The 72,089-nt window shown below is 42.8% G+C and overlaps 4 protein-coding genes and 1 long non-coding RNA gene across 6 annotated transcripts; 2 read left to right on the forward strand and 3 right to left on the reverse strand.

The window, feature by feature from the left end:
• Positions 1-5,630: 5,630 nt before the first annotated feature.
• LOC123873759 lies at positions 5,631-14,615 on the reverse strand. The gene is made up of 3 exons (XR_006797748.1): positions 14,569-14,615; positions 11,719-11,721; positions 5,631-6,457 (listed from the first exon to the last, which is right to left on the reverse strand). It is a non-coding gene; the product is annotated as an uncharacterized LOC123873759 (long non-coding RNA).
• A 10,381-nt stretch (positions 14,616-24,996) lies between these two features.
• On the reverse strand, positions 24,997-28,656 carry LOC123873504. Its single transcript, XM_045918358.1, has 3 exons — positions 28,147-28,656; positions 27,003-27,162; positions 24,997-25,986 (listed from the first exon to the last, which is right to left on the reverse strand). The coding sequence occupies exons 1-3, from the start codon at positions 28,370-28,372 to the stop codon at positions 25,533-25,535; spliced, it is 840 nt and encodes a 279-aa protein (XP_045774314.1). The 5' UTR covers positions 28,373-28,656; the 3' UTR covers positions 24,997-25,532.
• A 2,637-nt stretch (positions 28,657-31,293) lies between these two features.
• On the reverse strand, positions 31,294-38,757 carry LOC123873829. Of its 2 annotated transcripts, none has more exons than XM_045918896.1 (4): positions 38,609-38,757; positions 34,332-34,507; positions 33,642-33,800; positions 31,294-33,215 (listed from the first exon to the last, which is right to left on the reverse strand). In XM_045918896.1, exons 1-4 carry the CDS (start codon positions 38,742-38,744, stop codon positions 32,922-32,924), a joined length of 765 nt encoding a protein of 254 aa, XP_045774852.1. In that variant the 5' UTR covers positions 38,745-38,757; the 3' UTR covers positions 31,294-32,921. The 2 variants fall into 2 exon arrangements, with proteins under 2 accessions (XP_045774852.1, XP_045774853.1); XM_045918897.1 differs by lacking the exon at positions 38,609-38,757 and adding an exon at positions 38,042-38,185.
• Positions 38,758-44,482: 5,725 nt separating this feature from the next.
• Positions 44,483-58,026, forward strand: LOC123873669 (ring canal kelch homolog). The gene is made up of 10 exons (XM_045918639.1): positions 44,483-44,851; positions 45,577-45,630; positions 53,659-53,815; positions 54,710-54,841; positions 55,207-55,290; positions 55,532-55,711; positions 56,152-56,226; positions 56,591-56,650; positions 56,734-56,853; positions 56,936-58,026. The coding sequence occupies exons 1-10, from the start codon at positions 44,811-44,813 to the stop codon at positions 57,899-57,901; spliced, it is 1,869 nt and encodes a 622-aa protein (XP_045774595.1). The 5' UTR covers positions 44,483-44,810; the 3' UTR covers positions 57,902-58,026.
• Positions 58,027-61,292: 3,266 nt separating this feature from the next.
• On the forward strand, positions 61,293-63,684 carry LOC123874063. Its single transcript, XM_045919223.1, has 3 exons — positions 61,293-61,328; positions 61,460-61,888; positions 62,436-63,684. The coding sequence occupies exons 1-3, from the start codon at positions 61,293-61,295 to the stop codon at positions 62,547-62,549; spliced, it is 579 nt and encodes a 192-aa protein (XP_045775179.1). The 3' UTR covers positions 62,550-63,684.
• Positions 63,685-72,089: the final 8,405 nt, after the last annotated feature.

A 72,089-nucleotide genomic window follows, 5' to 3' on the forward strand; every position in this document is an offset into this window, starting at 1 on the left:
CCAGTGGTTACACCGGTGAGCCGTGAAAGCCGAGAGATCGGAAGTTCGATCCCCGGCACGCACCTCTAATTTTCGGAGTCATGAACGTTTTAAGCAATTAAATATTACTTACTTGTTTCTACGGTGAAGGAAAACATCGTAGAGAAACCTACAATCTACATACCTAAGAGTTCTTCATAATGTTCTAAAAGCTGTGTCAAGTCCACTGAGAGGTGAGCCGTGCCGTTGCGTCGTCGCGTGGCGTCGGGAGCGTGTTGGCGACGGGTTGATCACGATGGTGATATGATGATCGTACTCGTAGGAAACTGTTTTATGGCGTTTATGGTTTGTTGAATTCGGGTACCTAGATAGATTAAGAACAGAGTTTTTCATCTTACTAGTTTCACTTGTTCGTTTCCTATTCTGTCGAAATTGGTAACTGATTTCTTACATCCTAAATTAAGTATATAAACATCTAGAGGTAGGATTTTCAAAAAATCTTTCGTAGTGAGTGGGTTCACGTCATAAAAGAAACTTACTGGCAAAATTTTAAGTGTCTATTCCCAGCGATAGGCTGTGCATTGATGAATCCATCGGTCAGGACCTTTCTCTTAAATATATCGTTGATAGTAGGTACTTATAAACTTGTTTCTTCCGTTTGCTCTGTGTAAGTGCTAAACGTGCGGAGCAGTGTTATTATCCGCCATGGAGCAGGAAGCGACCGTCTCTGAAAACACGGTAATTGGATTGCTTCGCAGCGGGACGCGGCGACACGGCGCCGGCTGACGACACGACACGACACGACACGATACCCAGAGCCTTTCAGTTCGAATTACATTGAGAGTTTAGATCACGTATGTGGACGAGCGAGCCACAAGCTCACGGTAAACGATACGAAGGGTCACTCAGTCCTCGTCGGTTCACATAACCGCGGTCTTGCGATCATCCACCGATCATGACAGCTACATCTCTCTCCTCTTCACACACTCGATGACACAGAGTCTATGTCATCGAATGTGTGAAGAGGAGAGAGATGGATTTGTTGGACAAGTTTTAAAAACAAATCTCTGTCTCTAGTTTTCCAGATTTCTGGAGAAATGTGTAGTTTGACGTTGCACGGACTCAAATGTTTACGTTTTACTTACACACAAAACTTTGAGACCGTGGAACTGTAATATAATAACTAACTAACTGTAGTATACTGTACAAGTATAACTCGTATACATAAGCTCAAATACTTAGTAGCTATTCATATCGTGAAAATACTAAGTAGGTACCAACAATACTTTAAAAGTATAGGTACTTAATACTTATTTTGGAAGTATGTCATTAAAGGTAGTTCCAATGGCCGCGCGATGCAAGTATCGTGCGAGGCATAAAGTTTTACGACGTACACCGACGGCCGAGAGCTGCTGCGAACTGCGCCTGCGCCGCTGATACTGTGGACTAGCTCACGAGTCCATTGCGAAAATCCTAGGCAACTGTGCGACATCTGTACTGTGTGTTTTTTTTAACTGGGAGAGTATGGACCAATCCAACACCATAGGAGATAGACACAGGGAAATTGTCTTAGGAAACTTTAAGTCTTTTTTTTTGAAAAAGATTTTGGTGTAGTCAGTTTTTTTATCAAGCGTGAGTTGTCCATAAAAATCAATGAAAGATGTTTAAATTTTTCTAAATTATACCAATAGTCGTTACTGCCGATCGGGCTCATTATGTATCGAAGAAAACAATTCGGGTCAAATTCAAGTAAATATTTTTTCATACTATTGTATGAAAAAACTTTACTATTGTATGGAAACTGATATCTCCTATTGGAGATAGCAGTGTTTCATAAAATACTAGCTGATGCCCGCGACTTCGTTCGCGTGGATGTAGGTTTTTTTAAAAATCCCGTGAGAACTTTTTGATTTTACGGGATAAAAAGTAGCCTATGTGCTAATCCAGGGTATAATCTATCTCCATTCTAAATTTCAGCCCAATCCGTCCAGTAGTTTTTGCGTGAAGGAGTAACAAACACACACACACACACACACACACACATCAAACTTTCGCTTTTATAATATTAGTGTGATGCAGAATCCAAAACAGTACTTATTTATTAATACCTTTGTATCTGTCCTTAAAAATAGGTCGTCAAAACAATGTGTATTTAGTCCTCATTGCGAGTCCTCAGCAGCCTCCGCGCCGGGGGCAACTAACCTAACATAAAATTTTATCTCGATTTAAAAAGTTCTCGAAACCTCTCCTCGTAACAGACTCTATCAGCCTCGCGCTTCTCGGCACACTTACACTTAATGCCCGCCATCCGATAAGTTTAGGGTTCCGTAGGCAGAACTTCGAAGTCCAGTCTGTCTGTCTATCTAGTCCTCTGAAAATTATCCATCAGTTGTCAGTCAAATATTAAAACTAAAAACCAATTATTGAAGATTTTTTTACATTGAAAATACAACCGCGATATGAGTATATTTCAAAAAAAATTTTAGCCAGTGTCACTCGGCATGGTGTAAGAATTCTAACGATCGATGGTGGCGTTTACTGTAGGTATGTTAGCTATACCTAAGTTTGCACGTAGCCATGCTTGTCGCGACTAGCATGATTACGGACGGACTACAAGTCGGGGGTCCGGGCTTCGATCCCGAGCACGCACCGCTAACTTACCTGAGTATATGTGCGTTGTGTGAAGGAAAACATCGTAAGGAAACACGCATACCTGCGAGTTCTCCATAATATTCTCAAAGGTGTGTGAAGTCTGCCGATCCGCACTCGGCCAGCAGCGTGGCAGACTACGGCCGAACCTATCTCATTCCGAGAGTAAGCTCGTGTTCAGTAGAGAGTCGGCGATGGGTTGCATAACTAACTATACGGAAGGACTTCGTCTGTGGTGGTGTTTGCTGGCGCGCGTGTTGTGACTTTTTGGAGTGTTTTTTTGTTAGAAGTGGCCGGTTTTTTGTGTTCTGATGGTGTTTATTGGTGGTGGAACTGACTGGGAAGCACTCTAAAGGGGCGCCGCGTGTATGTCGGCGGGCGCCGTCACAGACGAAGTCCATACTTATACATATAGTTTCCATAACTTGTAAATATAACTACAAACTTGACATTGGCTAATCAGTGTAAAGCCAGACGAGAGAAGAAAAAAAAAAAAACTATACAGAACCCTTTGTTACGCGTGTTGCGACACGCACTTGACCGATTTTGATTTTTATTATTTCTTTTTCTCTCCCATCCGCTTCCGGGTGTATTTGAATATCGCGGAGAGCAGGCATTGTTCCTCCGCGCGGGGTGAGGCGGGACAGGCCGGGGTGAGGATAAGTGTGCTTTAAAAATGCTAATATTGTTCCCCAATTACATTGTTTCAGCCCTCGGCGAGGCCTCGCTAATGTGGCGAGAGTGTTTGTTATATGTATAGATATGGTTATATGTGTTGCGTTAAGAGGCCTCCGCCGTAATCCACTCTAATCTGGTTTTAATAAAGAAGTTAATGGATTTAGAATAAAAATTTACAAGTTGTAGAAAAACATCAAAACACCGTCAAATGCTAATTTGAAGTCTTCACATATCTTTGAGAACATTATGGAGAACTAATGCCTTCCTCGGGCTTGCAGGTTTCCTTACGATGTTTCTTGTCTTAACCCGAAAAGTTAGAGGTCGATGTCCGGGATCAAAGTCCGGACTCCCCGACTATTTCCTCAGGAGGCCGACGTCGTAACCACTGACTGAGCTGTCACCGCTCTAATTTCAGCAAATCTCGTTCATCAACAAATCACAAATTATAAGTAGTTCTTTTGTTTGTGTACTTTCTTTACACATAAGCTGCAACAGTTGAGAGTTGAGACCAAACTTTCAAAGAACATTCTCAAACTGGTCCACCTTTGATGCAAGTCAGTCCTAACAAGTCTAACAACAGCTTCATTTTCAAACAGGCGAGGCTAAAAACCAGTCATATTTTCAGTAGATACCTATTACCTACCTATTGAACTTCTAGTGTTACGTACGGAAGTGTGTCGGGGGCGGGCGGGTGTAGCGGGTGTGAGGTAGAGGGGGGGTGTTATTGATGTAATCGGATGAGGCGTTCGCGGAGCTGTGGAATTAGACAAACTGAATTACCTCGGCGTAGTTGCCACCACTCAGGGCGGCTCGGCACGAACACACGACATGCCCACACGCTAGCAGCTGGCCGCTACTCTGTGTCTGCATACTTGTAAAGCATCTACTTCTTCGTTTAGTAACACTTGTTGCTTACAGAACTTCCTGATGTGGATATATCTCTTACCAGTATTATTTCTAAGTCAGCGCTTGACTGACTTCTCACCTTTTATATTGAAACTAGGTACATCCTTGCATGGACTAGGTAGGCTATAGGTAGATATTTTCATCAAGTCACTAGTAGCTCTTCGCTTACAGACTCAGAGGATCTCGGGAGCGAGGGCAGGAGACATTGATGGATGCTGCGGGAAATTGTGCTGGCTGCTGTATCTCTCATCTTTGCTGACGCTTCCGCATCGGTGTACAGGCACAGGGGCATTCCCCCTGTAGCTGTAGGGGCGTCCCCTACAGCTGACAAGTGGCAGCTCCGATGCGACCTGACAGCTTTCTAATACCCTCCTGAGGTTCACGAAAGAAGAAACCTCATTACTTCGTAATCAAGAAGTCCCCGATTCGGTTTTCGGAATGGACTCTAGCTGTTTCATCACAATCGACTCATCGCCGGCGCGCTACTGAGATCTCTCTTCAAATGAACAGGGTTTTGGAAATAATTTATCACCAAGTGCGGATACTCAACTTGCTATAGTTATCTTACTTTTTTTTTTTATTTTTTTTTTATTCAGTCCACAAAACCACGGAACATAAAAAACAGTGGAAGTGCTAAGTAGGCGTGGCACGCGTGCCACAATTAAGCATCGTTATGCTTAACGGATCCCAGTCGCGTTCTAACATCGCGTAGAGTTGGTAGTCTCGCGACAAATTCATTGCCCTAGCAATGCCGTACTGTTCCGTTTTGGAGTGTAAAAATGATAGTAGGACAAAAAATCTTAAAAATGGAGGTATTTCGTATCATCGGTAAGTAGGATTTTCATTGTTTTCTAATAAATCTTAATTTATTTCAATTTACTAATATTTAATAGAACGGTTAGTCAAAATCAACCTTAAACCATTAAGATAAAGTTTATTTTGGATTGATTCTATTCAATAGCGCTCGTTCGCTACTCAAGTAGTGATGTGGCCAAGTCGAATATTGAATTTATCGATTATATCGGTACAAGGAAATAAATAGTAAAGTAATAATTATAATTTATTAATGAGTGAGACGTTGCATTGATCACTAAATAGACATCAGTAGTTCCTTTAACCTTCATTTTAAATATTTTTAGGTTTCCCAAAGATGCAAGCATCAAAGAGAAATGGATAGATGCAACGAGTAGAGTTAATTGGATACCAACCGAACTGTTCGTCAGCTGTTGAAAGGATAAACAGAAGTAGTATGTCTCAAGATATGTCACAATACGATCAAATTGAGGACGATTCAGAAATTGAAGAACTAGGAGGGCACTTTTCTGATTTCAGTAATAAAGCAATAGCCCATATTGCTGGTTACATTGCCCGAATGTTAATGAAAAAAATAAACTGTGATGTCTGTGTTGACGCATTAGTGACACACCATTTTCAACCAGAGATTTTCGAAAAGAAGTAGCGATAACTCAAATAATGCGAAAGTTCATAGGAACTCTTTTATTTAACGATATTGCCTCCCATCAAATTGGCGAATTTCTTGCGTCCAATCACGTTACCAATTTGATGAAGGCAATAGTCGAAAAATATATAAATGTTCGCATACATCATTTATTAAAATTAAAAATAAGACTTTCGAAACGCCAGTTTCTTAACAAATATGTTTCATTTCAAGGGCAATAAATAAAATTTTACTATTTTCATACGTTGCAGTATTTATAGTGCATACTTGTAAAAGGCATGCACACATACCAGCACTTTTTTACCTTTTTCTAATTTTATTTTAGCGAATGAACAAAATAACGCGTATCTATCGATATCGATAGATAATTCTATGAGCTACGTGGTGCGGCCTTGGCTGAGTAGCATTAGAAATCGACCGATCACGAAAATGTCAACCATATGTTCAACGCTATTAAGTTTATAATTGCTACCACTTAGAATACCGCCATCTATGGTCAAGTAGGGGAATTAACTGGACAATCGAATCTAGTGTGACTATAGCTCGTAAGTACGTTCTTCCGCTAAAGCAAAATAAATCTTATTTCTAGAACGTCAGGGTTTGTTTCCAAATCTGTGACGTAGGCTAGTTTTGACTAAACTTAAAACGACAAATCAAACGGTTTGTTTCTTTGTAGTGCAATATATGTTTATCGGTATATTTGTATGAGTTTGGCGACAGCGGTTCCTATAGTAATTTTGGTGCATTGCACTTCCACTGTTTTTTCTGTTCCGTGCACAAAACCGACTACAATTGGTAAGAAAAAATACAAGAAGATAAATGGACAAAGAAACATGCGCGCAATTGCGTCTTCTCGATGTGGACTCGGCATGCACTATTAAAGTATGTAGGTACAAAACTACAGCGCAACACAAAATAAACTTAACAAACAAGGAACAAAAACTTAAACCAGAACAGCTACTAACAAAATAGGAAAAACCTTATACAAACTACTTTCTAACAATTACTTATCTGTGTACTTAACTTACTTTTTATTCTTGGTATATTGTCACAGAAGATATCTATAACATCTCTGTAATTATTTGCAAGAGACTGCATTCTATATAGCGGACTATGATGCCCAAGCTTGGTTTTGGTTTGAGGCAAACAGAACGTCTTGCGATTGTGTAAGCGGCTACAGTCACGGGGCACAACGAACTTCAAGCGTTCAAGTAACTCAGGCGCATCAATGAGACCCTTTATTAATTTTGCCAGAAAAATGACATCCGTAATCTTTCTACGGTCTCTAAGGGATTTCATTTTATAGTAAGAGAGACGAGATTCGTATGAAAACAATTTGTCACATTTGAAGTCATTGTAAGTTAGATGGTATAGAAACCTTTTTTGAATTCGTTCTATTCTATCAGAATGAACTTGATACCCTGGACTCCATACAGTGCTACAATATTCAAGGATGCTACGGACAACACTGTTGAAGACCAGTATAGATAAACTGGGGTCCTTGAATATTTTCATTTGTCTGAATACTAGTCCGGATATTTTTGAAGCTTTAGATGTTATTTGCTCGATATGTGGACGAAAACTTAAAGCCGAGTCTACAATAACACCAAGGTCTCTCATACTATAAACTTCCTTAAGACTAACCTTGTTTATTTTATAGACACAGTCTACCGGATTTTTTTTTCTGGTAAATTTAATGTGGAAACACTTTTCAATATTTAAGGACATACCATTTGTAGTGCACCAAGAGTGAACAGCATCAATATCGTTTTGTAGGGTTGTCACATCAGCTTGGCTGTTAATGGTTTTGTAAATTTTTATATCGTCTGCAAACATTTTAAATTTAGACTTTAACTTGAGTGCCAAATCATTTATAAAAATTAAAAAGAACGTGGGACCTAGATGAGATCCTTGAGGGACTCCCGATGATATTTTTATCTCATAAGACTTAAAACCATTAACAGCAACAAGTTGTGACCGATTTCTTAAGTAAGATTCACACCAACGTAACAATGAGCCATGAATTCCCAAAGACTCAATTTTCAATAACAAAATGTTATGATTCACCATATCAAATGCTTTTCGAAAATCGGTGTAAATTGCATGTACCTCACCAGTAGCATCTACAGTCTCAGCGATGTCTGATATATAACTAACTAAGTTAGAAGTGGTTGATTTGCGAGGACGAAACCCATGTTGGTTAGGATCAAGATATGGGGCTATGTGATAATAAATTATTTTCTGAACTAAGCTTTCTAAGACTTTTCCACAGATTGATAAAATAGATATAGGTCGGTAGTTTTTTATATCTTTTGAGTTGCCAGACTTATGCACTGGTGTGATATATGCAATTTTCCATTTGGTAGGAAATGTACCCGTTTGCAAAGAATAGTTATATATGAGGGTAAGTGGCTTAGCTAGTTTGTGAGCGCATTTTTTAAGAAATATTGGGGCAAGAAGATCTGGACCGGGACCTTTAAGTGAATCCAAGTTTAAAAGATGTTTTAAAACTTCTTCTTCAGTTAGTATACAAGAACCCAATGGAACATTGGGAATGATATTGCTTGGGAGTGACGAATTTCCTACTCGACAGTTACTGGTCTCTATGTAGACCGATGAAAAATGTTTAGCAAAGGCGTCACATATATTCTTTCCACCTTTAGCTACAAAATTATCCAGAATCATTTCATTCGGAATACAATTGGTACCATTTTTACGCTGTTGTTTAAAATATTTCCAAAAGTAGGTAGGATCATCACGAATACATTCAACAACTCGTTTTTTAAAATTGTCATAACAACCTTTTATCAAGATGGCACAACGTTCGCGCAATAATTCGTATGCAAATTTGTCCATTGGGTTATTGTACTTTTTGCTTTTATGGTGGATTTTTGCCTTTTCCTTAAGTGCTCGTAATAATGGACCTGAGAACCATATAGGATAGTGACTATCTCGCGGTTTCCGCATGGGTGTATATCTATAAATAATGGGCATTAGTGTCTGGTAAAATATATCTAATTTTGCATCGACCGAATAAGAATTTTGAAATAGAGACAACCAATCTATTTGATCCAGTTCATTACAGACATTATCATAGTCACATAGGAAGAAATTGAGAAATGGTGTACGAGAAGGTTTCATGTAGCGGTTACAATTTAATGTTAAAATAATTTGTAGTGGTGGATGATGGTTGTCTATTGTGACCAAAGCATTATCTTCTTTTTTTACTTGTATCCAATCAGTATTATTTGTAAGAACTAAGTCTAAAATACGGGCGTTTATGTTTTCAATAAGATTGCATTGTTTCAAGTTATTGAAAGCAATGTGCTCCAAATAGAGACTATCTATATTACTACCTATTTGACCAGACATTAAGCCGTTACTATTCGAATCGGTTGCCCAAGAAATGTTAGGTAAATTGAAGTCACCAATGATAAGAGTTGGTGAATCTTGACCTATTTTGTTGTTACAAATATCAGTCACACTTTTAAAAAAGCATCCCAAGTAATCTTCCTTGACAGGCGGAGGAACATAGACACCACAAACATATATAAAAATATTATGACTGACTTTAATCACTATCCATAAATCTTCACATACAGATTCCCATTCGTACTTCCTGACGGACTCAAATTTTTTACTAACGGCAATTGCTACCCCACCACCTTCTTTTTTATGGCAAGATAGTGGACACGAAGAGCGATCTCGCCTGTGTAAGATATAACGACTATCTAGGATTTCATTATCAAAAATCGTGTTGTTCAACCAAGTCTCAGTCAAAATTATTAAATCGTAGTTCTGATATAGAGCCGCTGTATAGATATCTTCTGTTTTGGTCCTTAGACCTCGTACATTTTGGTAAAAAATATTTAGCGTGAATTTTATACAATAAAAATGTTAATGCATGCATACAGAATTGATTTACTAATGTAAGCCGTTTAGAGTTTCAGTATTTTTTATCCACAGTGCTGCAGCTCCATTGTTTTTACGAACAAATATACGACCATTTCTTATCCATACAAATTCGTATTTCTTCTCTCTCGCAGCTAGTCTAGTGGCAGCATGTAATTTTTTATTCTTCGGGGATAAATGTTCCATGATGTATATAGGTGTGGTCTGACCAGCGAAACCTAAATGAGACGTATTCAGCTTGTTCTGTGGATTTTTCTTATTAAAACGTTTAACGGCCGCAAGTAAATCGTCTCGTACTCTTGGGCTGGACAATTTCACTACAATGCTTCGCGGTCGTTGTGATTGTGTGTCCATCTTAGCAACTCTGTGAAAGTTCAGTATGCTGCCATCTGTTAGGTCGCAAGAGACAACTGATGCCATCTGCTGGACAATGGTGAGGATATTCTCATTTTTGGTTTCCGGGATGCACTGAAGCTCAACGTTACAATCTCTAGCTTGCTGCTCAAGGTGATCAATTTTGCTATTCAAGTCAATCATTTGCGATCGCAAATTTTGGTTTTCCGTATTTAAATTCGACAGGGACTTTTTGGATTCTTCATTTAACCCAATCTGGTCATCATAAGCATTAGACAAGAATTGCACAGACTTTGTGAGCTCATCCACTTCCTCCTTTAGTGTACAAAATTTGCCTCCAAGGTCCCTTACTTCTTTTTGGACTTCGGTAAGCTTGGCATCGAACTTATTAAGGCTTACTTGTTGGTTTTCGAAGTGTTCCTTCATTTCTCGACGCAAATTTCTTATCTCGTTTATAATAACATCTTGATTTGGACTACTTGTCGTGCCCAATAGTGGCGGCAAGACGGTTGCATTATCGGGCGATTGCTGCTTGCGATTTTTGCCTTGAATTGGTGTATTGCTGTTATCCTGTTTAGGCTTGCTAACGGTGCAAGAAGGACAGACCCATGTCGCTCGAATTGATGGGTTGACGTCGTCATAGTTTACGCATTCACTGTGGTACAGCAGAGCGCAACTCCCGACAGAGCACTTCAATCTTTTTTGCGTAACTAGGACATTGTTATTACAAGCTGCACATAAGCCGGGCATTTTCGGTTAAAATAATAAAACTATAAAAGCCAAAAGTTCAAAATATTTTTCTTATTTAAAATATATCAGATAAATCATAAAAAGTGATTAAAAAAAGAAAAAAAAAATTTTTTAGATGAGTGAGGTTTGAACCAGGAATGTACGGGCTTTATAGTTATTCAGTCTGCTACATTGTACACTGCGCCATTGTAGTTACAACAGTCACTGGTAAAAATATGTTTCGGAATCGTGAACTTTGTTTACGTCAGAGAATATGTATATCTAGAAGGTAGTTTGAGTGTTGACACTTCACTTAGATTATACACTGTGCACTGGTTAAGAATTGATTCACTGTTTATAGCACTTTACTGCATTCCACATTGCTAATATAATGATTGTCCAGTTTGCTTTCGTGTCCAATAACGTAATAAACACTAACTGGTAGCTGAATTGTGCTTAATTTATTTTAAAAACTTAAATTTGCAACGGAGATGTTACACTGAAGTTATGTACCCGCGGCGCGCGGCGGGGGATCCCTACTACTTACTTTGAAAATTGAAACATATTTTACCTATTTTTTTTCGTGATGTAACCACAAATCTACGGTTTTACGGTTTACTTGTGCTATAAAATGAACTTACCTGCCCATGATTCTAAGTCAACGGGAAGTGCCCTATTATAGGTTTTCCTGACAGACACGACAGACGGACAGTCAGACAACAAAGTGATCCTTCCGTTTCCGTTTCGTCTCGTTCCCGGTTCCGTTTTTCCTTTGGAGGCAGGGAACCGTAAAAATTACAAAGTAATTACTATACGATAGAGGAACTATACGATCCACAAAGATGCCGCGTTGGAACCCGCCCGCTGGGTGGACAGACGACTCACGACATCAAACGAGTCGTGGCGCCGCGAGACAGTGGCGTGCGAACGTCCCCACGAGAGACCGATGCCCGGCCGTGGACGCCTATCGGTTGACGATGATGACGATGAGACCAGCAGCTATACGAAACAAAACAGCTCAGAGGTAACATTTCGAGCCTCTAAATCTAAACTAACTTTAACCTCTTTACCTATTTAACCTCTCAACTCAGGCAATTTTAAGGAATGTTTGTCAAATACTGAGGTAATGCAAAACAAATAGCTTACATCACGACTCCAGTAGATAAGTACAGCCAGCAGGCAAACTGCATCGCTGCTAACATCAAGTGGTCGAGGACGGATGTAATCGCCGCTAAGTGTGACGGAGCGACGGACGCGCGGGCCCCCCGCCGGCGACGCGCGGGACCATGCCGCAGACAAGCTGTACACGCCGCCCGAGGCGCGTGAGCACCAGCTCATGTAGACAACTTCATCCAAATGTATCCATTTAATCAAAATTATTACTAAAACCTGCATCATTCTACATAAGTTGGTCCAAACTAGTATGGATTTCGCTAATAAGCACTAAAAATACAAAAAAAATACAAAATAGAAAAACATTCGCCTGATAGGCCCCTGATAGGTCCTTTTAAAATGAGACTTACCGATGTCCCCGATCATTTCTTTTAATCGATAGAGCAAGGTCGCGAGATGGTCCCATAAATGCAGGGTACTGCACTAAGCTGTGGGGATGCAGGAACTGTAGATGGTGAGTTAGTATGCAGGTTGCAGGTACCAAGCAACGACTTCATGGTTTAGCTGCAAGTGCATGGTGGCAGAGTGAAACAATACAGAGTACCCGCCACCTACGTGTAGGTAAGTATGATAAGGTTAGCAGCGGTGCGCGCGAGTGTACCGCGATCAAGAAGCGAATTATAGAGGCTCGTCTCGCGTCGCTTCCTGCAACACATTGCAGCAAATGGTGCGCGGATGCGTTCTGCTTGCCTTGCGACCTCCGCCCTCCGCCCTCCGCTAGGCTATTACCGACTAAACAGTACGTACTTATAGCAATACTAACAATGAGCATGATATTTTTATCCCCGAGGACTCGTCCACGTCACCTAATTGGTAATCAACCCCCGACCCAAAAGAGGGGTGTTATAAGTTTGACGTGTGTATCTGTGTATCTGTCTGTGGTATCGTAGCTTCTAAACGAATGAACCGATTTTAATTTAGTTTTTTTTTTGTTTGAAAGGTGGCTTGATCGAGAGTGTTCTTAGCTATAATCCAAGAAAATCGGTTCAGCCGTTTGAAAGTGTCAGCCCTTTTCTAGTTAGGTACTGTAACCTTCACTTGTCGAATGTAAAATCAGGAAAGTAAGATGGCAAGGTTAAAGGCAAAATAAATATTGATGTAGTCTGTATCACTATCAGTATGCGCGCCGCCTGTAGGTCGCACGTGCTTATCTGCAGCGGTGTTCGTAGCTTCGGCCGCCGCTCGCCGCTGCCGCGTCGCGCCGAGGCCAACAACTTGCACGAGATCTACACTTCGCTGCGAATTTACGTCTTACGATACGTGAGAGACGGGGAACGCCTTCGTCTCTTTTTTGTAGATAGTTAATTAACTATTTACATCATGAATGGAGGTATAGCGGGGGGTGATGGAGATGGAGTCTGTAATGGAATAGAAAAACAGTCCTCGAGTCGGGAGGCGCATCTAATGTTCGTGGTGCGCGTCAGACCGTAGTGGTCCTACTCCTACAGGCGCGGCCGGCTGAGTGGTGGCTGAGTGGCGCGAACAGGTATGATCCCTGGGCTCCCGTTGGGAGACGTCTCAACCACTGAGCTATCACCGCTTTTGATACCCTGGAGTAGGTGATTATAATTCGATAAATGACTGGAATGAGGACAGGAGTGTATTCAACGCTAATATTGCACAAATTGTAATTTTAATCGACCATACCGATTTGACATCCATTAAATCCAATAGACGGGCTTCCATACCTATTGAGCATTTATTCACTGAAGGAATATCGATAATTGCTTTTAATTGTTCAGTTGTGTTTCGAAAGTGATGTTGAATGTAATCTAAATTGTAAGCGAAGCAAAGTTTCAAGTTGCCTACCTCGAAGTTCGGCAACACGGGTTTCTTCGTGAACTGGCACGTGAGAATCAAGGCCGCTTGTTACTAGCCTCGCGACCACTCCTTCGCAGTTCAAACATCTCAAGCTCTCTAAAATCAATGATCTCAACTTAGACACGCCCTCCGATTCAAAATTCATAGATTCTGCGTGTACGGGAGCTGTGTGTCTGTATACTCGTCGTCGACGAAATAAAATTATAAAAAATTCCATACAAAATTAAACAAAAAATTCATGTCAAAGTTTTCATCACCCTAACGTGCCCTAACTCACTGAGATCGTTGGCCATCTTTAGATAGACCGAGGCCAACGATCTCAGTGAGTTAGGGCACGTTAGGGCCATGAAAACTTGGACATAAAAAAAATTGAAATTTTGTATGGAATTTTTTATAATTTTATGTTTCGTGATTATACTTCAGCATTGTATTTATCAGATCAAAGTAGCATGGGTACGTGTCGTCTTGATATACTAATTACCAAACACCCTGTATAGTGCAATTTGGTAAACGCTCTGTCAATGCGATTGAAAGTTGCGTGTTCTACTTGATTTTCCAATTAAGCTACCCGTGCTGCCATCTAGGCCGTGGGTCGTGAGTAACCAGGCTGGGGTTCGTGTTTCCAGCGTTGTTAATTGATTGAGTTTTAGAAGCGACATCTTGTGAACGTGGTAACCGTGTGATTTCGCATGTACCTAGACATGTGAAATCGTGTCGTCCACGTGGATTTGGATTTTCATATTAAAATTCAGGATAAGATAAAACGATGTTCATTTTCAGGATGCAATTACGTCAAGATCCTGACCCTGAGCCGTGAAAAGGTAACAGACCTGCTTTTGCGTTTATGATTTTCTTAGATTTTAACTGAAGATTTTCAGTTTTGGTTTGGAGTTTGGGTACGTACCCACCTTGAGAAATAACGAACTTTCATACCAAAAATATCCCCTATTTAACCACCTTGAAAGTAAAATTTCCAAAGATTATTCCTTAGTAATATTATGTGTCACGTCATATTAAAGAACCAATTATTATTTCCAGCGGCTTAAACTGTGCGTTAATGGATCAGTCAATCAATCAGGTCTGTATTTTTGTCGTCTTCGGCCGTGGCTCGTTGCCACCCCCCGGTAAAGCCGTGCTGCCAAGCGGTTTAGCGTTCCGCTACGATGCCCTGTAGAAACCAAAGGGGTATAGATTTACTAAAAACTGACATACCCCTTCCAGGTAAGCCCGCTTCCGTCTTAGATTGCATCATCACTTACCACCACCTGCACCAGGTGAGATTGCAGTCAAGAGCTAAGTTGTAGGTCAAGTGTTGTTATGTACCTACCCAGTGATATGTATGGTTGTGGCGCAGACGATTGAGTTAGTTGATCACTAGCTGCTTAGCAACACTGTAGGTTGTCCTCACTCCTCGGGGGCACGGAGCACGTGCTCGCGGCGCGCCGGCCACGTGACGCGAGCTGACGGCCGGCGACGAGCGAGCTCATCCAACAGTAGCTCAGTACACAATAGGACAAATTGCACACTCTTAATCGGTCGATAGTTGCTAGAGCCACACGAGTAGATATCTACTCGTGTGCTAGAGCTAAACTGTGGAAGGAGGGCTCACACACTGACCCAGCCTGCTTATTAGCAGACCGCTAATATAAAAACGATACGCCTAATAGCTCAGCGGTTAAGGAGTGGATTGGATTCCGAAAGGTCGGCGGTTCAAACCCCACCCGTTGCTCTATTGTCGTGCGTCGTACTCGTACCCACTCCTGGCAAATTCAAAATTTTTAGGTATACTCTTATTTGGAGAGGTAAGGACAAACTTCACAAACACATACATAACTTCACTCTTCACAAACTGGCAGACTTCATATACTTTTGGGAACGTTATATGAGGAAGTCTCGGATATGTAGGGTTTTTCCTCACGATGTTTTTGTTCGATGTCGAAAATGTCGAAAGAAGCACTACCAGTAGAATTTAATGACAGGGATAGTTTCAGCAGTCTCTCTCCCAACAAACGCTTAGTATTCCAGCCCTGTCGCCCTATCGCCCGTTACAATTATCGCCGGTGCTTAATTCCCGGAGCTCGGTTAAGTAACGCTTAAAGCTGCTGTAAACGAAACGATCCCAAGTTTACAGGAAATGAGATTATTCTGGAATTGTTGGGGTGTGCGCCAACGACAGGATACTTTATTCGACACTGATCACTATCAACCGACAGACGCGACGCCCACGGCTGGACGTAGCTCTCTTATAGGGACTCCCGCACGCCAATGTTACCAGTGATTCCTAGCTACTTGTCACAAAGGGCGAGTTTCTAATTTCGTGTCAGAAACATTTTTAGCGACCCTTTCACAGGCCCTATACTAAAGTAAACACTATATAGATCATCTAGCAGACGCCGCCAGCTAGTACATAGTTCAAAGCGCTAGGCGACGCAACACATTGGCTAGTGCCAATGTCAGATCAACTATGTTGGAACTTGAAACTTTTGGGAAGTTGTTTCCGTATATATAGTATATACAGCCTTTGCCTCTGGACTTACTCGCCACTTACAAGTTTTCCTGTTTTCAAGTAATACAGGATTAACGCAATGAGTTCTGAAAGTATCTATTCTAAAGATTACAACGCGCCTACCTACCTAATTAAACAGATCGCAGAAGTGGCGAATAAGAACACACTTTCAGAGGATTTTCCATTTTACGTGTCACTAGTACAAATACCTACTTATACATATACAGGAGTGGAATGTCTATTATATAGATTCGTATACTTTTATAGTCTATCCATAATAATAATATTTTGAATTTCTATAATATGAAAATGGCCCGGGTTCATTTCATGGAAAAACGGTACCTATCTTACATTATCCATTATCATCATCTCAACTAATTGCTGGCCTTCTACTGAATACAGGTTTCCTCTCACAACGAGAACAATTTACTCCAACGCGATAGCTAATACATTGGCAGACTTCACACATCTTCGACAGCTAATACATTGGCAGACTTCACACATCTTCGACAGCTAATACATTGTCAGACTTCACACATCTTCGACAGCTAATACATTGGCAGACTTCACACATCTTCGACAGCTAATACATTGTCAGACTTCACACATCTTCGACAGCTAATACATTGGCAGACTTCACACATCTTCGACAGCTAATACATTGTCAGACTTCACACATCTTCGACAGCTAATACATTGGCAGACTTCACACATCTTCGACAGCTAATACATTGGCAGACTTCACACATCTTCGACAGCTAATACATTGTCAGACTTCACACATCTTCGACAGCTAATACATTGGCAGACTTCACACATCTTCGACAGCTAATACATTGTCAGACTTCACACATCTTCGACAGCTAATACATTGTCAGACTTCACACATCTTCGACAGCTAATACATTGTCAGACTTCACACATCTTCGACAGCTAATACATTGGCAGACTTCACACATCTTCGACAGCTAATACATTGTCAGACTTCACACATCTTCGACAGCTAATACATTGGCAGACTTCACACATCTTCGACAGCTAATACATTGTCAGACTTCACACATCTTCGACAGCTAATACATTGGCAGACTTCACACATCTTCGACAGCTAATACATTGTCAGACTTCACACATCTTCGACAGCTAATACATTGGCAGACTTCACACATCTTCGACAGCTAATACATTGTCAGACTTCACACATCTTCGACAGCTAATACATTGGCAGACTTCACACATCTTCGACAGCTAATACATTGGCAGACTTCACACATCTTCGACAGCTAATACATTGGCAGACTTCACACATCTTCGACAGCATTATGGAGAAGTCTCCAAGCAGATTTCTTCACGAAGTTTTCCTTCACCTTAAGTGATATTTAATTGCACAAAACGTACATTACTCCAAAAAGTTAGAGGACCGGGATCGAACCTTCGGAGTTCAGACCCCCCCCCCCCTGACTAGGCGCCCACCCGTATACCCAACAGGCGTAATGGCCATTATATTTCATGCTAGATGATGCCCAGTTTCGTTCGTGTGGATTTAGGTTTTTAAAAATCCGTGCGAAGTTTTGATTTTCCAGGACAAAAGTAGGACGTATTACACTTCAAATGCAGTAGGTGTCGTCTTATTCGGTGTGACGCACCACTTACGGGCACACCAACTCCTGCAGGGAAAATTTGAACGGATGATTCTTAAAAAATCCCGTGGGATCACCAGGATTTAGGAATACAATTCCCTACAGCATCAGGGTTGAGGAGTTATTTCGAAATTACAGACACACACTTCAATTTTATTAATTAGTATATATTAGCATTCGCCACTAGATATTGTCCGCTTGCTGAGTTCGCGCCGTGCGGCAACCTCGCAGACATGCTCGCAGTAATGCGCGCGCGCAGCGCGGCGCGGCGGCGGCGCGGCGGCGCGGCGGCGCGCGCAAGCGCTTGACCTGCAAGTGGGTCGAGGCCGCGTGCTCCAGCAGCACCTACACGATTTTTAATTCAAATAGCTTCATTAGGAAAAATCGTCAAATGCGTTAGGATTTTAGTTCCGACTATTATACTCCGAGCGGGATTTGATTTGAACCTTTCTATTTCGTTCAGCATCAGTCATTAGCCGATGAACTATTTTATTGACTTTTGTTTTCTATTAAATAGTCTATTAACAGGGCTCTCTCCGTCACTTGCTTCCACTCGCTTCATACAATCGTAGTTCCAATTTCATTTGAATATTAAGCAATCAAAGTCCATGAAATTTTGCAGACATATTCGAGAAACTAATATCTGTGTCTGTGGTGTTTTAGATTTTTCAAAGAATATGTAGTTTTAAAATTACAGGGGCTCAAAGATTTATATGTAAATTTTTAAGACCGCGTAACTTTGAAACCGAATATTTTAACAGAAATCTGGAAAACCATAGACATAGATATTAGTTTCTAGAATATGTCTGCAAAATTTCATGGACTTTGGTTGCTTAATATTCAAATGAAATAGGAACTACGATTGTATGAAGCGAGTAGAAGCGAGTGACGGAGAGAGCCCTCTTAAGTAGGTACCCACCTAACTAGCCTATGTCCGCGACTTCATCCGCGTGGATCACACTTTCAAACCCCTATTTCTATTTTACCCCCTTAGAGGTTTAATTTTCAAAAATCCTTTCTTAGCGGATGTTTACGTCATATAAATATATGCATGCCAAACATAGATTTCAGCCCGATCTGTCCAGTAGTTCGAGTTGTAAGTTGATAGAGCAGTCAGCCAGTCACCTTTTCCTCTTACATGAATCAGATGTGTCTATATTGTAATGTATCAGATGTTTTTATATTGTAATGTATCAGCAGTGGCGGATTAACCCTTAATCAAATTAAGCAATTGCCTAGGGCATCACGTCTGAGGGGGCACCAGAAGAAGCACAAAAAAAAAATCCGTCCTTAGGGCATCACGTCTCATACTCTCACGTCACCAAAAACCACACTAAAAAAAGTTTCTAGTCGGACCTTCAAGGCGCATTTCAATGAATAAATAAATTATTATGCTTTGGTTTTTATTGTTGTCGCACCTACTCCACTTCTAAAGTACGTTACATCTCATCATCTTATTTTACAAAAACTAATGTTTTTAGGCGGTAAAGGTTTAAAGACCGATTCTAGTTGACATACGGATAGGGGGGCCCACAGGCATGGATTGCTTAGGGCATCAAGTAGTCTTAATCCGTCACTGTGTATCAGATGTATTTATATTGTAAAACTGGCGGTTTAGTCAGTTTGATCAACTAAGTACTGTAGGTACTTCATTTTCTCTGCGTTGGATGTTGTCGGTGGAAAATAACTTTAATTGCTATCTGAGTCCGACAGACCCCCGGAGCACTCCGCAAACATGTCAGCCGCACTCCCGAGCGAACTTGGGAGCCAGCTGCTGCCGACACTTCACTACTTAGCAGGCTCCTGTTGCTTCGCTGTGCTCTACACCTCTCTGTAGCATCGGTCGGTATTCACTTACACAATGTACTCGGTACAACGCCCAACCCTGCCGTCCACATGCGCTGTACAAGCTTGTGCTAAACGTTTGATTATATTCAACTTTTTGTTACGGTATTGTATTAGTCTGTGTAATATCCTAACGTCATCTGTCACTTGTCACATACTTGTCACCTATCGCTGTCTTGATACAATGTCTGTCTGTGTCGTGTGAATGGAAATAAAATCAAATCCAAGAGCATCCATCTTTTATTTGCAACACACCAATGAAATATGGTGCCAGAACAGGGATCACAATAAAGAAAAACAATGCAGGACGAAGATTTTGTGAACACAAAGCCTAGAAGACCACTAGGTCACAGCGAGTCGTCAACCAGCCACGCCATGACGCCATTGCCAGTAGGCATGACCCTGCCGCCGTTCATCGTTGAAGGTAACAACGTCCCATTGTTATGGAAAAAATGGCTCACACGACTGAAAGTCTATTTAAAGGCAAATAATTTAGATGAAGCCGAAGATGCACGTAAAACAGCCATTCTCTTGCAATTCATCGGATCAGATTGTCTGGAAATTTTTTACTCATTTGACCTAGATATCGAAAAAGTTAGTTTTGGCGATCTCTGTAAAAAATTTACACAGTATTTCACTCCGAAAATAAACGTCACGATAGAAAGGCATAAATTATTTAGCAGGAAACAACTACCAAATGAATCTATAGACACCTATGTCACGGATCTAAAAAATTTAAGTCACACTTGTGAATTTGGTGACATACGTGAAAGCTTGCTCAGAGACATATTTAGCTGGAACTGCAACAACACTTACTATAAAGAAAGGATTCTAATTGAAAAACCGAACACCCTAGAGGAGGCAATAAACATAGCCAAGCGCTGTGAGTCTACTAAACAACAAGCAAAAGCATTGGAAGACGCATCATTACATTTCATAGGACGCGTGTCAAGATCACCAAGTCGCAGAGACTCTTCCCATAGAAACAGATCCAGACACCAGTCACAGCAAAGACGTCAACGCACACCATCAACGTCAAGTCAGAGGAATACATCATGTGGTCGGTGCGGTCAGGTACATAGATTCAAGTGCCCAGCTCAAGGTGTCAAGTGCAGAAAGTGTAATAAGTCCAATCATTTCGCTCAGTTTTGCCGTTCACATCAAGTAAAAGTAGTCAATTGTGAAAATCAGTCTGTAAATAATGAATCTTTGTTTTATGTTGGTTCTGTCTACTGTATACAGGATGATAAGTCTAATTTGTCAAAACCTTGGAATATTGATCTATGTATAAACCAAATACAGGTAAATTTTTTATTAGACACTGGAGCAGACACAAATATTCTATCCATTCACACATACAACTCATTAAATCTGCCACTTTCCAACATACACAAAAGTAAGAACACACTTTCTACATACAGTGGAGAAATTATCCCTCTGGTAGGTCAATGCAATTTGTCAGTGATTCATAAAAATAAGTCATATACAGTTAACTTTCATATTGTCGACATGAAAAGTCAAAATATTATAGGTAGGGATACCTGTAAAACTTTAAATTTAGTAAGAAAAATTAATAGTGTTTCTTTCCAGAATTTAACATGTCAAGATATAGTTGATACAAATAAGGACTTGTTTGAAGGTTTAGGTTGTCTAACAGATTTTCAATGCGAACTAACCTTGAAGCCTAATGCAACTCCATCTATAGAGGCATGCAGAAGGGTTCCATTCCGTCTTCATCAACCACTAAAACAAGAGCTAGAATCTATGGAAAAAAGTGGAGTCATACAACGAGTTGAAGAGCCTACTGAATGGGTAAGCGCTCTAGTCTTAACCTCAAAAAAGAATGGTAAATTACGTCTGTGCATTGATCCTAGAAAGCTAAATCAGTCAATTTTAAGATCACATTTCCAATTTCCAACCTTAGATGAAATTAAATCTAGTCTTGCTGGAGCTCAGTATTTTTCAACATTAGATGCCAATAAAGGCTATTGGATGCTCAAGTTGTCAGAAGCTTCTTCTAAGCTCTGTACATTTATTACACCTTTTGGACGATATAGATTCACTAGGTTACCCTTTGGTATTAATGCAGCTCCAGAAATATTTCATAGAGAAATGATAAAAAGATTTGGTGATATTGAAGGTGTTAAAATTATGATGGATGATTTTCTTATTTATGGTAGAACTGTAGAAGAACATAATCAACGGTTACAAAAAGTCTTAGAAAGAGCACGTCAAATTAATGTAAAATTTAACAAAGAAAAGTCTGTGTTTTGTCAAAAAGAAGTCAAATATTTAGGTCATATATTTAGTAAAGAAGGTGTACAAGTTGATAAGTCTAGAGTAAAAGCTATTTGTGACATGCCAAGTCCTAAAAATATAACAGATCTTCAAAGATTCCTAGGTATGATCAATTATCTTAGTCCATTTATTAAAAATTTGTCACAGCAAATAAGTCATTTGCGAGCACTTTTATCAAAAAATACTGAATGGTATTGGTCAGAGCACCATGAGTCCCAATTTAATAATATTAAAAAAGTTATTTGTTCAACACCTGTCTTAACATACTATGACCCTAAAAAGGAAATAATTTTATCTGTAGACGCATCGAAGGATGCCATGGGTGCAGTGTTATCCCATGACAAGCAACCCATTGCATATTCGTCTGCTTCTCTAAGTAAAATACAACAGTCCTACTCGCAGATCGAGAAAGAACTACTAGCTGTCCTCTTTGGTTGTACTAAGTACCACCAATACATATATGGTCATAACATAACAGTGGAGACAGACCACAAACCTCTCATAACTCTTTTCAAAAAAGCTCTATATGACATTCCCCCAAGATTGCAAAGAATCATGCTTAGATTGCAGCCGTATGATCTAACTGTTGTATACAAGCCTGGTCGTTACTTATATATTGCAGATACTTTGTCTAGAGCAGCATTAAGTGAAACTTGTTTGTCAGAAGTTGATCAAGATATAGATTTACATGTCAATATAATAATGTCTAATTTGTCAGTCAGTCCAGAGAAGTTAAAAGAAATTCAAGAGTCTACAGTCCAAGATCAAACGTTAAGTCAAATAATTCAATATTGTCACAACGGATGGCCTGAACATAAGCGTTCAGTTAGTCAGTCAGTCAAATCTTATTATAGTCTCAAAGATCAAATATATGTCATTGATAACGTTGTCTTCAAATCTAACTGCATTATAATCCCAGAGTCAATGAGAGAGTATATATTAAAACTAATTCATTCTGCCCATCAAGGTATAAACAGCTCAATCCGTCTAGCAAAAACTACAGTCTTTTGGCCAAATATGCAAAATGATATAGAAAAATATATAGGTCAATGTAACATTTGTCTATCTTACCGTCGAAATAATAGTAAAGAACCAATTATGCAACATGAGTATGAAAACATACCATGGTACAAAATTGGTATAGATATTTTTGAATTTGAACGAACTAAATACTTAATGGTAGTTGACTATTATTCAAAGTATATAGAACTTGCCAAGTTAACATCAGGCTATTCAGCTAGCCAAGTAATTACACATTTAAAGTCAATATTGGCCCGTCATGGAATTTGCAGGATTGCAATAACAGACAATGGCCCCCCGTTTAATAGCAAAGAGTTTAAGTTATTCACTCAAGAATGGGACATAGAACACATAACTTCTAGTCCATACTTAAGTAGATCAAATGGTTTAGTTGAAAGGACTATTGGAACTATAAAAAATATGTTAATTAAGTGTAAAACTGACAAATCTGATATGTATTTAGCATTACTTTTGTACAGAAATACCCCTAAACAAAGTCAATATTCACCAGCAGAGCTGTGTATGTCTAGACAACTGCGTACAGTAGTTCCTACTGGAAAAGAAAACTTGCTACCTAAGCTTTGTGATATGAATAAAATAAAGAAATTAAATGAAAAACAAAAGTCATACACAAAATTTTATTATAATAAACATACAAAAATGCTTAAACCATTACATGTAGGTGATAAAATCTTATTTAAACACAAACCTGAACACAAAAAATGGGTTCCTGGAGTTATTATCCAGATAGGTCCTGAACCTAGAAGTTATTTAATAAATAGTGAACTAGGACAGTTTAGGAGAAACCGTCAGTTTATCATTAAACAGTCAGTACACACATAATATCATTTTTCACAGCACACAACACAGTCAGTATACCTATAAAGATGTAAACAAAATGAAATTGTTATTTGTTAGTAAGTTTGTTAGTATTTCAATCATTTAAAGATGTAAACAAAATGTTAGTATTTAAATTATTTTTCAGGAAAGGTAAAGGTTCAAAAAACAAATGTCAATTTTAGTAGTAGTCTGTCAATGTATCGAGAAAGGCAAAGGTGGTTAACCATGCAGCCTGGATAGTCATAAGTGATTTTCTTGTGGTGTTATAAAAAATAATGTTGTACTTGTACTATGTATATACTTGTGTTTATAAAATATAAAAAATCTGTCCTTGTCATAATAATAAAATTGTTAACAGTTAGTACCTAGTGTTAAAAAAAAAAAAAAAAGGGAGATGTTACGGTATTGTATTAGTCTGTGTAATATCCTAACGTCATCTGTCACTTGTCACATACTTGTCACCTATCGCTGTCTTGATACAATGTCTGTCTGTGTCGTGTGAATGGAAATAAAATCAAATCCAAGAGCATCCATCTTTTATTTGCAACACACCAATGAAATACTTTTACACCCGTACGTACTACTACTTCATGAACGCATAATTTTATACTTCTATGCCCTACCCGAAAAACAACTAAAGGCCTTAACTAATGGCTCCATAGACGAGGGGCAATCCTTGAAGTAGGTACTTTATGTCCGTCGAAACAGATCGCCTGCAACTCCGTCGAATAACGCGAACGAGGAACAGTACCCAACTACTCCGTACAAATCGGAGCATCGACATTCGACAGACCGGACCGTACAGACACACGGGGAAGTCTTCGGAGAACTAACGTCAGTGGAGTTTAGTTAAAGAGAGAGTAGAGTGCGTTGACTGGCGTTGACGGATAAAAGAGGTGAGTGGAAGAAGAAATGTTTTGCGAGCCCGTGTAGCGTGGAAAGGAGTCCGTGGCAAGTTCTCGACGGACATTTTATCTGCACTTCGGGGATTTTTGTCAATCGCGGATAAAAGCCCCTCGTCTGCGCAGGCCCCAAGTCTGTAGCCTCAGTAGCTCAGTAGTTCGAAAGATTCTAGCTCAAATCCCCTACAGTGTCGAAGCACAAGCTTTACGCTCAGTACAAGAGCAGAAAGGGTAATTCGAGTCAATAAACTTGACTGAAAAATATTAAAATAATAAAACGTTAAAAAAATTCTAAAAATAATTTAATTCTTTTCTCTTAAACATATTTTCTAGTTACCTAGTCTTATATCTGTCTCCTCACCTTCTAGTCTCTACAGTAGAGTTACATTATACCTATTTTAGGAACTTGCGCTTGTCTCTAACGGTAGGATTGAATTCGGTAAAGTTGTATCTGTCCTGCTAGGTACAAGTTACAACATCAATAACTTCTTATAACAACGCAGAAGGACGTAATCCTCCCACAGGGAAAATATTATAAGTACCAACTTAATATTAATTACTAGAAAATAGTTTTTGTTGAATCTTAGTTGTTGGAATTTGACTTTACTAAGACATCATAATGTAATTAAATAAAATTATTGTACTTACGAGTATCTTACTTAAAGTTCCTTTCATTTCAATCAAAATAATTTCATTAAGATTCTAGAAAGTATTCTCAAAATTGGAAAGTGTTGGAACAAACTTTGAGAACACTTTCTGTAGAACCATTTAATCCAATTATTACAAAGAATTTATATAAATAAACAAAAACGAAGAATGAGTTAAGTATTAGTGTTGGGAAGGATGTAGCAGTCGTCGACGTTGGGCTTGTGGTCGCGCTCGTCGTCGCTGGCGTGGCACGAGTTGGACAGGTTGAGCACGCCGTGCTGCGGGCCGTCGGCGGCGCGCTCCTCCTCGTCCAGCAGCTCGTGCAGCAGGCCCAGGCACTTGCGCTTGAACAGGCGCTGCTTGCGCGCCGGCAGCTCCAGGAAGTCGTTGTGGATGCCGCGGAAGAACTGGAAGAACGAGGTGTTCTCGTCGGGCGCGAAGGCCGTGGAGCTGCAGCTGTCGTCCAGCAGCGGCGAGGGCCGCGGCTCGCGCGCGGGCGACGGCGGCGCGCTGAGCGCGAACCACGGGCTCTGCAGGAACGGCTTCACGTCCACCGCCTCCGCCATGGGCTCCGTCATGTCCATCTCCACCATGGTGGGCGCCAGCGACGAGTACGACGTCGGCCGCCTGCGGACCGCCACAATGCCATTCATATCGCGTCATCATAATCCTAGCCTACATATTCGCACCTACTCCTAGTTGAATAAATCGATATATCGAAAAAAAGTTTGCAATCGATTTCTAACTACAACGTTTGTTCGGTACATACCGATGCAATCAATTTCCTGAATAATAGAAATAAATAAATAACAAAATTAAAAAGCATAATTTAAATGTTTTAAGCCTACTTAACTGAAAGTTTACAAAATACCACTTATTAAAACGGACTAAAAAGTTTTTACTCACTTAAAAAAAAATATAAATATTACGAGTAGGTCTTTCAGCTACCTTACTAGGTAGCTGAAAGACCTAATATTTATATTACTATATTATGCGGAATTCTGTTCTATAACAATTAATTGATTAGAGTTGTTGAATTATCACAAAACATTTTGCATGATAATACACATCGGCGGCGCGAGCATTTCACCTCATTCGTGAAGGATGTCGAGGCCGATGGGGTGGGGGTGCAGGCTGCGGGCACACCGGGCGCGTCCGAGTTGCGCCTCGCGCTCACAACTCACACCATACAGACGTTTGATCTACTGAGTTGAACACTTGGGTATATCGAACGTGTGCTACCGTGGCGTCCGGTAAAACGAGCTCTAAACTAAACAACCGTGGACAGGAAGTGAGTTGAACAGTTGTTTTCAAGTAAAAAAACCTGGATGACAGTCTATGCTCGTACAGTTTTTCATAGTTGTGTAGGAAACGAAATACTGACTGAGGAACCTATCAAATTATACTTCTATACCTAACGAATAATCGTACTAGGAAGGTGGGTGGTAGTGCAGACTGCAGAACTCGGCAGCCTTCGTTATCGTGCCTTATTGTCCCTCTAAACATATCGATAAATCATCCATTGCGCCGGTTCAAGATAGGAGCTCTTTTTGTCCGATGGCAACTGTAAATGCTGACATGGTGACCACGTGGACTACGAGTCCCCCGATGCTGAACCTGCGCAGTGGACGGTAACGGCTTACATGTCGGTGGCCATGTGCTCGCGCAGGAACTCCAGCTCGTCGGCGAGGTACCAGCGCGACACCATGCGGCCGCGCGTCGTGCACGCGCCGTGCATCTCGTTGCGCAGGTGCCGCGAGTACGAGTTGCGGATGTGCGACCACTTGCGCCGCACGTCCGCCACTGTGGGGAGACCGCACGTTACACACGGCGCCCACACTTTGCTCCCGGTCTTATGAAATCAAGTGCATATTCTCAAAGACTACAATATTATACTGCGCCCATATTCTTATGCCTTATATTTTGTCATCAGCATTTTACACAACTCATTTATTCAACATTGAGATTTCAACTTACATTAAGTAACGGCCTGCATAGACGATGGACTAAATTGTCCGCGGAGGACGAAAATGGATCAATAACATCTGCATAGTATAACGGTATCAGAATAATTGCAGTTAGATTTTGTAAGATTATAGTGGTGATAATTAATTTTGTAAAAAAACTAAAGCTAAAATTGCGACTATCGTAAGTGTTAATAAACTAAACTTTGATGTAAAAAAGCATGTACTATAAGCTGCACTGAAGTGCAAATAAATCAGCTCTAAGTGTGTCCCCGACCTTACTTAGAAACCGTGTCTGCGCCGCCTTACACAACACTACTCTCTATCGCGTTACACTTGTGCGTTTATACTATCCTTACGATATCGCGATCGCGCCTAACTACTCGTTACCATCTCGTGTGCTATCTGATCTACGTAACCCCGCCGCGCCGCGCACGTACCCCACCGTCGTCATCACGATCAACCCGTCATTGTGAGAGGAGACGTATCTCCCCTCACAATGACGTAGGTAGAATGCTATAGTCCTCCACGCTGATCAAGAACCGATTGGAATTTGACAAACTTCACATTGGTACCTTAGAGAACATTGTGATAAACTCTCAGGCGAGCAGTTGGACACTGCGTTTTCCTTCACCGTTAAAGAAAATGATCGGATCGAACCCCGATCTTCCGAGGAGGAGGACGTCTTAATCACTAGGCTATCGCGGCTTGTACCGTGTACCAAATAGGTGTGCACACGAAACTGTATGTAGGTACTTTAGATGCAAAGTCGGTCGTCGCGTCGTAAGTAGGAAGGAAGGCATAGGTGGTGGTGAGTGGTTACCGCTCCAGCCCATGTGCATGGCGACGTCGTCCCACAGGTTCTTGACCTGCGTGTAGTAGCTGGCCACGGGCATGTTGTTGCGCGCGTACAGCAGGCGCCGCGCGCGCACCAGGCGGATGAGGCGCCGGTCGTCCGCCTGCGACGAGTCCACCATGCGCCCCACCTCCGCCTTCGCCTCCGCCTTGCCCTCCCCCTCGCTGCCGTCGCTCTCGCGGGCGCGCTTCATGTCCGCACGTCCCCTCGCCGCGAGCGCGCGGCGCAGACACGGCGGCGCGCATGGCGGCAGACACACACGCGCACTGGGAAGCGAGCGCGCAAACGCGCCCGTCCCGCTCGCTCCCGCCCGCAGTCACGCACGCACGCGAGCGAGCAAGAGCACAGACGCTCCGTCCGGCCGCGGGCTACTTTTACAAATTCCACGCGGCCGGGTATCGATTCGCCTCGGACGAGCGCCGTTCTCGTTTTTTCGTGGCTCTTTATTTTCAGTAGTTTTTATAAGGCGTTCATAAGAACGATTCTATAAACGATATAGGCAGGTAACGTACGTTGTAGGAATCGCCTGCAGCAGCGATAAACAGCTAACAGCTATGACGAGTCCTATGAATATAAGGTAGGTAGGTACTATTTAGCTAAGTTTCATAAAAGAATAACTCAATACCATCGATATACCTGTTACACCACATACTGCTGCTCCAGGACCTACCTACCTACCTACCTATAATATTATTATGATTGATGATATACTTACCTACATAGATACGGTTAGATTGTAGTTAAGTAATAACTTAAGTACTTAATACTTATTTATTTATAGAATGCAGGCTATCGCCAATTGCATACCTACTGTGTTACATTATTAAAACACGTTACACATTAATTGGGAGTATGTAAGTACTAAGTACATACATACTAACTAGGTACTTGCCTATAACAGGTTATTTGGTAGGTAAATAGGTACCTCGGTATATCGCTGCATTCAAATATAGTCCTAAATTAACATTGTTAGTACAATAATTAGTGTTGTGTATGTAAAGTTACTATGTACTAACATAGGTCCGTGGCGTCACCCGGAGGGTCCCGCGCTGTATGCTGTTATCAAGGCATTTATTATCCCGACTGTTGACCTTTTTCCGGGTAGTGCCAACTTGACACAGTTGTGTCCGGCGCTGGTGGCTGCTCGACTTCGTGGTCAAGTGGAGGAAGCGCCGAGATCACCAACTGTTAGACCACATGATTACTCTGTGCTTAGACATCTCACTAATCGTGTCGCTTGTGGTGTGCGGCACAGTTTCAGAAATAAACGTTTTGCTTTTCTTTCTATTCTACCTAAGTCCTAAGCGCGTGGCCATTGGACATTCATCATCGCTCCCCAGATTAATTGAAAAGATAGGTGTACCGTCGCGTCGCAGCGCGCGGTATCATTTTATTACATTCCGTGGAGTCCCGCGTTAAGCCCGCTTTATGACTCTTTTTAAAAAGCTCTCAACTTTACAACAATTCCAAAGTTCGGCAATAAATTGGCACTTCCACAAAGGAGCCGAGTGAAGTCGGCACTCGGCGCGGCGGGGGGGGGGGGGGGGGCTCCGCCCGGCGGCTGTAGGATGATGCCTTTTATGGTAAATCGGTGTCATTTTTACGAGCGAAGCTCATCCTCCGGATTGGCGAATTACAATTTGGGACATAATTTTAGAGCGCAGCGTGCCCTCTCGGCATGCGGCCCCGAGCCCTGCTCCGCGACAGTTTCCGGATCCTGCATTTGCATCGCTGCACAGCGACTAGAGCGAGAGTATGACGCCCGCCTTCTATTCAGAAGATCGCGGGAGTTCGATCCCTACAACGCTAGAACGCACGCACGAAATGTTTCAACACGAATAATAAATTGAATCTTCAATGTTGATCGAGGTAAGTATATCTTGTTTGCTATCTTACAAAACAGCAGTAGCTCAAACCACGACATTGGCAATGAGCTTACACACGCGAGCAGATAGCTATGAAGTCAGTCGAACACAATTTATTACAATAAACGCAAGCTGCAAGTTGCAACCCTCCCAGTGGAGCCCTACTGCAGCCATTACTGCGAAGCTCAGCTCCCTAACCTTGCCCTTGACAGTGGATAGCCATTGTGTAGTGAACTGCTGAGCCATTAGCGAGCCCACGCCGAGCGCGTGTCCCTCGTACACTAAGGGTGAAGGGTTAGGGTGCACACATTAGGTAGGTATGCCACGCCGCGCCGCGCGAATACAGCGGCACAGACAATATCTAACGGCTATGGCAATATTGGCAATACGTGGAGAAAGATTTAATCATTTTCGTTACTCTATATGGTTAGGTACATCAATAGCATTCTTATGGTTACGTACCCGAAACATTGCGCTTGTCTGTCTGTCAGCGAACGGTATCTGCCGTGATAGGTATAGCGTTGAAATGTTCACAAAATATGAATAATAATAATATGTAGGTATCTACTTATATCTAAATGGCCGTCACGAAAAATAAAAAATACTTTAAAAGTGTTATTTCTTGTACGAGGGGCAGCCTCCGCCCTGGAGCATAGCAGCACCTGCGGCATCGACTCACCCGCGTCACCCGCCCACGTGGCGCCATGTACCGACGCATACCTAGCTGTAGCTCAGATATCAGAATACATAATACGTAGTAAATCTATAGCAAAAACATATTACAATTCATTTAAAAATCGTTAATTTTTACATTTAAAAATAAAATAAAAGTATTATCTAATAATATCAGTGTAATCGAAAATTTTTAATCAGTCGAATAAAAAAGCAGCGTTTCCCAAATTGTGGGACGCCTTAGTATTGATTGTTCTGTGGACGCGACCCAGGGTACATACTTCGTGGGCGATCACGCGCAAATAAAGGACAGAATTACATACATATCAAAGTATGTAATAATAATTAGATATAAATAATTTAAGTTAACTTAGCTATCGCATTAGGTTAGCCTGTAATGATAGTTTTAAGTGGTCAAAATAAATAAATAAATAAATAAAAATAAAAAATATCGAAAGGAGCACCATATGAGCAACAGGACATATAATCTAAAACGCAGGCGTAAGCCATGCGAGTTTTTGTTTACTACACCATCAAACCCTGAGGTATTCAAATGCTTCTGAAATTCACATGGCAATAACGTTCCGCAAAACTTTTTCTGGCACAAAAAACAGGAAACTAAAAACTGTGTCGCTCGGTTTCTATGAAGCCCGGAATTTTGAAAGGTGCATTACACACACAGTCATACAAAACATATGTTTCCTTTGACAGAAAACAGCTGTTGCACATTCTAAGAACCTTTATAGCTCTAACGGCTTCGATGTGTGGCCTGTGTAGTGTGTAGTGTGTGGACTGTGGGGGAACAGGGGGTGACAGGGGTGCCGGCCTTGACACGCCGCCCTGCGATCAGCTGATGTTGCGTGACGCGGGCGCACGTTTTTATTTTACGCCGCTATGACGTAAACAGGACGCGCAGTCAAAAGCGGTGCCGGTAGGGATGAGGCGAATGGATTTTATTTCTGTTGGTAAAATTACCGGCTATGCTTATTTATTTTTAGTATAAAAAATAAAAAAAAACGATACACCAGAACTGGAACATAAAATTATAGTTATATTCGTCAGGTTGCGGTAATCAGGCTTGAAGGATGATAAAAACATGGTAGCAAAGTTTTGGTTAAACCTTGAAACAAATTATTAAAGGCAACAATTTTCACAAAAATGTTTACTGAATCAAGGTCTCAATTATTACGTAACAGTAACAAATTATAATTACGTCCCACAATTATAAAATTAGTGTTTTGCTACTAACATGCCTATCTTCCTCATCATTTTCATACTCAACGTTTTATTGTTTACATAATCCTATAAATCTTTATATCACACTGCCAACTTTTTTTACTGGAGCAGCTTTCCTTTTTATTTTAAGTTAAGCAATAAAAGATTTACTTTTCTATAGACTAATATTTATCTGTCATTGTAAAAGTACAAAATGAAGGATGATGAACTTTGCAAATTGCAAAATAGGTAGGTACTACATTTGGCTTGGATTTTGAGTCACACAAATTCTACAAAATTTCTTATATTATTACGTCGATACCACGGATCGGTGTACCTTAGACATTACGAGTACAACAATGAATACAGCAACAGTCTGCTGGTTTTTTATTGGAACCTTCTGTAGCATGTAGCAACGTCGACAACCAAGAACATAATATCGTTAACTATATTGTATATAGCTCAGTATTTTAAAAGCTTTCGTTTTTCCTTTCCAGACTATGTCAAATTACACGTACATCAACAGCTAATCAACACTCGACGTTATCATTACTATATGGATGTCATACATATTTGAACCTCCAGCAACCTTATTATGTTAATATTGCGATACATATAATAATGTACACACTACACAACCAACAATGTTGCATCTAAATACATACTTAACAATATCCCTGCCTACAATACTGCTCACTGGAAATAGATCAACCTCCGCATTGTCTTTGTCCTTTTTCTTAGCGTCAAATCCCACATTTTCTAAAAACTATATACCTACTTACATAATAATTCGCAAATTGGTTATTTGCTTTGGTCCATACGAATGTTGTCCATGTCAACTCACATATTCCACGGGCACAATCGTCCGGTTCAGGGCGCGTAGTGGTCGGCGGAGGCGGAGGCGGAGGCGGCGGCGGTGGCGGCGTAGTGCGCGTAGGTGGCGTAGTAGTGGTAGAGCGCGGGGGGCAGCGCGGGCGCGGCGGGCGCGGCTCAGGAGGGCTTGTCGTCGTCGGCCTCCGCCTCGCTGCTGGTCGAGGAGGCGGCGCGCGCCCACAGGCTCGCGTAGCTCTGCTGCTCCGCCACCAGCGCCTCCTCCGCCTCGATGACGGCGCCGAACAGCGTCTTCTTGATCTTGATCTGCGTGGGGTAGGGGAAGCGCTTGGTGGACTGGCACATGCTGTTGAAGAAGATGTCGAGCGCGTCGGCCGCGGCGCCCGGCGGCGGCGGCGCCTCGCGCTTGCGCTCCTGGTAGCTGGCCTCCGTGAACTGCCGCTTGCTCTGCGCCTGTCCAAATACTTCGTTTACACCTTGAGCGACGTGTTAGCATTGGCTGTTACCGTGTCACGAAGAATCTGGGTGAAACCCGCCAGTAGAATTAGTTGATCATAGATTTGGTGGTTCGATCGGCTGAGCTATGCAAATGATTCCTATCGGTAAGTTACATGAGTGTTCTTTGCCACATTTCTCGCAAATCCCCAGTGATGAAATTCTGAAACCGTGAGATGATCTATCCCAACCAAATATTATTGACAATGCAATCCCAGCCCTGGCTTATAGTTTTGTATAATGTATTGCTAATTGCGTACTTGTGGAATAGTATTAAATAATAAGAAAACTATTTTAGTCTATTTCATAATAAGTATGAAAAAAATTCCAACCGAGTAAAAGCAAGGCGGGTCCGCCAGTCGGTCGCGGAAGAAGAGTACGTACTTTGCAGAGGTAGTCCAGCTTGCGGTCGATGACGGTGAGGCGCTCGCTGCTCTTGCGCTTGGGCTCGGACTCGGGCTCCGACTCCGAGTCGTCGGACGAGCGCGCGTCGCCGTTGCGCTGCGCCGCGCCGCGCGCCGGCGGGGCGGGCGGGCTGGCGGCCTGCGGGGGCACGGAGCTGAAGTGACAATGGGCAGAGCGCAGACACAGGAGGACAATGATATCACACGAGTCGCAGGGAACTGCTGCCTTCCCATAGCCAGTATTAGTGTAATACCTGAGGATCCAGGCATGTATTGATATTCAATTGTAAAGTTTTACGAAAAAAAATCAGTCGGGCCGCAGCCTCGCTCTTTCTCTTTATCGCAATAAAAGAGTGTAAAATTGTTATTTCATACTTGACTAATATACCTAATGTAAGTACTAAATGCATATTCGACTTTGAGTCATTGATATAAATTTTATTATTTGTGAATTTGAAGTTACTATGTGCATTTAATTAGAAGTTATAAAACTCTGACAACGGACGGATGGACAAATGCAAATACACCATATTACATTACTCATCACCGTCATAGCCTGTGGCTATGATGAAGCCAACGATATTTCTTTTATCAAGATCTCACGATTGGGAACCGATGAGCCGATAAACAAACATACAAACAGAAACACCTGAGAAGGCATTACGTGTACCTTCTTCCGCACGTTCATGTGCGGCTGCAGGAACTGCATGGGCTGCATGTACTTCCAGGGGCAGGCCTTCTTGGCGGGCGCGGCGCCGGGCTCGCGCGCGAGCAGCTCGCTCTGCCGCTTCAGCGCGTCGCGGTAGCTGTCGCGCAGCTTCTTCCACTTCAGCTTCACCTCCTTCACTGCGAGTGCCAAAACATCCCATCAAACGGCATCGATACTATAAACAGTCACTCAGAAAACCAACTAGTAGGTATTTAATCATTTTAGTGAATTATTAGAATGTTTCCCCAAAATCTACGCGATGGATACAAATCTCAATGCGTACCTATACGTTAGTCGACAAAACTTAGGGCAAAATAAATAATTTAATTAGAGCACGATTGCTATCGCAATATCAGGGGGCACGGCAGTGCCACCGCCAAGACGAGCCAAACGGCGGCCGGGGCGCTACGTACCTTTTTCTCGAAGTGTTTCGCCGTATTTTCGACCCGTCATAACTTCGGTCTGGATGACGCTAGAAAGCTGAAATTTTCAGTATAAGGTGTCCTCAGCAAATCTACCAAATATACTAAGTATCAAATATTTAGCTTTTATGGTTACAGATTTATTGATACCTAAAATACGCCGTTTTCGTCCCTCACTGATGATCATCACAATTCATAGTCTGTAATTCTAGCGTACTTCCAGAAGTCCTAGAAGGCTGAAATTTGGTATGTAGACTAGAAATTGCATACAAACTACAGGAAAATTAAGAAATTGGAATTTCCCTCCCTCTACGCCTTTTATGAGAAAAGCAAATCTGTAAATTCTGTCGCTAGAATGCTGATATTTTCAGGATAAGATGTCCTTGGCAGACTTATTAAACGCATTGAGTATCAATTGTCTAGCTTTTATAGTTTCAGATTTATTGACAGTCAAAACTTCTAGTCTGTAATTCTATGGTACTTCCCGAAGTCCTAGAAGACTGAAATTTGGTATGTAGACTAAAAATTGCATACAAACTACAGGAAAATTGAGAAATTGGAATTTCCCCCCCTCTACGCCTCTTATGAGAAAAGCAAATCAGTAAATTCTGTCGCTAGAATGCTGATATTTTCAGGATAAGATGTCCTTGGCAGATTTATTAAACGCATTGAGTATCGATTGTCTAGCTTTTATAGTTTCAGATTTATTGACAGTCAAAACTTCTAGTCTGTAATTCTAGGGTACTTCCCGAAGTCCTAGAAGACTGAAATTTGGTATGTAGACTAGAAATTGTATACAAACTACAGGAAAATTGGGAAATTGGAATTTCCCCCCCTCTACGTCTCTTATGAGAAAAGCAAATCTGTAAATTCTGTCGCTAGAATGCTGATATTTTCAGAATAAGATGTCCTTGGCAGATTTATTAAACGCATTGAGTATCGATTGTCTAGCTTTTATAGTTTCAGATTTATTGACAGTCAAAACTTCTAGTCTGTAGTTCTAGGGTACTTCCCAAAGTCTTAGAAGACTGAAATTTGGTATGTAGACTAGAAATTGTATACAAACTACAGGAAAATTAAGAAATTGGAATTTCCCCCCCTCTACGCCTCTTATGAGCAAAGCAAATCTGAAATTCTGTCGCTAGAATGCTGATATTTTCAGGATAAGATGTCCTTGGCAGATTTATTAAACGCAGTGAGTATCAATTGTCTAGCTTTTATAGTTTCAGATTAATTGACAGTCAAAACTTCTATTCTGTAATTCTAGGGTACTTCCCGAAGTCCTAGAAGACTGAAATTTGGTATGTAGACTAGAAATTGCATACAAACTACAGGAAAATTAAGAAATTGGAAATTTCATCCCCCTACGCCTCTGTATGGGGGAAGCAAATCTGTAAATTCTATCGCTAGAATGCTGATATTTTCAGGATAAGATGTCCTTGGCAGATTCATTAAACGCACTGCGTATCAATTGTCTAGCTTTTATAGTTTCAGATTTATCGACATTCAAAACCTCTAGTCACAAATTCTAGGGTACTTTCTGAAGTCCTAGAAGACTGAAATTTGGCATTAAGTAGGAATTTCAAGAATTATGAACAACAGATAAATTAAGAAATCGGGTCCCCCTTCATCCTCTCGTATATGAGATGCATATCTGTAAAATCTGTTGCTCGAATTCTAAAGTTTTCAGGATAAGATGTCCGTGGCAGAATTATCAAACGTACCAAGTATCTGTGTTTCCTGAAGTCCTAAAAGACTGAAATTTGGTATATCTGCTTCAAAATTGAGTTGCAAGATTCCACCCGAACAAACATATTTACATACGAGTACATTGCAAGTTGAATAAAAGCTTTTAAAAAAAGAGGTAACGATAGAGAGTGGGCCATGAAAATGATGTACCTACAAAAAATAGATCCAAAAAAATCTAGGGTACCTGCCAAAAAGAAATGAAATCCCACCAAAAACATTTCATGTAAAAAGGTAGCCAAGACTCACAAGTTCATAATGTTTTCACTGTTAAAAAGTTATGAGATCTCTAATAGAGCCAAGCCCCTAGCTGAGCTTAGATTTGTGCTGGCCATGGGACCTATCCGAAGTCTAAAATAATATAGCTCTTAAATGTTCTTGACTGTATCACATTTATAACAATAAATAACAAATCACTCTACTTACAAGCTCTGATTCTACAAACCCTATATCTTGGTAAAAAAAGTACGGCTTGGCCGTTTACAGTTCGTGGATTTTTTATCTGAAATGACATTTAAGCCCGGAATAGCTTCTGCGACCATCACGAAATACAATACAAATTAGTAATTGTCGAACAAACTATTCCTTAAGGCCTTAAAATATGTTTTGTCATGTAATAGTTTTACGAACATTAAACGGCCAAGCCGTCCTTTTTATACCAAGATTTGGGTTTGTAGAATCAGAGCTTGTAAGTAGAGTGATTTGTTATTTATTGTTATAAATGTGATACAGTCAAGAACATTTAAGAGCTATATTATTTTAGACTTCGGATAGGTCCCATGGCCAGCACAAATCTAAGCTCAGCTAGGGGCTTGGCTCTATTAGAGATCTCATAACTTTTTAACAGTGAAAACATTATGAACTTGTGAGTCTTGGCTACCTTTTTACATGAAATGTTTTTGGTGGGTGCAATTATTCACGAATCACGATGTAAACGTCGAAAGTATTCAACGATTCTTTCCGAATCTCAGAGGCAGACTAAAATAAAAACCTTCAAAATATTACCCTTATTTGCCTAAATGTACTGCAGTTGGCCTCCTAGCAACAGATCGTGTGACATCGAATGAGTGAAATATCGACTATATTTAACCAATACCTTCAATAAATAAATTAATAATAACTTTAAATCAATTTTGACAATTCAAATCAATTTTTAAAAATAAAATAACGATACCATTTACCAACGAAACCAAGATCTAGAAGTCGAAAAAATAAGGATTGGCGTACCTACTAGTTTAAGCAAAACAAAAGACCTACCTATTCTGAAGGCTACACTTACAATAATGACAGCAAAACTTCAAATATTTACCACGGGAAGATAGCTACTTACACATAAGGACTTACACCTGATAGTCCAAATTAAAAACAATCAAAACCACATAGGTATTCAAAAGCAATAAGTATAATATGAATGATGTAATATGTATCTTGTTTGCTACGGTACATATATGTATCTACTAAGTACCTATGTAGGTAGTTACCTATACACATAATTGTACATACATACACTGATGATCATCATCAGCTCGCAATCTTTTCGATAAGTAGATAGAAGGTGGTAGAAGGTTATAAGATTCCGACCCTGAGCCCAGAGGCCGCTCAACTGTCAGCTCAACCCAACAAGTTTGTCTAAAACCAAAAAAATAAATAGATCACGATTTACGAAAAAACGCATTAAAAAATATTGTGGGCAGCAAAAAATAAAGTTTGAGAAACGCTTGCTTCATTCCTCGTAATATTGTCTACCGGAGTGAACTTTTACTGATGCATTTTGTAGTTTTATAGATCATTTATTTATGAATGCTAGGTAGGTACCACGTGTGGTACCTCCTACATAATTCCTTATTTACTTCTATTTACGACATAATTGATTCCTACATACCTGGCTATTACGAAAGTGTACCTAGGTAAGCAGATGTGTAAGTATTTGTTGTTTGTTTAGAAAGCGGCAATGCTAAAGACAGTGAATCTAATTAGGTGGGTATTCGCTACCGGCGAGCGCGGCGCGTGGGGTGGGGTGGCGCGGGGCGCGGGGCGGCGGGAGCGGCGCGCGCAGCGGTCGGCACTCACCCGAGGACAGGTCGGTCTCCTTCATGACCTCGGTCCAGGCGGCGTCCTTGAGCTCCTGGTCGCGGTACTCGATGGCCGTGGTGTTCCACAGGCACGGGAAGCGGCGCACGCTCTCGATGAATTGCTCCATCTCCATGGCGCGGCGGCGGGCTCCGGGCGCGGACTGAGCCGAGCGGCGCCGCGCGGGCCCGCCTGCCCCGCCGACACCCGCCCGGGGCACCCGAGCGGCGCGCTCGACCCGCCGCTTCGCATTCTTTGTTTCATTTTATACTTCGCGCCATCTTGTATAGGTATCGTAGATCAGCCGACGAGACTACGATACTTACCTCCCTAGGCAGGTACACATTCAGAAGGTAATCATGTCGACAAAGCAAACCAAAAAAATCAAAAGAGTTTTTGTACGATGGTACGGAACCCTTCCAGTAGGAGTCCGCTTTGCACTTGACCTATTTTTTAGCAACTCGATTCTGAAAACTAGTCGAAATCGAAAATAATATAATAAATTATATAAATGGTATTTGTTTGTTCTGTACTCCAAGTCAGTGATGACGACCGATGCGGGTCATTGGGCATCTGGAGCACAGCTCACAGCTCGTAGCTCACAGCTCACAGCTCGTAGCTCACAGCTCGCAGTTCACAGCTCACAGCTCGTAGCTCATAGCTCGCAGCTCGTAGCTCAAAGCTCACAGCTCGCAGCTCACAGCTCGTAGCTCATAGCTCACAGCTCGTAGCTCAAAGCTCACAGCTCGCAGCTCACAGCTCACAGCTCGTAGCTCAAAGCTCACAGCTCGCAGCTCACAGCTCGTAGCTCACAGCTCACAGCTCGTAGCTCATAGCTCACAGCTCGTAGCTCAAAGCTCACAGCTCGCAGCTCACAGCTCGTAGCTCACAGCTCACAGCTCGTTGCGTGCCGTTTTATTTATAAAAAGGGCTAACTGCTACAAATAGTTTTTGAGCTATCACCAAAAAACGTGAGAATGACGAAGGTAACTACTCTACATGTGTAAATTCAAGTCTTTTTCACAAAAAGTGATGTTTACATACGTAGGTATAGGTATAATTACTTGTGAGCTACGTAAAACCAACATGACTACGTACATGATCCTACAGTTAGCACGAAATTCTCGGATCATCTCTTCGACCAATCACTTTCTTCTTTTATTAAAAAAAAATATCTGTGGTCCAACCAGCTGTTCAAAGATTTCTGGCTACGCCTGTGACTACGTATGGGTAAGTGTACAAGTTAGTTATTCGACAAGCGAGTGAAAAATGCCAAATAAAGAAATTCGTAGCTTCCGGGGAGAGCCGGAAGTTTCATTTCCTCTCGCGTCTGTCGCCGACACCACGACGCGCGACGCACCGCGTTACACCTACATCATATTTAGGGCTGACACTTCTACCAATTAAACCTGAGTGTCATGATAAAAGAGCAATCGGATTAAATGCGATGGAATATATTTATAAGGTCTGTTGACTCGTTGATAATTAAGCACTAGTCCATTTACAACCTCAAAACTAAATCCAACGGTTCATCGTTATCAATCAATTCCGTGCCGAAAAAGGTGTTGTTCTAGATTGCTGTCATAACTGTCCTGCTGAAAATTATTGATACACGCTTGATACACGGTATAGCCTGTTGCAAAAGGCAAACGTGAGTTCCATCACGTTCCACTCGTCATCGTCATTATCGTCTTCATCGACTCACCGCCGGCGCACGGCTGGGTTACCCGAAACTCACTAGTCACTCAAAGTCTTATTAGATTAGTCTAAGTGAAAGTGTAATTGACTTTGCAATTAGGCATTATTGTAAGGTCTACATCTCCTGAGGATGCTCCGGTGTCGGGGCGAAACGTGCGTCGAGTGGTGTTGGGATTTGTGTGGTGCTGAGTGATGGTGGTTCGTGTGGCTTGCTTGGTGGCTGGCTTTTCCTGCATGTTTTTCAGTGGGAGGGCGGGCGGTGCATGTCGCGTGCTGCATGTTGCACCATACAGATTTCTTTGGTTTGGCGGATTATAGCAAAATAAGCTTTTGGTTCCTTATATATCATGGACTTCCGCAAAATAACGCCTGTTTCTGTAATACTATACAAGGAGAAAACAATGTCGAGAAACCGTAACAAAGAGACATTCCATCCTTTAAAATCTGTCGCAGTCAGCCTCTGGGACGCGCCCCAACGCAAAATGCACTCCGTGATGAAGCTCGCGCCTCGCTGCCGAGCGCGCTGTCAAAAATTATACCCGAGCATCTTTGCATGCATATTCATTAGCCCCGCTACTTCCAGTCCCGAGTTCATGATGGAGCCCCCCTCTCGCGCCGCCGCCCCCTCCCCCCGCCCGTCAGCAGATCAGCTGAGCCGGTACCTCCATCCCTCTCGTACCTTTCCCGGAAACAGCGTCCATCCCGTTCTGTCAGTGAGCGCGGGCACGCCTGTCGTTTTTCTTCTTCATAAATACAAGTAGACTAAAAACCGTGTTTTTAGTAAGTCGGTTAATCAAGAAATATAGATTTGTTGTATTATTGTTTTTAGTTCTCGTCTGTGGTGTAGGTTAGGAAAGCCGGCGTCACGCTTAGGCAGCCATCCCGTGTGACCAGCTGTTCTCGATCGATGCCATCGCCCCGCCCGCCCTGAGGCAGATGTGCCGGCAGCGAGCAGCAGCGCGCGGCAACAATGTCCCTTGTGCGCGTCGCTGTTGCTATGCGCCTCGCTGCACCCCGCACCCCGCCGCCCACCCCCGTGTGCACTTCTCGCCCTTGACACGAGCGCAAGGGGTGAACAGTTTCCGCACACGCCAGACAAAGCTCTCATTGTCCGAGGTACGAGGCAGGCAGTGGCGTGTGTTCCACACGGTCGAGGTGGCTAATTAGCTCGACATGAGAGCGAATGTTCGTGTTATTAAAATAAATAATTAATTACAAAGTGCCTATCATTCATCATCAGCATCATCGAGCCATCGCCGGCCCACTACTGAGTACGGATCTCCGGTGTCCTCGTCTGCCGCACTGACCTAGTGCGGATTGGCGAACTTCAACACCCCTTTGAGAGCATTATGGAGAACTTTCAGACATGCACGTTTTCTCACGATGTTTTCCTTCACCGTTGAAGCGAATGGTAGTGACAGCATACCAAATTAACTAGCGACACGCCCCGGCTTCGCACGGGTGCAATGCTTATACTACATAATTTCTTGCAAAAAGTAAACTTATTATTAATTTATGGTTATTATGGGCTATCCCTAACCCCCCGTCCACACAATGCCCGTGCGGCATGGGAAGGAGCGAGGAACGGAGGCTGCGACGTGGTGTGGCCGCGTTACTCGTGTGTTCCTCGTTCACACTTCAAGCCCATCGCTCCCTAATTTGTCGGTAAGTATGCAATAACGCGCACGCTGCCACAGTTAGTTTCGACGTCCATCGCGTTGCAAAGGAGCGACCTAGTGCTAAGTGCGAGGGCAGTGTGTGGAGTAGGTACACCATGTGGTGTGTGGACGGGGGGTAAGAGATAGACACATACCATCGTGAACTTTTTTGTAGACCTTTTTAAGGTGTACAATACTGTTGTACATTACTTTCATCTATTCGTAGGGTCCAGCCAGCGTTTGTAATGCAAGTGCAAAAAATGTGTTTACTTACAACATCACATTAGAAACCTCTAATAGGTACTATTATCACGGTGATCTACTATCTTCTACACTATAATATGATATATATATATAATATAATGCATGTTTTATACATATAAACTTTCCTCTCGAATCACTCTATCTATTAAAAAAAAAATTTCAAAAGAAAAATAAAACCGACTTCAAAAACCACAAACACTAAAAAGTAAAAAATAACTTTTATTTAGCTACACATGTAATGTACCTAGGTATGAAGTCTTTCCGTGGTCCGCGGGGGGTGATTTGAAAAAGTACGGCTTTTGTTCCAAAACATTATCTAGCACTCAAAAGTACTATTAAAAATAATGCCGTCAAAAAATTAGTGTTCATTTGAATGTGTATCAATAATTATCTTAATTTCATGGTATACTTGATTTTTAAAGCTGTAAAATCATCGCGCGCTTTCTTATTATTTTTCATGGATCTATCGATGGTAAAAATGCCGTACAAAAATATATGACCAAAATGTACTCACTCTACCTGCACTTTTGAATTCTCACCAGCACTCTGTTGGACAGCTTACAAGTGACGGCATAGTGCTGAATCTTATTATTTTATGCTCTTATATCGTCCTGTATACGTCACCTGGTGGTTCATATGACCCATCCATTTTTGAACATGGGCCTGTAGTCTACCACACACACATGAAAAAATTGAGTTTTAGTTCTAAGTATTGGGAACCCCCAAAATTTATTGTTTTTTTTTTTCTATTTTTGTATGAAAATCTTAGTGCGGTTCACAGAATACATCTACTTACCAAGTTTCAACAGTATAGTTCTTATAGTTTCGGAAAAAAGTGGCTGTGATATACGGACGGACAGACAGACAGATGAATCCATAAGAGTTCCGTTATTTGCCATTTGGCTACGGAACCCTAAAAACCGCATCAGAATCCATTGCGTAGTTTTAAATATCTATGCATGCATAGGGACAGACAGCGGGAAGTGACTTTATTGTATACTATGTTAGTGATTCGTGATGCTTCCAAATGTTTGTAGATAGATTAGAATATTTGTACCTTTTTGAATTTAGGCTAAAAAGTTTAGAAAGCCATTAACAGCTGGATATTCGCTGCAACATTAGGAACGAGCGCCTTGCTAATAAATATTGTAAGGAGCTAATAATATAATTTTATGAAACTCGCTAGTTTTATAAAAACGAAGACGCTTCTTTGTTTTTCTAGTAAGGTAGGTTCTTACTTCTTTCTAATGATTTTGTTTTTACTTTTATTCGAAGTAACAAAACAAAGTAAAACACAATCTTTAGAAAATCAGCTGTGGCTTCAGACAGTTGGATGTAGAGTCTGCAGCAAGATAACAGGAAACAAAGGTGTAAAATATAATACGTCAAAGTATAAAGTGTTATACTTTTATATTTTATTTGGAATAGTAGAAATTAGCTATAGTATCGACTAATTTGTGAATAACTCATGTCAAAATCATTATTTTAACTAATTTCTTAAACTAAACACTTTCATAAAGATTTTTATGTAATCCTGTAAAGATGATACTGCCATTGTCGGAATTAGAATGCCATTAGCCTACTTTCTCGTATTAGTTTATAAATTGCGAAAACCCAAATTAATTTTGAATTTTGCGGGCAGACCCAGCTCTAACACCTGCAGGCCCACCAACCATAGAGTAAAGTAATCTATAAACATAACAACCATTACATCGATGATAACAACCGATAGGCAAGCGCAAACTTAGTTAGATAATATTCTATGGGCAAGTGATAGGCAAGGAACAAATATTAAAGAGCTAAAGAGTATAAAAATGTAACCAGCAAGGAATGAATGACCTATCGAAAGTCATCATAGATTCATTGCGCAGGCAGCGCAGCGTATTGCGCAGAGTTTTTTTTAAAAATAAACGTCAAACCAAAAATGTCAAATTCAAACTCTTCTGGGACTTCGTCTGTGTTGGCGTTTGATGGCGCACGTGCGGTGTTTTTTTGTTAGAAGTGGCCGGTTTTTGTGTTCTGCTGGTGTTTATTGGTTGTGGAACTGACTGGGAAGCGCTCTAAAGGGGCGCCGCGTGTATGTCGGCGGGCGCCGTCACAGACAAAGTCCATACTTATACATAATATAGTTTCCCTAACTTGTAAATAACTACAAACTTGACATTGGCTAATCAGTGTAAATCCAGACGAGAGAAAAAAAAAACTCTTCTGTCAATGTCTTGGATGAAGGATGAAGGATTATAGGTATATACTATCTCTATGGTCAATGTCATACGAATACCTATACGTCAAACAGTTAACAGACGTCAAAGAAGTAAAATTTTTGTTTTGACGAGGGCCGCGGCCAAGGGTTATTGGAAGAATATTATTAAATAGGCCGTCTTCAATGTTGATTCAATGATCGTTTTGTATGATTAAGAAGTTTATTGTGCTAAGTTTGAACTGTGTGTCAAACACGGGTGCTCAGAGAAGCGTCGAAATGATATCTTCATTCAAAGTGAAGTGAAGTATAGTTTGTTGTGGTGTCAACGTGTGGGCAGTGAACGGTGTCTCGTGTGATGGTTTTGTAATCCGGAGCTGCGATGGAAGGGCAGGGCGGCGACGCGGAGCGCGACCGCGGCCTGTGAGTAGTCTTCTTTGCATCCATTCCTTCAAAAGTGTAAAGCAATATATAGTTTGTTCAGACACAAACAACATGGTGTGTATATATCACTTCCATTACTTTGCCAGTCTGTTGACAATACTTAATTATTATCTCTCTAGTCGTCCCTGTATCAACGAATCATCCGTTGTAGCCTTTTACATAACTTTGTAGCAGTGTCATGTCATTAGCTTAACATGTTGACACCAAACAAACATTACCATTCTGATAGCAATAGTGTGACTTTAACTGAGTTGTGTATATATTGATTACTTACAACATACTAGAAAATACTCATGAAATAAAGAACTTTGACACATTCTACTGAAACTTATTACTAACTAGCCGATGCCCGCGACTTCGCCCCCGTGGATTTAGGTTTTTCGAAATCCTGTGGGAACTCTTTGGTTTTCCGGGATAAGAAGTAGCCTATGTGCTAATCCAAAATATTATCTATCTCCATTCCAAATTTCAGCCAAATCCGTCCCGTAGTTTTTACGTGAAGGAGTAACAAACATACACACACATACACACACACACACACACACACACACACACACACACACACATACAAACTTTCGCCTTTATAATATTAAGTGTGATAGTGTGATGTGATGTGATGTAGTAAATCGCCTGGTCTACGCAAAGTATGCCTGGTGGAGGTCTGGTCTAGGTCTAGTAATATGCATTGTGTTGTCGGATTCCAGGATCAGTGTGGAGCACAGTGCGGCGGAGGGTGATGGAGACCGCGCCAGGTACAGGTTAGTACTGCTTCTTGATAGTTTCAAAATTATTCTTTTGTTTCTATGAGTAAGCCAGAAAAATAATTGTAGTTATACTCAGCAGATTACACAAGAAACTTCATTTCTTATAGCTTTAATGATGTCTGTCTGCAACAAAATAAAAGTTCTGTCTTTATTTCTGAACAATATTGTTAAGCTTTAGGAGCACTATATTTACTGCACTGTATCCGTGTATAGTTCTCATCCTGATAACTGAGAATGTACTGTGATAGTAATATTTGTGATGCTAACTCAATCTGCATTGCAAGGAATCACCATTAGGCAACTAGACAAAAATCCCCACAAATGGGGTAGGATTGGCCATGTGCAAGTATGGATATACAGTGGACCCCGGTAATCCGGCCCCTGTCTAATCCCGCACCCCCTGTAATCCGACATGTCTATTATTGGATTGCGACATGTATTATTATTGGATATTTTTGACAATCTTCTTAATATGTACATTTGTTTGTGCATAATTATTTCCTAATGTAAAGTTATTATTTTTTGTAAGTTCTATAGCATTAATGACGTTAATATTGTTTAATTTATTAAATTAGACTTACATAATGACATATGATTTCTACTTCAGAGTAAATATATACATATAACATATAGAATCTTATCATTGGATCTGTAATTTGTCAGATTACAAGGTACTCTTGTGTAAACATTTCCGGACTATAGGGGGTCTTAGGTAGTACTCTATAATCCGACAAATTCGATAGTCCGACACTGCCCTGCAAAATGTTTGTCGGATTACCGGGGGTCCACTGTATGTGGGGAACAGCATCCCCAATGCCCAGGAAAGGAAAAAGTGTGGCCAGCCCCAACAAACTTGGCCGCGTACTATGCTCTAAGCAAGCAGAGGTGGCAAGGATAGGGATGATGTGAAACAAAGTAAGGGGTAAAGCCCAAGGCGCCTTGGGATGGTGCAATACTGTAACCACCCTCTGCCCCACTGGGCGGGACATAGGGCCTAAGAACATTGGTGTGTAAGTAATGTATTGCCTAGTTGTTCCCGCTCCAGCCCGCCGTGCTCTGAGGGACCGCAGGTCGTAACAAAAAAACCACGGTTTGTTCTAAAAAGGCTAGGCCGGTTTATTGAACCCAAGGACGAACACACCTGGCTTAAATTTTACATGAGTATTATATTTCTTAAGTAGTCGACCAAGACCGCGATATACAAGTCTTACAGCGCCATCTATTATCTGGTAGCGAAAGTTGTATTTAATTTTAAACATACCGCCCGCCAAGGACATTTAGTGAGAAATGGCCTTAATTAAATATGAGACCTGTAAATGATACTGCTCAAATGTTCTTGGTGGGTGATCTCACATAAATTTTGAACTTTGAATAAACGCTTGAACTTACATAATAGTAGAAATAAAACAAACCAAATTAACCCTTAAATTAATAACAAAGAGGAGCTTGACCTAACCTAAGAACTTAAATCATTGTAATTACTTATTCACTAACGGGTAAAATACATAATTTGGACGTGGGTCTCTTAAGGGTAGAATTTTTTACTTTGATGGTGACCACGCGGGTAACATTATCAGTACCCGGATGCTTTTCCAATACTCGACCCATCAACCAACGACTTGGTGGCAGATTATCCTCCTTGATTAGAACAATATCTCCTAAGTTTGGCTCCGGGACTCGGGAGCTCCATTTGTATCGGTTCATCAAATGAGATAAATACTCCTGTGACCAGCGTTGCCAAAAGCTTTGCAACATTCTTTGAATAAATTGCCACCTTGTTAGTGAACTTACATTGGAAGTCAAATAGTCCTTGACCTCCGGTATAGCTATTAACGGCCCTCCAATAAGAAAATGACCTGGAGTCAACGGCCGTGGATCACTCGGATCTGAACTATCGATTGATATAGGTCGCGAGTTTAGGCATGCTTCTATCTGACTGAGTAGTGTGCACATTTCTTCGAAGGTTAGAGTTGACTCGCCGATTGCACGCTTCAAGTGGAATTTGGTGGACTTTACACCAGCCTCCCAAAGACCACCGAAATTAGGGGCGTGAGGTGGAATAAAGTGCCATTCGGTGCCATTGGTTGCTAAATATTCAGCCACATCCCTTTGCATCTGGTTGAGTTGCTGGAGCTCTTTAGCCGCACCTACAAACGCAGTGCCATTGTCACTCCACAATTGTGTGCAATGACCGCGTCTGGCCACGAATCTCCGGAAACATGCTATGAAAGCCTGCGTGCTCATGTCACTCACCATTTCTAAATGAATGGCTCGGGTGGCCATGCAGATAAATAAACAAATGTAGCCCTTATAAGAACGGTAACCGCGTCCTTTAGTTGCCCTTACTTGTATGGGCCCCGCATAGTCAACTCCACTATGCAGAAATGCCCTAGCAGGAGTACATCGAACTGATGGAAGGGATCCCATAAATTGGTGTTGAATATTAGCCTTTTGCCGGATACACGTTACGCATTTACGGATATTTTGTTTGACTAAATTTTTCACACCTATAATCCAATATACTGTTCTCAGATAATTGACCATTAACTGGGTCCCTCCATGAAGAGTGTTTTGATGTGCGTCCATTACCACCAATTTCGTAAAGTCTGAAGAGTGTGGTAATATTATTGGATGTTTGGTCTGTTCGGATAATTGCGATTTTTGTAATCTACCACTCACTCTCATTAACCCATGGTCATCTAGATATGGACACAAAGGTTGTAATTTACTATTTTTCGATTGTAAAGACCCCTTGTTTTTTAACTGTAAATATTCTTCATTAAATTCCTCCCTTTGTGCTTTTTTGATACAACAAATCCTTGCTTGATCTAATTCTTCTTTAGATAAATGCGTTGTCCTATAAGTGTTTCTTTTATAAAATCGTCTGCAGTAAGCTACTACTCGTAGCAGTTTCTGTAAGGAAGAAAATCGTTGGAATAGGGTGTCCTCAGATAACGCATTAAAGTGCGTACTAATTGCTTCCTCTAAATGAACTTTCACATTTGTTGGCTTTTTATATTTTATGGTTTGCTCTCTAAGAAATTGTGGACCGGAGAACCAAAGCTCATTCTCTGCAAGCAATCCCGGTTGGAGACCTCGCGATGCACAGTCTGCAGGGTTCTCCTTGGATGAGACATGATACCACTGGGCAGAATCCATAGTCGTTAGGATCTCTGCAACCCTGTTGGCTACAAAAGTCTTCCAACGACTTGGATGGCTATTTAACCAAGAAAGAACAACCGTCGAGTCCGTCCAAGCTCTGATGTTGTTCTTTGAGATGCTCAAAACGTCGGCCACTTCTGCTAAAAGTCTCGATAAGAGTGCTGCTCCACAGAGTTCGAGACGAGGAATACTGACCTGCTTAATTGGTGATACTCTTGTTTTTGCTGCTAGTAAAGAAACTTGTCTGTTTCCCGCACTGTCAACGATTCTCAAATAGACAACGGCTGCATAGGCCAGTTTGGATGCATCGCAGAACCCGTGTAATTCAATTTCACTGTCCGTTGTTGAAATGCCTAGCCATCGTGGGACTTGTACTTTGGTGAGTTGTTCCAGTTCATTGCGGTAAGTAACCCATTCGCTTCTTAATTCTTCTGAAATTGGTTCATCCCAGTTTACACCTGCTAACCATAATTTTTGAATGAACATTTTTGCTACTATTATGCTAGGTGCTATCCAACCTAGCGGATCGTACAGACGCGCTATCACTGATAATACTGATCTCTTTGTTTCAGGTCCAGGCGTTGTATGCGGGAGATTCACCGAGTACCTAAACTGGTCTTCACTTCGGTCCCAGGTAAGTCCTAACACTTTGGTTGTATTTTCTGTTTTAATTTCTATATCCTTTTTGTCCTTGATATTTTCCATGTCCTCTATCATTTTGTCCTCGTTGTCCAGTTTATTTATTTTTTGTGTTCTCTGTTTTTGCTTGTTCTGGAATTCAGGAATCTGCTTGTGCATGTCCTTTTCTTGATTTTCATTATTTTGTATCTGATCCAACAAGTCCTTACTATTGCTGTTCCATTTTTGTAGTTGAAACCCGCCTTTAGATAATAACGCAGTCATTTGCCTATAAATCTCCATGCCTTCCTCCACGCTAACGCATCCAGTCATTAAGTCATCCATATAGAATGATTGCAATACTCTAGATGAAGCTAGAGGAAAGTTCGTACCTTCATCTAGGCTTACTTGGTTCAATGCTCTGACAGCCAAGTACGGAGCGGATGCAGTTCCAAACGTCACTGTTAATAATTCATAATCTTGTATTTCTGTTTCAGGGCTGTCGCGCCAAACTATGCGTTGAAACATGGTGTCCTCTTCAGCAATTCTGACCTGCCGATACATTTTGATAATGTCAGCTACCAACGCGATCGGATGAACTCTCCATCTTATTACAGTATGCCGTAAATCTGACTGCAGTTTAGGTCCTATCATTAGATTGTCATTGAGCGAGACTCCTAAGTTATTTTTGCTTGATGCATTGAAGACTACGCGCACCTTTGAGGTTGTCTTGTCGTTTCTTATCACTGCGTGGTGTGGTAAGTAGACAGCTTCATTCTTTTTCATAGCATCCTTTGTTATAGCTCTCATGTGTCCTAAGTGTAAATATTCGTTAATTACTTCGGTGTACTTTTCTTTCAGTTCTGAATTCTTTGATAGCCTTTTTTCTAGTGTTTTGAATTTTGTTACAGCTATTTGTCGCGAATCACCACCTAAACAACCAGGCTGACTATCTCGAAATGGCAATTTCACGATGTAGCGACCTTCATCTGTCCTTTTTGTTGTAGTGACGAAGATTTCTTCGCATCTTTTCTCCTCTTCTGTCCACATACTCTTCGTACTATATCTCTCTTCTTCTAATTCCCAAAACTGTTTTAAAATATCTGTTTCGGTAACCTTGGCATGCATGACCGATATTTTCGGTGGTTCCCCGTCGTTTCTGTTAAAAGGTTCATTGACTGAGCCAGACAAAATCCAACCTAACGTTGTTTTTTGTGCAATGAGCTTCCCATTTTGGCTTTTCTTTATGCCCTCTTGCACTATTTGGCTGTAGACGTTAGCACCTAATAGCATATCAATGGCCTTGGGAGTTTCAAAATAGGGATCTGCGAGTTGTAAATATTTTAATTCTGTCCAGTCTAAGCCCTGAACTTGACGTTCTGGTAGGAACGTTGTGATGTTCTTTAGCACATAAGCTGTGACCTGTATTTTTCTGTCCAGGTTTCCCCTCAATCTTAGTTTAACCGTAACAACATATTTCGATGTTAGAGCTTTGTCTCCACCAAGACCGGTAATTATGCCACTAGCAGGAGTCTTCTTTAGACGTAGTAACTGGACTGCGGCCTCTGTTATAAAACAGGCTTGTGACCCTTGATCTAATAAAGCTCTGAGCACGTGATTTCCCCCAGCTTCCGACTCGGTGTTTACTAATGCAGTGGCAAGTAAAACCTGACTACAGCTGGCGATCTTTTGAGTTGATAAGCATGAAACTACTGGTTGAGCACTAGATGATGTACTAGGACTCTCAGTAGGTTCCTTTGCCGTTGGATTGGTAGTTGTGCTTCCGACATTAGGGTGCAAAAGCGAATGATGTCGTTTTTTACAAAGCTTACAAGATCCAGGATTTTTACACTGCAACACTGTGTGATTTCCGCCTAAACAATTGAAACAAATCGAATTTTTAGCTACAAAGTCGCGTCTTTTTGCGATATCTTCATTAGCAAACTTTTTGCAAAAACATAATTTGTGGTGCTCTGAACAGTATTCACAGCACATACCTGAGGACCTTGTAGCTATAAAAGCTCTTGGTTTTGAACTAGAAGCACTGGTCTGTGGTGCGGGTTTTTTCGAATCTACAAATTCTAATGCACGGAAACGGCTTTCTATGAAATTTTTGAATTGTTCCAATGTTGGCAATTCATTCAAATCAACGGAGCTAGAAACATGTAGTTCCCACTGTTTGCGTGTTTCTGGGTCGAGTTTAAAAGAAACAATATGTATGATGATAATGTCCCATGTGCTCACATCAATGGCTATATTTTTAAGAGCATTTAAGCAGTCCATGGTGGTGTCTATAAGATCCTTAAGACTGGATGCTGATTCAGTATTTATACGCTTTATGCCAAACAGACGCTTGAAAATACAATTGGCTAAATATTTTCTGTTATTGTATCTTTGATCTAATAGAGACCAACATTGACTGTAATTTGCGTCTGTGATTGGCGTGTGCCTTATCAATTGTTCTGCCTCACCAGTCACATGAGATTTCAAATAATGTAATTTTTGTACATTTTCTAGAGCATTGTTATTGTGTACTAACGATACGAATAAATCGCGAAAGGTTGTCCACTCCGAATAATTGCCGGAAAAAGTAGGAATAGTAATTTTCGGCAGTTTAGCTAACTGGCTAAACTTGTCACTATTCTTACTGGCTGATGGGACAGACTCCCCTTCAGATGGTGTTAAATGATTTAAGGTTGTGGATAAAAGTAATTTATACGTGAAATAATGGTCTTTAGTAGTCGCATGAATTTCCTGTACGACATATTGGCTAGCCGCTAAAATATCAGGCTCTGAAATCTCATACAACTTTGCATGGTTTGCCCTAAAAGATATCCAATCCATTTCCAAATTTTCAGATCTGATTTCTACATATTCTTTTGTTATTCTTTCTTTTGGACTTTTTTTGAAATTGGATAAATCCCTTTTGATTGAACTATGTAAATCTAACTGTACGTTTATTAGACCTTCCATTTTGTACTTAAATTAAATTATATATTGATCTACTTAGCTATTTATTGACTTATTAAATGTCTACTAACAATCTTTCAAAATATTTACAAGTGTATGAAATTTCGTGAAAAATTTACAAGTGTTTGAAATTTCATGAAAATTTCACAAGTGTTTGAAACTTGTACTATTCTAAGGGAAAACGGACATAGGTTCCCCGTTCCCTCGTTTTTATTGAAATTATACTAAGTCTAAACTAATATGCAATTTACTCTAAGTTAAGATTCTCTAATATATTTACAAGTCTTAAATTTTTATGTTCTTAGTTTAAATATTCTAAGTGGTTGAAACCATATAAATAAAGTCCAATTTTGCTTGAAATTAAACCGCTGATATAAAGTTCAATTTTGCTTGACAAATAATAATTTGAAGTTTGTACTCACAGTTTGACACTTCACTTTTGCACTCACACGTCACGATGACAGCTGTCAGCTTGACTTTGGCACCTGTCAGACTTGACTTTGACACCTGTCAAACTTGACTTTGACACCTGTCAAACTGGTCCTTGGTAGTCCATCCTTGGCGTAGTAGGGTTGTCCTGCTCTGCACCACTCGTCTCGCTCGCTCTCGCTGGTCCACGCTGCTGGCGCCCTCTGCCGGCGCCTGCCGCCGCTGCTGGAACCACGTACTCTGGTGTCTGCAGCGATCCACTGCGAGTACGGTGAGTGGTCCACTCCAGTGGACCACTTGTTCTTCAAAAAAGGTCCGGTTCTGAAGGAACAAAATGTTCCCGCTCCAGCCCGCCGTGCTCTGAGGGACCGCAGGTCGTAACAAAAAAACCACGGTTTGTTCTAAAAAGGCCGGGCCGGTTTATTGAACCCAAGGACGAACACACCTGGCTTAAATTTTACATGAGTATTATATTTCTTAAGTAGTCGACCAAGACCGCGATATACAAGTCTTACAGCGCCATCTATTATCTGGTAGCGAAAGTTGTATTTAATTTTAAACACTAGTAGCTGACTCAAACTGGCTTCGCTTGAGTGGAATTTTTGTAAATCGGTAAAGGAGTGGGTTGGTATTTTCATAGACATAAATTGAAAAATGATGGATTTTCATACTAACTTTCATTCCCTAAGGTTAGTGAGAGCCTGTGTTATAAAAGGAACCTATAACTGCCAACACACAGCTTGAACTGCTCCAACCCCAGCCATTTAGGCTTTGTGTTGATAGATCAGTCAGATAGGCAGCACAAGACTTGTCCATGGATTGAAGGCAAGTTGTGTCTTGCAGCATGATGGTGCGCTGCGCGTCGCAGTCGTCGCTGGACGAGTCGTCGCAGCGGCGCGAGGCGGGCGACGCGGCCGCGGGCCCGCAGCACGCCGCGCAGCTGCTGGAGGCGCTGGCGCGCTTGCGGCGCGACGACTTGCTCTGTGACGTGCGACTGCAGGTAAACTGCATGATGGTGCGCTGCGCGTCGCAGTCCTCGCTGGACGAGTCGTCGCAGCGGCGCGAGGCGGGCGACGCGGCCGCGGGCCCGCAGCACGCGCTTGCGGCGCGACGACTTGCTCTGTGACGTGCGACTGCAGGTAAACTGCATGATGGTGCGCTGCGCGTCGCAGTCCTCGCTGGACGAGTCGTCGCAGCGGCGCGAGGCGGGCGACGCGGCCGCGGGCCCGCAGCACGCCGCGCAGCTGCTGGAGGCGCTGGCGCGCTTGCGGCGCGACGACTTGCTCTGTGACGTGCGACTGCAGGTAAACTGCATGATGGTGCGCTGCGCGTCGCAGTCCTCGCTGGACGAGTCGTCGCAGCGGCGCGAGGCGGGCGACGCGGCCGCGGGCCCGCAGCACGCGCTTGCGGCGCGACGACTTGCTCTGTGACGTGCGACTGCAGGTAAACTGCATGATGGTGCGCTGCGCGTCGCAGTCCTCGCTGGACGAGTCGTCGCAGCGGCGCGAGGCGGGCGACGCGGCCGCGGGCCCGCAGCACGCGCTTGCGGCGCGACGACTTGCTTTGTAACCATGAAATGGCGTTATGGCGCTGTATCCAACCAAAAGTGAGTTTGCACCATGTGCAAGGTGACCTTCGAAGTAATTTGCTTGTCTGGCCTGTGTATGTGCTGATACCTATGCATACTTAAATGGGCAATGGCACTGATAAAACCTTTAAAACATGTTTAAGGTTTTTCGTAGTGCAATATACACACCTTCCTTCCATTTTTAGGGAATGGGCACAGCCACTGAACAATCACTAGCGTAGTGTGCCCTTTACACAATTGTGCAAAAGAGAGCGTCCTGTAGTAGGTCGTGTGTGTGAACACGATACAGTATATGATCGCTCGCAGGCCGTGGCACGCGGCGGCGCGGCGGCGGCGCCGGTGAGCGCGCACCGCGCCGTGCTGGCGGCCAGCTCGCCGTACTTCCGCGCCATGTTCACGCAGTTCGACGAGCGCACGCAGCCCGTTATCACCATACAGGTACGAGTACTCCTGCTCTCAAATCTGAAAGGGCTCCATATGTATCCAATGTAATGCATTGAGTTGATGGCCAGAGCCATCCTAAAGGTGGCAGCAGTCCATCTCAGACCGAACCCGAGCCTGATACAGAGTAAGGCCTTGTTTTGGTGTGGAAGTACTGTTTCACCATATTCACATTTTATGGCAGCTGTTAGGCCTTTGACTCGACGCATTTCCCGAAATTGAGGTATGGTGAGATGTGGATACCCGAGAGCTCAATGTGGTCATTAATCGGGATGGATATACTTTGCAACATAGGCCAAGGGGAAGAGGCTCCTTTTGCGGTGATTCAAAAGTGATAAGATAATGTTGTTTTTTAACTTCAGGATGTGGAGCCGCACGCGCTGGAGGCCATCGTGGACTACGTGTACAATCCCGACTCGCTCGTCATCACTGAGGACAATGTGCAGGTAATCATTTCTCAGGGCAACATGAACATGGATAGATACTTTTGGGCTTCCACCTTTCCACTTTCCAGTCTCGAAAATAATTCGCCGAGGAATGTAGAAAACGCTCGAATCATCACTAGTCGTACCATATCACTAAAAGACCAGGTGTTTTACGTACCAACCGTTTTCGTGACGCCGATTGCGAGCGGCAGGTCGTACTGGTCGCCCGCTGCGACACGTGTTGAATGCTGTGTTGTCGCAGAGCGTGCTGTCGGGCGCATCGCTGCTGCAGGTGCTGGGCGCGCGCGCCGCGTGCTGCGGCTTCCTGGCGGCCGCGCTGGCGCCCGACAACGCGCTCGGCATCCGCGCCTTCGCCGACCTGCACGCCTGCGCCGAGCTGGCCGATGCCGCCGCGCGCTTCGTCGACAGGCACTTCGTCGAGGTACGTCTGCCGACCGCCGCTGTCAGTATCTCACCGCATCTACCGTCCTGGTGAAAGCTGCGGTGCCCACACTTTATGTTTATGCTCAACACCACAGTGAAGTGCCACATTCTATATAGCCTCTGTATCCTGACTATCTTTCCTGGTGTCAAATCAAACTTTCTGCCATCTTTTCACTGTACTCTGCAGCAGTCCTTGGCAGACATGGGTGTAAAATTACTCTCATATGAAATAAAATTCATTCAGTTTACATGTTAAATTAAATAAATCAACAATATACTATTTCACCCTCACCTTCGCTGGGGCACATTATTCAGATTTTATTCGAGTTTGCGCTCAAATGCGGAGAAAATAACTGTATATTGATTTCCTAACTAATGAAATATCTATGTACAGATTTTAGGTCCAAATTGTAGAGTGGAAATGTGTTGTGTGCGCAGGTGCTGGAGACGGAGGAGTTCCTGGCGCTGGAGGCGCGCGCGCTGGCCGCGCTGCTCGACAGCGACCGCATCACGGTAAACGCACCGCGACACATGTGCACTAGCTAGCTTTATTATACGTATCATATCCCTCTTCGGGCAATGTACGGGATTCCATTTTAATAACTTTAGATGAACTAAACAATTTTCTTAAATAAAACAAAAAGGTCTAGTTATAGTCCTGCCGTGCTACCGCCCTCGCGTCCGCGCGCGACCGCGGGTGGCTTCGAGCAGAAGAGAGCGAAGGACGGTGCGGGGAGCGAAGCAGTTGGCTATTGACTGCTGCGTCGGCTACTGTTCTGTGGCAGCACGCTCGAGCAGCGGCAGGAGCTGTGCTCCCCGCTCCGTCCTCGTATGAGACTTCACGCGCCCGACCTCATGTGCCGTGTTGTGTGCGCAGGTGCCCAACGAGGAAGTCATACTGGACGCAGTCATCCGCTGGATGCAGCACGACCCCGAGGTGAGCGGCGATGGCCATTCATCTGTCACTGATGTAGTAGTTAGTTAGCTATAGCCGCTGTCATATCGTGTGTGGTGTGGCAGGCGCGGCGCGCGCAGCTGGGCGCGCTGCTGGAGCACGTGCGGCTGCCGCTGCTGCCGCAGGACGCGCTGGTGGCGCGCGCCGCCGCCGAGCCGCTCGCCAGCGCCGAACTGCGCGTCAAGGTGAGCCGCCGTACTGCACTAAACTACTACTTCCATCTCTGTCTAAACGTGAAAAGGTAACGGATACCCGCCGTGTGCGCAGGACCTGGTGATCGAGGCGCTGTCGTTCCACCTTCTGCGGCCCGAGCGGCGCGCCGCCGCCGCCGCCACGTGCGCGCGTGCGCGGCCGCGCCAGCCGCCGCGCGAGCCGCGCCTGCTGCTTGTAGTGGGCGGCCAGGCGCCCAAAGCCATCCGCGACGTGGAGGCCTTCCACATGGACGCGGCGCGCTGGCGGCCGGCGCGCGAGCTGCCCAGCCGCCGCTGCCGCGCGGGGCTGGCGGCCGTGGGCGCGCGCCTGTACGCCGTGGGCGGCTTCAACGGCACGCTGCGGGTGCGCAGTGTGGACGTGTACGATGTGGCGGCCGACGCGTGGACGCCGGGCCCGCCGCTGACTGCGCGCCGCTCCACGCTGGGCGTGGCCGTCATCGGCAGCGTGATCTACGCCGTGGGCGGCTTCGACGGCGCCACGGGGCTGAGCTCGGCCGAGGCGCTGGACGTGCGCGAGGGCGTGTGGCGCCCCGTGGCCGCCATGAGCACGCGGCGCTCGTCCGTGGGCGTGGGCGTGCTGGACGGCAAGCTGTACGCCGTGGGCGGCTACGATGGCGCGTCGCGGCAGTGCCTGCCCAGCGTGGAGCGCTACGACCCCGCGGCCGACGCGTGGGAGCCGGTGGCGGAGATGGCGGCGCGGCGCTCGGGCGCGGGCGTAGGCGTGGCGGGCGGCGCGCTGTACGCCGTGGGCGGGCACGACGGGCCGGCCGTGCGCCGCTCCGTGGAGCGCTTCCGCGTGGGCGAGGGCTGGAGCGCGGCGCCGCCCATGGCGCACGCGCGGCGCAACGCAGGCGTGGCGGCGCACCTGGGCCGCCTGTACGTGGTGGGCGGCGACGACGGCGCCGCCAACCTGGCCAGCGTGGAGGTGTTCGACCCGGCCGCCGAGCAGTGGAGCGTGCTGGGCGCCGCCATGCAGGTGCCGCGCTCCTACGCCGGCGTGGCCGTGGTGGAGCGCGCCTGACCCGAGCCGTGCCCCGCGCGCCCCGCGCGCCTCGCCGCGCCGCCCGCGCCGCGCGCCGCGCCCGCGCCCGACAACAGCTATGTCAACGTGCACGTGTACGCGAGCGCGGCGCGGCGCGACCAGCAGGTGCCTAGCGCATTAAACGCTATATTCTAAAGCAACAATGAACCGTCATTTACATGGGATACATTTTTAATTTTATTTATTTAGGCCAAACAGTTTACATAATACTTAAAATTAAAAATACGCATACAAAACAGTCAGACACCAGTAAAGCCGCCACTAATGCCTTACACCAACTAACGTCACACTCGGGCAAAGCTGAAGCGCGAACACGAACCAAATTAAAAGAATTAAAATAAATAGAATTTTGTTCTCGCTATCCCTTCGTACTAATTTCCGTTTTTGGAATAGGTATGGTTAAAAACAAAAAAACCGGTCTATGCGAGTCAGACTCGCGCACCGAGGGTTCCGTACTCAGACACGACGGACGAACGGATGGACGGACGGACGGACAGACTTTTTCCTTTTGAGGAACAGAACCCTAAAAACCAACCAAAAAACCACCAAAGGAGATCATTCTAGCTCCATACATTTTTGGGCCTTTTCTGAAAGTGCCGGCCAACGAAAAAAAATGGTACGGATCGTTAGAACTAGCCATTTGGAGTAATAGTTAATATGGCAGAAAAGTTGTAGGATTGCTCTGAACCAAGTTATACAAGGTCGAAGATTCGTCATTTTCATACATTTTATTGATTTCTAAAAGTGCTGGGAAACATAAAATAATGTTAGATATTGCTAGAACTAATGATTTGAAGCAATTGTCATTATGACCCGAAGGCTGTGGGACCATTATATGTCGTGTTATACAAGTTATACAAAAAATTAATATACTTTGTATAATTGATTGTAACCGATTTTATGATTTTGTTACTGTTCTGATTGTTTTATACGAATTTGAATACACGCACAATTATTTTGACTCCCACGAAGTGCTGGATCAGCTGCAATGTAGACAAAATTCTTTTATACATACCTGGATTGTATGCGGCCTTGTAATACTAGGTGATCTCATCCAGCCATCTCCCAAACTTCTGCCACTGGGATATCTCCGGTGAGCTCTGTGATGAATGCACCATTTGGTTATAAGTAATGTTCACCATAGTAACTACGGGCTTGCTTCAGTCGATAGCTGCCCAAAGCAACCTGCGTCGATTCTTCTGTGAATCTAGGAAAGTCATTGAACGGAGGATGTTGGCTTCCATAGCCTGGAAATGAGCTCTCCTTCTATTATAATTACATATTTTTTGTCATAACAAGTTCTGCTGAACTGTTTTGCTCACTGGCCGTTCATGGATTACGTCAAGATAATCACGTGTATGCACGTTGTTGTCTATCAGAACATGATAGCCGTTCAGCAATGCTGACAAAATCCTGAAATAATCGATCATGTTACTTAATGTCCGGTTACAAATCCTGAATAACCCTGAGTAAACAAAAATCTCTTCCAAAGCGGTCGTTAATCATTTACATTATCCAGCAGCAAATGGTAAAAAGTCTAGATTTATTGGCTTCGTCAGTAGTTAGCTGGGTTTTTACTGATGTTTTGTTACTGGCATTTGTGCCACATAACCGCACACCTCAAGAAAGAAAGATTACCTCAAGATTGTTTATGGTATCTCTAAAACCATGGACTAAGATAAAAATCCAGTAAAAATCTTCTATATCATTTAAAATCTACGCATTGTAAGTTGCTGCAGCGTGTAGATTATTGTTCCATCGCAACAAATATAAAGGCTTTTAGTGGTTTCGGAACTTGTGGTCAGGATATTATTTTCACTGAAAAAAGTAACTAGTGCTTTTCTGAAGATATATGTACATGCCTGTATCTGTCTGTACATGCCCTTTATAGATAGCCTTTCTTTATAGATAGCCTTTCTTTCTTGAGGCATGCGGTTATGTGACACAAATGCTAGAAACAAAACATTTAAATGAAACCCAGCTAATTACTGACCAAACCAATAAATCTAAGCTTGTTACCATTTTCCGCTGGATGGTGGAAGTGATCAACAATTGCTTTAAAAGAGATTTTCGTTTGCTCAGGATTGATCAGAGTGACCGGGCATTAAGTAACATGATCGATTATTTCAGGATCACGGTAACATCGCTAAACAGCTACCATGTTCTGATAGACAATAACGTGTACTACAGACGTGATTTCCTTGACAAAATCCATGAACTGGTCAATGCGCAAAACAGTTTAGCAGAACTTGCCATCACACACAATAATTATAATAGAAGAAGAGCTCATTTCCAGGCTATGAAAGCCAATCCTCCGTTCAATGACTTTCTTAGATTCACAGAAGAATCGACGCAGGTTGCTTTGGGCAGCTATCGACTGAAGCAAGCCCGTAGTTACTATGGTGAACAGTACTTATAACCAAATGGTGCATTCATCACAGAGCTCGCCGGAGATATCCCAGTGGCAGAAGTTTGGGAGATGGCTGGATGAGATCACCTAGTATTACAAGGCCGCATACAATCCAGGTATGTATAAAAGAATTTTGTCTACATTGCAGCTGATCCAGCACTTCGTGGGAGTCAAAATAATTGTGCGTGTATTCAAATTCGTATAAAACAATCAGAACAGTAACAAAATCATAAAATCGGTTACAATCAATTATACAAAGTATATTAATTTTTTGTATAACTTGTATAACACGACATATAATGGTCCCACAGCCTTCGGGTCATAATGACAATTGCTTCAAATCATTAGTTCTAGCAATATCTAACATTATTTTATGTTTCCCAGCACTTTTAGAAATCAATAAAATGTATGAAAATGACGAATCTTCGACCTTGTATAACTTGGTTCAGAGCAATCCTACAACTTTTCTGCCATATTAACTATTACTCCAAATGGCTAGTTCTAACGATCCGTACCATTTTTTTTCGTTGGCCGGCACTTTCAGAAAAGGCCCAAAAATAATGATCTCCTTTTGCTGCTTAAAGCCAGCGAGCAAAAGTCGTTTTGCTCACCCAGTGAGATAGTGTTTTGAATTTAGAACACATTGGTATTTTTCAATTCATTGTCTAACTCTAAAGAAACGTTTGGAAATTTATAATATTGTATACAACATTTTATTTCAATACATACAATATACATACATACATAGACTGCTAAAATCATAACCTTTCCTTTTGGCTTTGCCGTAGTCGGGTAAAACAAACTTTGTTATCTTGTTGAATAAATAACTATAATATTATTTATTTAGTATTGTATTATTTAGTAATGTAAAAAAAACTTCATGGCTCCATGTGTTCAATTTCAACAAATAACACAAGAGGCTAATGGGAAGTTAAATATGAAACAACAGCAAACACTATAATGCACTCTATCTCTCTCGCGCTAAATCCTACAGATGTATTGTGTTTGTCTCGCTTTCCTTTCATCTAATTTCAAATCACGATCCTACTAAAAAGTTTTATTTGAAAAATTTGACATTTACCCGCAAAGTGCTAAAGCGCTCCTACAATGCCGCCGCTTGTGACCAGGAGGAGGAGAACGTGTACGAGAGCGTGAACGTGGGCGGCGCGGAGGACGCGGAGGACGGCGCGGTGGGCGGCGCGAGCGGCGCGGTGGGCGGTGTGGGCGCGGGCGCCGCGCTGTGGTGGTGGCGCGTGGCGCCGCCGTGCCGCCGCCACGGGCGCGCGTCGCAGACGCTGGAGTTCAACGAGCGGCTGGCGCTACCGGACGCACGCGACGCGCAGGGCACGGTGCCGCGCGCGCGCCGCCTGCTGCGCGTGGTGGCGGCCCGCGGCGGCGCGGCGCTGTCGGCGTCGTGCGGCACCATCGACGCGGCGCCGCCGTGCGTGCTGCTGCTGCCGCGCTGGCGCGCGCCGCCGCTGGCGCCCGCCGCCTCGCGCTCCTACCACCTGCTGCCCGAGAGCCAGCGCGCCGCGCACCAGCTGCAGCGCTACAGGGTGAGTGTGGCTACCGTGCCACCCTTATGGAAACCGGCCAAGTGCGAGTCACCGCGCACCGAGGGTTCCGTACTCGTGTATTTCTTCCGACATTTTGTATGATAAATCAAAAACTATTAGGTATGCATAAAAATAAATAAAAATCTGTTTTAGAATGTACAAGTAAAACGCTATCATATCATGTCTCCCCACTTGCCACCTATAGTTTTCTTACTTTGAAAATTGAAACACATTTTAATTATTTTTTGGTGATGTAACCACAAATTCACGGTTTTCACATTTATTCCTTTACTTGTGCTATAAGACCTACCGACCTGCCAAATTTCACAATTCAGGTCAACGGGAAGTATATAGGTTCTTGACAGACACGGCTCGTTTGGGTTTCTGCTGATTGGTCTTATTGATGTTTCACTGTAATCAATGATTTGTAACAACGCTTTATAAGTCGGCTCGTAAGATTCATTACAAGAAGCTATCGGGTGTTAGTTTGAAATGATAGTGTCCGTGTCGGACGAGCGAGGACTCACCCCGGCGTGTGTGTGTGCAGGGCGCGCGGCACGCGTGCTGCGAGGCGGACGGCGAGGAGCCGGACGAGGCGGACGAGGCGGAGGAGGACGCGTGGCGCGCGCGCCGCCGCGACGACACGCACCGCCCCGACTGAGCCGCGTCACACGCCGCGTCCATCTCATTCTGAGAGGAGACTCGTGCTTAGTAGTGCGCCGGCGACGGGCCGATGATGATGACAGTTTCTTGGCGGTGAAGTGAACATAGCTGCTGAAGATCGCCTACAGTGAGTGATGTGCTGCGGTGTGCGTCGTCGTCAAATGAACAGAAAGCATCAGCTGTGGTCCACGCACTGTGACGACGCATAGCGTTAGTTGCGGCGCGATGACAGCCACGATGTCACGATCGCCAGCATCCCTGAGCGTCGATGCTGCGTCAGCCGAGCGCAACGATTGCGGTTGTAGTATACGCTGATGCAGTTGTCCCGCACTCGAGCTGCAGATCTAGTCTTTATGATGGATGTATAAGATAATGGCGAGCTACCAGCGTTACATAATTGCAAACAAAAGATTTAAAAAATGAAGTATCAAATTAGCTAACAGTGCGACCGACTTACCTGTTCCGGTGACGCGTCGCTAGTGGAGAATTTAGTTTTGCTATCTATCAAACTAACCAAGAAGAAATGAAATAAATTCTTTTCAACATAGCGAAAATTAAATATAGCTTAGATAATAATTAATGATAGTGCAATACTAGCTGATGCCTGGATGGATTTTGAAATAGCTCTAGTTCAATGTTGCCTCAATTTATCTAATCGGAGGCACTGTACCTACCTACTTACACGATTTGAATTTTTGAAATTTGCCGCGACTTGATCGAATCATACTTCTACTTTAGATTCTAATTGTATGGTGGTATCTAGTGAACCTCCACACGGCTGACGGCTCCCCTTTGACACCCCAAGATAGTTACTGCGCAGGAATCGGCGAACTTCACTAACTGTCCAGAAGATTTACGGCGCCTATGGTATTTCATCTGTGCGTACAGTAAATTCTTTATCCTAACATTTAGTTCAGTTAAACAGTTTCAGTAGAACTCGATTACAAGTACGAATTCTATTAAATTCGAAAACATCACTCAACAAGTCACGCAGACTGGTACCGTTGCTTGCAGTCGGGTGATTTGGAAAACGAATATTACTGTAGAAGTTAGCACAGCGAATAGCGAATACCGATTACATTTTGTAAAATATGGTATAAAAATGAATTTAATTGTCAAACATCTACAATGAATTCGTGGAATTTTATTTATTGTTTAAGCAAAGTAGGTAGGTATAATTATCATACGATGCACATTCCACACGTCAGCGTACGAGTCATTCTTGTATAAGTATTGCATTTAACGATGTTAAATGCAAAGGTTTGCACTTAGTTGTGCACAATGGATCCAAACTGCGACAACGTCGCGCGACTGTGGCGTCGCAGTCGCCGACGCTCCGGCGACTGTGGCGTCGCAGTCGCCGACGCTCCAGCGACTGTGGCGTCGCAGTCGCCGACGCTCCGGCGACTGTGGCGTCGCAGTCGCCGACGCTCCAGCGACTGTGGCGTCGCAGTCGCCGACGCTCCGGCGACTGTGGCGTCGCAGTCGCCGACGCTCCGGCGACTGTGGCGTCGCAGTCGCCGACGCTCCGGCGACTGTGGCGTCGCAGTCGCCGACGCTCCGGCGACTGTGGCGTCGCAGTCGCCGACGCTCCGGCCACTCCCCCACTTACAATAAGGAGTATAATATTATAGTTGATTAATTTCTTAAAGTATGTATAGTGTTAGTCCAACATTCCACGACTACGTGATATATCGATGCTTTGGAACTATACCCCTCGGAGCTCGCCGTGCGGCTCAGCGCGAGGGACGGACTCACTGTTGATTGTGTTTTCTACGAACTCTTCTCTACTCTGTGATTGTGCGTCGCCGACGATGCTGCGTCATTCTTTTATACATTTTAGTTCATTTTATAATTAATTCTTAGTGAGTTGCGCAATTTTACAAAAAAAATAATTGCAAATAGATATAATGCCTCCACTCCGTGAAACCAAAGATGTCGAAACCGTGTGATTCTCGAATGTTTCAAAAATATATTCATGTTTATCGCTCTTCGAATATTATGTTGATACAAAAATATTGAATTGTTGTCATTAGTCGTCTATTATTATGTTTATGATGCAGTTCGAGCTCCGACGTTGCCGGCATTGCGCCACGTCGGGGGCGACTAGCCGGCTCCACACCGAGCGGGCCGGCCGCCTCGACCCAATGCTCGCTCAGTATGCACTGCCTCGACGTCAGGCCGCAGGCTTCGGTCGCGGCTGGCCGCCTCACTCGGTGCGGACGCGCGGCGGTGAGCGCGGAGTGAGCAGCGTCGGTGACGACTAGCCGGCTCCACACCGAGCGGGCCGGCCGCCTCGAGCCAACGCTCGTTCAGTATGTCCGGCTCGACGTCAGGCCGCAGGCTTCGATCGCGGCTGGCCGCCTCGCTCGGTGAGCGCGGAGTGAGCAGCGTCGTCGGCGGCGGCGCCTTAGCCTTTATACTGTACTTTATTGTTACGCAACGAGTGTCGTAGTTACTGTAAATGTCCAGAACGATAATACTCTTTGTTATTGATGATGGATGTTATATGATCGTCTCAGCTGTTACTCGTAGCTAAATAAATGAATTATAATGTGACGCTGGATTTTACTTTATCCGCTACATGTTCCCGTGCAGCGCCGGCGTGCGAACTGACGGTTCCCAATTACATCGCGATCGGCCTCGAACCTTCTTCGTTCATCATCATCACCTCGACTCATCGGCGCCCTCCCACTGAGCGGGGATCTCTTCTGAGAGGAGCTTAGGTCGTAGTTGACTACGCTAGCCGAGTGTCGGGAACCCCCCTAACCTCCACTTCATCTGCTTCGCCTTTTATTTCTCTTTATATGAACCATACTATTCGTCAGAAGCGAGAGGGGTTACCGAATTCGTACATATTATAGGAGTCACGCTCACCTTTATCTGTTTCCTTGTAGGTCGGTCGTTCACTGTCGACCCCCGTACGTCCTTTCTATTCCTTGCATCGTTCAGACTGTTCCAACTCGTCTCTCAGTGACCTGTAGGGTTACACAAACTATGATTTCACCGTAGGTGAAATCTCTAAGACCTAGACCATGGGCAATTCTCTATCTTGGTATCTATAGGTTAGGAATGTGTGCATCTCTCTCCCACCCAGCGATTGGGACCCTCCAATATATTCTATTCACTGGTTTAAAGGTTACTTCGGCCGGCCATGGTTCCTCGGAACCACAGCTGGTGACAGAATGCCCGGCTGACCTCGCGCTACTGAGCGAGTCTAACGCCCTCTCTGTCTACCTTGCCTGTACCGTCCTTCCCATAGCGTATGCTGTATATTCAAGGATGTCGGTACCACTCTCTCATAGCGTATGCTGTATATTCCAGGATGTCGGTACCACCCGTCTCATAGCGTATGCTGTATATTCAAGGATGTCGGTACCACTCTCTCATAGCGTATGCTGTATATTCCAGGATGTCGGTACCACCCGTCTCATAGCGTATGCTGTATATTCAATGATGTCGGTACCACTCTCTCATAGCGTATGCTGTATATTCCAGGATGTCGGTACCACCCGTCTCATAGCGTATGCTGTATATTCAATGATGTCGGTACCATCCGTCTCATAGCGTATGCTGTATATTCCAGGATGCCTGTACCGTCCCCCTCATAGCGTACGCTGTGTATTCAAGGAGGCCGGTACCATCCCTCTCTTAGCGTATGCTGTATACTCGGTCCCAATGGCTTGTGAAGAGAGGTACACACATATATCCACTAACAAACTAACAATGGGTGCGCAACCATTACACGTGGGACTTTTATATCTACATGTTAACCGGGAATATCTAACACATAGAAAATGGTCTAAATATGAAATAGCCTAGGTACTTAGCTTTGACTTCACCATCCACACGAACACTGGAACGGGTTTAATCCACGTGCTCGGTGCCTCGCCATTTCGAGCCGCAGCAACCATTTTGAGTAACTAGATGAAAATGAATGTACTTTTACAACTGTATCCTTCCGGTATACCATAGACAAATTAACTTCTCTGCCATAGACGAATGTTGCCATAATATTTACCTTTATTCTGATTACTTCGCGAATGGGTAACTTCGCGACACTCCCGGCCGGAAAATAGATCAAAATAGGCATAATAAGTTGTTCGTCCACTCTTTAATCCTCTGTAGGGCTTTAGTGGCCGCAACTCTCCTCACTCTACCCACTCTACCATCTTCTTCCTTCTCCTCGTCTCTCGCTAGTGTCCCGACTTCCTCTGAATCAATAACATCCCCAATAGATTCTCTACCTTCACTCTCTAAGGTTTCACACTCCATTGTCTCCTGAATGGGTTCGTCTATTTGCATCATAGGTGAGTTCTCTTCTTGAGCTATCCCCTCTGAGATAGTTATCTGTCTGTCGGTACTCTCTTCCAAAGGCTCGGCTAACGTGGCAGAAGCAAGCTCACTCGAAGTATCATCTCTTATAAATCTTTCTTCCATGTCTTCCTCTGACTCTTGAACCTCTAGAGGGTACAGATGCGCTATTGACCGTGTGAAATTCTTATCTCCAACCTTTACTATGGCTACTCTACATAAACCATCACTTCCTTCTTTCAGTGAAACAATTTTTCCTACTCTCCAGGTTTCTCTATTTTTATTTTCTCCTTTTATTTGCACTATCTGTCCTATCGCCGGAGACTGTTTCGATGTGACACGTGGCTCTTTATGTGAGTGCTGATACCTTTCTCGGAGACTTAGTAAATATCTGTTAACAAACATATCTTTGAATTCTCTTACGATGATGAGACCCCTCTTCCAACTTTTTATAAGATCGACTTTAATCGTATGTCGGATCGAGCCGAGGATTGTTTAAGAATTGATGAAGGCAGGCGGAGATCCTTAGGGTCTGCTTCGATCACTAGGCGATCTTCAGACGTGTTAAGAACAATACTTCCGTTTACTGCATGTCACAACTACCAGCGTAACTAGGTAAACCTAACCTAACCTACCTAGACCGGCTCCTCCACCCCTTACACCGGTCCCAAACCAACCATCTAACCTAACCACCACAATAACAACTCGTTTAACCAACAGAACCACTTTAGGTAACCACTACTCTAAAACCTACAGTACGACAGACTATTCCTACTGAGAAGTGTCCTCGGCAACAACCGGACGAATAATGCCTCGCTACGCACAGCGTGTCTGATTTTATAGTCCAACGACGACAGTGGGGAGATGACGTAATGCTCAGTGAGCAAAGTATTGACAGCTAAAAGTCGGTACCGCCGACACGGCCATTCTGACCTGCGCACGTCCTCGTACGCTAAATGTCACAAAGCATGTGAGGACAAAACCATAACCACAAAATCACTATACCGCTCGTCTATCCTGACTAGCAGTTAACTGTCAATGAACATCTTTCTCATTCTAAACCTGGACATCAATGTCCCCTCAACCACTCAACACTAGTGGACCGGACATCAGCGTCCCCTCAGTCAGTAAACCTCTGTAAACCAGAAACATTACAATAATTAACGTACAATGCTATTGGTTATGATTCTGACCATCACGGCTTTTTCTAGGGCTCTTTGGCTTGACTAATTCATCACATCTCAACACTTGACGTGGAAGTTGACACAACCAACCTAGGTTAAGAAATCACTTTCAACTGATCATCTGTCTAAAAATAGGCTAACACTGCGAGAAGAACCAAAACCTAATTACAAGAACCTATCTACTGACATGTCGCGACGCGAAATTTAGTTGAAACGATTCAAAACTACAGTTCATATGATTAGAGCGCAATTGCTATTGCAACTCTTAATCAATCATGATCTAAACATTATTCAAAACTAATTTACCACTGGTTCGGAATGCCACAACCTAGCGAGAAGAACCAGCAAGAAACTCGGTGGCGTCTAACTGAGTCGTTAATTTCATCTTCACGAGAAAAGATCTCCTTAAAGAATCATTGCATTGATACTCACATCTAAACTAGATCACATTATTGACTTCTCTTTACTTCAAATGTCGCAATAGCTCACCTTCTCCACTCTTTGCGAATTACAATACTAAAAGCCATAGTATCGTGCGCTACGGCGCCTTGAACACTATCCATAAAAGTATGCAATCGCCACACCACCGCGTATCCCAATCAAGGAATCGCCAGTAAGTGCCCGGTTTCCGAATGCAAGCTATTCTCAAAATTCTCAAAATTGACTCACTGGAACTTAGAAGAAACCAAAGTGACATGATGTTGCTACAAGCTATTTTGACTGGACAAATTGACTGTCCTAGCCTGCTGTCAGCTTTCTCACTCAACGCTCGCTCCTTTAGGCCTCATAAACCTCAGCTACTTTGCGTACCGAAATCCAATACAAACTACGCCCAAAACTCCGTACTTCTATGCCTGGCGCGAACTTACAATAAAACTTACTCAGATTTTGACCTTTTCCACCAATCAGGCGTGAACCGTGTCACAATCAAGAGGTGTTGTCGGAACGAGCGCCTCGACAATAGTGCGCGTGGCTTCGCAACGCACTGTTTTATAATGCTGGCGACCGGACCGTCCCTACCGTCCCTGATTCATGGTGTTACGGTATTGTATTAGTCTGTGATATTAGTCTGTGTAATATCCTAATGTCATCTGTCACTTGTCACATACTTGTCACTTGTCACCTATCGCTGTCTTGATACAATGTCTGTCTGTGTCGTGTGAATGGAAATAAAATCAAATCCAAGAGCATCCATCTTTTATTTGTAACACACCAATGAAATATGGTGTCAGAAGTGGGATTCGAACCCACGCCCTCAGAAGTGGACTGCGATCACTACCTATTTTACTTAGAGAAGCAGATGCATATGCAATGGGTTGCTTGTCATGGGATAACACTGCACCCATGGCATCCTTCGATGCGTCTACAGATAAAATTATTTCCTTTTTAGGGTCATAGTATGTTAAGACAGGTGTTGAACAAATAACTTTTTTAATATTATTAAATTGAGACTCATGGTGCTCTGACCAATACCATTCAGTATTTTTTGATAAAAGTGCTCGCAAATGACTTATTTGCTGTGACAAATTTTTAATAAATGGACTAAGATAATTGACCATACCTAGGAATCTTTGAAGATCTGTTATATTTTTAGGACTTGGCATGTTACAAATAGCTTTTACTCTAGACTTATCAACTTGTACACCTTCTTCACTAAATATATGGCCTAAATATTTGACTTCTTTTTGACAAAACACAGACTTTTCTTTGTTAAATTTTACATTAATTTGACGTGCTCTTTCTAAGACTTTTTGTAACCGTTGATTATGTTCTTCTACAGTTCTACCATAAATAAGAAAATCATCCATCATAATTTTAACACCTTCAATATCACCAAATCTTTTTATCATTTCTCTATGAAATATTTCTGGAGCTGCATTAATACCAAAGGGTAACCTAGTGAATCTATATCGTCCAAAAGGTGTAATAAATGTACAGAGCTTAGAAGAAGCTTCTGACAACTTGAGCATCCAATAGCCTTTATTGGCATCTAATGTTGAAAAATACTGAGCTCCAGCAAGACTAGATTTAATTTCATCTAAGGTTGGAAATTGGAAATGTGATCTTAAAATTGACTGATTTAGCTTTCTAGGATCAATGCACAGACGTAATTTACCATTCTTTTTTGACGTTAAGACTAGAGCGCTTACCCATTCAGTAGGCTCTTCAACTCGTTGTATGACTCCACTTTTTTCCATAGATTCTAGCTCTTGTTTTAGTGGTTGATGAAGACGGAATGGAACCCTTCTGCATGCCTCTATAGATGGAGTTGCATTAGGCTTCAAGGTTAGTTCGCATTGAAAATCTGTTAGACAACCTAAACCTTCAAACAAGTCCTTATTTGTATCAACTATATCTTGACATGTTAAATTCTGGAAAGAAACACTATTAATTTTTCTTACTAAATTTAAAGTTTTACAGGTATCCCTACCTATAATATTTTGACTTTTCATGTCGACAATATGAAAGTTAACTGTATATGACTTATTTTTATGAATCACTGACAAATTGCATTGACCTACCAGAGGGATAATTTCTCCACTGTATGTAGAAAGTGTGTTCTTACTTTTGTGTATGTTGGAAAGTGGCAGATTTAATGAGTTGTATGTGTGAATGGATAGAATATTTGTGTCTGCTCCAGTGTCTAATAAAAAATTTACCTGTATTTGGTTTATACATAGATCAATATTCCAAGGTTTTGACAAATTAGACTTATCATCCTGTATACAGTAGACAGAACCAACATAAAACAAAGATTCATTATTTACAGACTGATTTTCACAATTGACTACTTTTACTTGATGTGAACGGCAAAACTGAGCGAAATGATTGGACTTATTACACTTTCTGCACTTGACACCTTGAGCTGGGCACTTGAATCTATGTACCTGACCGCACCGACCACATGATGTATTCCTCTGACTTGACGTTGATGGTGTGCGTTGACGTCTTTGCTGTGACTGGTGTCTGGACCTGTTTCTATGGGAAGAGTCTCTGCGACTTGGTGATCTTGACACGCGTCCTATGAAATGTAATGATGCGTCTTCCAATGCTTTTGCTTGTTGTTTAGTAGACTCACAGCGCTTGGCTATGTTTATTGCCTCCTCTAGGGTGTTCGGTTTTTCAATTAGAATCCTTTCTTTATAGTAAGTGTTGTTGCAGTTCCAGCTAAATATGTCTCTGAGCAAGCTTTCACGTATGTCACCAAATTCACAAGTGTGACTTAAATTTTTTAGATCCGTGACATAAGTGTCTATAGATTCATTTGGTAGTTGTTTCCTGCTAAATAATTTATGCCTTTCTATCGTGACGTTTATTTTCGGAGTGAAATACTGTGTAAATTTGTTACAGAGATCGCCAAAACTAACTTTTTCGATATCTAGGTCAAATGAGTAAAAAATTTCCAGACAATCTGATCCGATGAATTGCAAGAGAATTGCTGTTTTACGTGCATCTTCGGCTTCATCTAAATTATTTGCCTTTAAATAGACTTTCAGTCGTGTGAGCCATTTTTTCCATAACAATGGGACGTTGTTACCTTCAACGATGAACGGCGGCAGGGTCATGCCTACTGGCAATGGCGTCATGGCGTGGCTGGTTGACGACTCGCTGTGACCTGGTGGTCTTCTAGGCTTTGTGTTCACAAAATCTTCGTCCTGCATTGTTTTTCTTTATTGTGATCCCTGTTCTGGCACCATATTTCATTGGTGTGTTACAAATAAAAGATGGATGCTCTTGGATTTGATTTTATTTCCATTCACACGACACAGACAGACATTGTATCAAGACAGCGATAGGTGACAAGTGACAAGTATGTGACAAGTGACAGATGACATTAGGATATTACACAGACTAATACAATACCGTAACAATTCCCCAAGATTGCAAAGAATCATGCTTAGATTGCAGCCGTATGATCTAACTGTTGTATACAAGCCTGGTCGTTACTTATATATTGCAGATACTTTGTCTAGAGCAGCATTAAGTGAAACTTGTTTGTCAGAAGTTGATCAAGATATAGATTTACATGTCAATATAAT

The sequence above is a fragment of the Maniola jurtina genome, chromosome 17, assembly GCF_905333055.1.
Source record: "Maniola jurtina chromosome 17, ilManJurt1.1, whole genome shotgun sequence".
NCBI lineage: Eukaryota > Metazoa > Arthropoda > Insecta > Lepidoptera > Nymphalidae > Maniola > Maniola jurtina.

Bases quoted from the DNA above. Each gene is read 5' to 3' on its own strand.
- LOC123873504 (XM_045918358.1), bottom strand. From the start codon at position 28,372: ATGAAGCGCGCCCGCGAGAGCGACGGCAGCGAGGGGGAGGGCAAGGCG. The intron at 27,163-28,146 runs GTAACCACTCAC...GTCTCCCCACAG, and splicing joins CATGCACATGGGCTGGAGCG to TGGCGGACGTGCGGCGCAAG. The intron at 25,987-27,002 runs GTAAGCCGTTAC...GGCGGTCCGCAG, and splicing joins GAGCACATGGCCACCGACAT to GCGGCCGACGTCGTACTCGT.
- LOC123873829 (XM_045918896.1), bottom strand. From the start codon at position 38,744: ATGGAGATGGAGCAATTCATCGAGAGCGTGCGCCGCTTCCCGTGCCTG. The intron at 34,508-38,608 runs GTGAGTGCCGAC...TGGCACTCGCAG, and splicing joins GGAGACCGACCTGTCCTCGG to TGAAGGAGGTGAAGCTGAAG. The intron at 33,216-33,641 runs GTACGTACTCTT...GTATTTGGACAG, and splicing joins AGCTGGACTACCTCTGCAAA to GCGCAGAGCAAGCGGCAGTT.
- LOC123873669 (XM_045918639.1), top strand. From the start codon at position 44,811: ATGGAAGGGCAGGGCGGCGACGCGGAGCGCGACCGCGGCCT. The intron at 45,631-53,658 runs GTTAGTACTGCT...TGTGTCTTGCAG, and splicing joins GGAGACCGCGCCAGGTACAG to CATGATGGTGCGCTGCGCGT. The intron at 55,291-55,531 runs GTAATCATTTCT...GTGTTGTCGCAG, and splicing joins TCACTGAGGACAATGTGCAG to AGCGTGCTGTCGGGCGCATC.
- LOC123874063 (XM_045919223.1), top strand. From the start codon at position 61,293: ATGCACTCTATCTCTCTCGCGCTAAATCCTACAGAT. The intron at 61,329-61,459 runs GTATTGTGTTTG...GCTTGTGACCAG, and splicing joins TCGCGCTAAATCCTACAGAT to GAGGAGGAGAACGTGTACGA. The intron at 61,889-62,435 runs GTGAGTGTGGCT...GTGTGTGTGCAG, and splicing joins ACCAGCTGCAGCGCTACAGG to GGCGCGCGGCACGCGTGCTG.